Source organism: Zingiber officinale, chromosome 1B, assembly GCF_018446385.1.
Source record: "Zingiber officinale cultivar Zhangliang chromosome 1B, Zo_v1.1, whole genome shotgun sequence".
Taxonomy (NCBI): Eukaryota; Viridiplantae; Streptophyta; class Magnoliopsida; order Zingiberales; family Zingiberaceae; genus Zingiber; species Zingiber officinale.
Genome location: NC_055986.1, coordinates 26,856,470 through 26,928,558, shown reverse-complemented (window position 1 = coordinate 26,928,558; position 72,089 = coordinate 26,856,470). Strand labels below are relative to the sequence as shown.

Sequence of the window (72,089 nt, the reverse complement as noted above, 5' to 3'; positions counted from 1 at the left end):
AGTAATCACTATAGAGAACTTCTCAAACTAAGCACGAGATGCTTGTTTGAGACCATAAAGTGCTTTATGAAGCTTACAAACTTCACCAAGTTTGTGTGAAATACCAGGAGGAGGTGTCATATAAACTTTTTCATGAAGATCACCATTTAGAAATGCATTCTTGACATCCATCTGAGATATTCTCCATCAACAAATAGAAGCAACAATAAACAGAGTACGAACAATTGCCATTTTTGCAACAGGAGCAAATGTTTCTTCATAATCCATGCTATACTCCTGAGAATAACCTTTAGCAATAGGACGAGCTTTGTATCATTCGATAGATCCATCAAATTTAGTTTTGATCTTATATATCCAACGAGAACCAATAATATGTTTTCCTGGTGGCAATGGAACCAAATCTCATGTATGACTCTGATGCAAAGCAATTAGTTCCTCAGCCATAGCACTCTGCTAAAGTGGGTTACAAACAACTTCTCTATAGGATTCAGGCTCAGAAAGACAATGAATAGATGCAACAAATGAAGTAAAAGAATGAGAATAATAAGAGTAAGCAAAATCTAGTAGTTTAGTAGACTTACAAACACGAGTGGATTGACGACGGTGGAGAGAATGATCATCCACAACATCAGGAGATAATTGGGTAGTGGTAAAAGGAGGAACATATGGAGCGGATATCTCGGGAATCAAAGTATCAAATTCAGTTGAACTACCAGTAGGATTTATGGGTGAATCTTCCTCAGTATTGGTATTGAAAGGATCGATGCAAAGCATATCTGACTTTGTCATATTATGAAAACTAGTCGGAATAGAAAAAAAAATGGAATATACTCAAGAAACACAACATGATGAGAGATATACAATTTTTGACTAACGGGATCAAAGCAACGATATCCTTTTTGACTAACATCATAACCCAGAAAGACACAAAGAGCAGATCGAGAGGCTAACTTATTACACTTTGCATGTGGACGAAAGACAAAGCAAGTACAACCAAAAACATGCAAGGAGGAATTGTAACGCCCAAAAATTCTCAAAAGACTTTTATAAATATTCTATTATTTTCTTGAAATTTTAGGATATTTTTATGGAATTTTTAGAGTAGTGGAAGTAGCAAAAACAAATAGAACCGTAAAATGACATACGTGAGTATTGAACCCGAGACCTACTAGACCTTATGCTTTAGTGATGACTCTAGTGACCAAGTGAACCCAGCAGGGTCGTGCTGAAAGAAAAGAGAATCAATTGTATTTATATTTAGGTTGGGTGAATTAACCACTTAGTATAAATAGGAAAATCATTAAGTGGAGAATTATTTTTAACGACAATTCTTTTCCCTAAACCCTAGTCACGCCGCCCCTCTCCTTCTCTTCTTCTCTCGGCGCACCAAAGCCCAAGGGCTAGGGTTCCGTTCCAAAGGCTCCAAGAGCATTTTCCAGTGACAACTCTGGTACGAGGACGCTTTCCTCCGTGAGAAGAACACGTAGACGTAGGAGGATCATCGAGAAGATCGTCTTTTCGGAAAAACCTAGCGATCAGATCGTAAGGAAAACTAACGCAGGATGTAAGAAACCCCTCACCTGCAGTATAAGTAGCTTTTCGCACGTTTTATGCATTAGTTTAGTCATATGCAGAATTTTCAGTATATAGGGTGTGAATTAGCGCACACCAAGTGTTTGCTTTAATGCTTAGTTCAGTAAAATGCCACCATAGGCATTTCAATAGTTTAGATAAATGCAGTAGAAGTATTTTATGGCACATTAGTCTTGCTACAGCTTTTATAGGACTACGGTCCAATGGGTGGGCTCCCACAGTCGCCTCTAGGTTCAGACAACCTAGTTCTAGGTTCAGATAACCTAGTAAGATCAAGGTAAAGTATATCAGCTACAAATCAGTATTTTACTTTTCAGTGGCACTGTACTGGACTTCAGTTGTCCATGGGCTGGGCTCCCATAGTCGTCCTTAGGTTTAGATAACCTAGTAACTCTACTAAATTCGGGACTTGCAACCCCGGGTCTAGTTAGGGATGCACGCATAGCAAGTACAATTGTCGGGCCAATCAGCAGTATGACTAGTATTTTCATCTATTTATGATAAATAGTTTTTCTTTCAAAGCTTCACAATTTAGTATGTGATTACAGATCAGGATTTATATCAGCTTAGCATTTGTTTAGTTAGTTGTTGTATCAGTTTAGTTCTATCTTGTTGATTCCAGAAGATATTGCTATGATTAGCTTTTGCTTTCTATGTTTTGTATGCCAGAATGCCACGTTTTAGCATGTTCAGCACATATTTCAAATAGCATGTTTCCAAAGCATAAATTGCATCGTATGCATGATTTTGTGAGGTAGATGGTTTCTTACTAAGCGTAAGCTTACAAATACTTCTTTCCCTTATACTGCAGATAAAGGTAAAGGAAAGATGGACTAGCGGAGGTTGGAGGTCAATGCAGTGAAGATGTATGTGGATGGGGACATGGAATAAAGATCTTGGAGAAACTAGCGAAATTAGAAACCTTTAGCATTTTCTTATGTTATTACTTTTCCGCACTTCTAATTATTTTAACGTTTTTAATCATGAAAGATCTGCTTAGACTGTTAGTGATCATGTTTAGAATGCTAGTTAATGGTCATTGGTATGTTTTCAGCCACTTAAAAACCTATGTATGTGAATTGGGCACGAAACAGTGCTGAAATCAGATTTCTGATATGAAATCAGAAACCCCGATCGATCAGCCGATCGATTGGGGGTCCTCAATCGATCAGCTGATTGATTGGGGAGCTTGTTTCCGCGAACAGTAAGATTCTGGAAGGTTAAGGGATCGATTAACTGATCGATCGAGGAATTAGTTCTTGCGAACAGAGAGCTTTGGAATCGATCACTGGATCGATTGGCAAGTCTGGATCGATTAGTCGATCGATCCATAATATTACCCCGTGCACTGTATCACGCTGAATCGATCAGTGGATCGATCAAATAACTCCAATCGATCCATCGATCGATTGGAAGGCCTGATGTTCGCTAGGGAGCTCTGTGTACAGTCGCTAGGCCATTCGGAAGATTAGGTTCTATCCCTTAGCATATGTAGTATAACGAAAAGACATTATGAACAGAAGCTACAGCTTGTAACAATCATTAGCATGAAATAAGCTTTAAATTAGTTCGCTTCTTCACAACTCGTAGCTTAGCACAGCATAATGTGACGGTCTGACCTTACAGCTTAGCCAGTAGAAGCCGGGTCGTTACAGGAATAGACAAGAGCATACCCATACAGTTTTTCAAAATGTGACAAACCTGAATTGTGTAAGGTTGGAATTCTATTAATGACATGAGCAACAGTAAAGATTGTTTCACCCTAAAAGGTACTAGGAACACTGGCAGATAATAAAAATGAACGGACTATTTCAACAAGATGTCTATGTTTTTGTTCAGCCACGTCATTTTTTTTCAGGAATATATGTACACGAGATTTGATGAATAGTACCATCAGAAGTAAGTAAATGTGAAAATTGATTCAAAGTGTATTCACCCCCCAAATCACAACAAAAATACTTTATAACACTAGAATGTTAAGTTTTCACAAGAGCTCTAAAGTTAATGAAAATTGTAAGATAATCATACTTGTGTTTCATAAGATAGACCCAAGAGTAACGAGTGCAATCATCAATAAACGAAACATAATATCTTGACCCCCCTTTTGTAGAAATAGGAGAGGGTCCCCACATATCAGAATGGATAAGATCAAATGGAGCAAAAGAAAAAGAAAGACATTTAGAAAATGGTAAGGTAAAAAATTTGGCCAATTTACAACCACTACAATCAGAAATATCAGAACTTTTTAAAGGTCCTAATGCTCCTGTAGAGGCTAAAAATTGCAAACGAGGCACTAAGACATTACCTAAGCGAGAGTGTCATAAATAAAAATCAGAAGATAAACGACTCAGATGAAAAGATGATAAATCCACACTCAAAGTTACAACTTCTGGTAATTTGAGTTGATCTAAAACATAGAGTTCTCCTTACTTATGGCCTACCCCAATCAACCTCTGAGATTACAGGTCCTGAACATAACAATTGGATTAAAAAAAGAGAATATGTATCTAGATTCATATAATTGACTAACAGAAATAAGATTTAAAGTAAGACTCAGAATATAATAAATATTAGTAAAAGATAAAGAAGATATAACAATTGAACCAACACCTACTAATGACATGGAAGTACCATCAGTAGTCACAATAGATATAGATGAACTGGGAGAAAAAGAAACAAAAAATGACAAATTGGATGACATATGATGGGAGGCACTAGAGTCCAAAATCCACAAGGATGAAGATATACTTGAAATATCATACGACGACAAACCTATATGAGAGGAAGCTGACATAGGAGAGGGTTGTGAAGCAAGGAACTGTTGAAACTGCTCAAACATATATGAATTAGATTCTCATAAAGCATCTGCACTATCATGCATGATGACAGAACAAATATTTCTCAGAATAACCAAATTGTAAGGATACACATTTTTATGATCCGCAAAAACTGATTTCATGACGACCCGTAGTCATGCAAATAATCTGAGACAAAACATGATGTCAAATGTAGAAATCAGTAGCACAGGGGCGTCAATGTCAAAATCAGTAGAAAAGGATGTCAGTGCCGAAATCGGCAACATAGGGTTTCAACACCAAAATCAGTAGAAAAGAGCATCGGCGTCGAAATTGACAACACAGGACGTTGATGCCGAAATCGGTAGAAAATAGCATCAACGCCGAAATCAACAGAAAATAATGTCGGCGTTGAAATCGGTAGGACAGGACTTCGGTGCCGAAATCGACAGAAAATAGATATCAATGCAAAAATCAACAGCAGCATGATAGAAAATAGATGTCAGCGCCAAAATCAATAACAGCAGTAGGAGACGACAGCGACAACAGAAAACAAATTAGGTCAAAGAAGGAGAACCGCTCTGATACCATGTAGAAATTAAGAGAAGGAAAAAAACTAACCATATTATTGGATCTTAAAATTGATACAGAGTATAAGGTCTTACATAGTTAAGTTAAGAAACCCTAAACTCTATAAAAAAAGGAAAAAGTCCAAATTGCCCTAAAAGCTATAAACAAATAAATATATAATTTAACAGATACATCTTGAGTATTCCCTATAAATACCCTACATATTTAACAATTCAGATATGAAGAAAAGATAATAAGAAGTAGTTTCCTCCCATCTTGAGTGTTATAGTTTTTATGCTCTCCATCTTCTAACAAAGTGGTATCAGAGCACACCATTTATGTTTGGAGACAAAGCTTGAAGGAAAAATGTTGAATGGAACCCCATTTGTTGTTCCATCTCTCACCAAGGGAAATTATGATAATTGGTGCATAAGAATGAATGCTTTGCTTAGAGCATATGAAACTTGGAATCCTGTGGAGAATGACGTTGATGAAAATGAGGCATCCGCCAAGAAGAAGGACCAAAAGGTGGTCACCCTCATCCATCAAAGTTTGGATGAAAAGATGTTCGAGAAAGTTGCTGCGACAACTACTTCCAAGCAAGCATGGGAAACTCTTCAAGTTTCATATAAAGGTGTTGATAAAGTGAAGAAGGTGCGTCTCCAAACATTGAGAGGAGAGTTTGAATCTCTACGCATGAAACATTCCGAATCTATTTCGGATTATTTCTCAAGAGTATTGGCTATCACAAATCAATTGAAAAGATATGAAGATGATATGAAAGATAATCGAATTGCTGGGAAAATTTGAGATCTTTAGATCCAAGATTTAATTATATCATGGTTGCCATCGAAGAGTCCAAAGATCTAGATACCATGACTGTTGATGAACTTGCTGAATCTTTACAAGTACACGAAGAAAGATTGATAAAACCGGTTCAAGAATAGGTTGAACAAGTTTTGAAAGCAAAACTACCATTGAAGGACACAAACCAAGGCATATCCCAAAGAGGTCACGGACGTGGAGAATCTCGAGGACAGAGCCAAGGTCGAGGCCATGCTCATGGAAAAGGTGGACGAGGTGACAAAAATATCTCATATAATAATGAGATGAGTCAAAGCTCCAATAAAAGAAGAAATCATAGAAGAGGTAGAAGTTATTATTAGAGTGTATACTAAAAGCCTAGCTTTTTGTAAACATTTATTTAGAAATAAAGAATCACAACGGTCAAATACCTACATTTATATGCTAAGTGTAGTTGTTCAATTAATTTATATTGTAGATAATATGGTGTGTGGTGTCACACACAGAAGATCATGTTATCAGTTCTTTATAAATTATAAACAGTTACTCACAACTAAGATGGAAAGGAACAAACCGTTGGAATAGTCGTAGTGTAATTAAGTATTAGTTTATCTTGACTAATAAATTACACTAGTACACTCTAAGTGTATTGAGTAGGACCATTTAAGGTAAGTTCCTTTTGTACTGACTTAATAAAAGAACAAGACCTTAGTTATTATGGAAGTGTGTACTCTTAATCCTAATATAATAACAAGCACATATATTTAGTATTTATTTCTTTAACTTATCAAAGGGTGAGATTTAGCTCGATAAATCAATATGCCCGATAAGTTGGGAAATGATATTACTTATAGTGTGTGTTGTTGATTATAGAAAGAAATTGTGTCCTCGTAATCTAGGTTGAGAATGCCCTCAAGAGGAGCTCATAAGGATTGTCATGTTAAACCCTGCAGGTGGACTTAGTCCAACATGACGATAAGGTTGAGTGGTACTACTCTTGGACAAAAATATTAATTAAGTGAGCTGTCAGTAACTCATTTAATTAGTGGACATTCGACATCTTAAACACAGGGATACTAACACACTCATAATAAGAAGGAGCCCAAAACGTAATTTGGGAATGGTGCGGTAGTTCAATAATAATTGTTTAGTGGTATGAATTATTATTGATGAAATTAAGTTGAGTGTTCGGGGCGAACACGGGAAGCTTAATTTCATCGGGAGACCAAAACCAATTCCTCCTCTCGGTCTCTATCGTAGCCTCTTGTATATAGAGATCTATACCCATCACATACCCACTCTTTACCCAACCCAAGGAGGCCGGCCAAGCTAGCTTGGAACCTAAGCTAGGGTCGACCAAGACCAAGTGGTTGAGCCAAGTAGGTGGCCGGCCAATGCTTGGAGACCAAGCATGATGTGGCCGGCCACATCACATTAAAAGGATTTTTATTTTAAATTTTTTCTTATGTGGATTCCATGGTTTTAAAAGAGAATTTAAAATTTAAATCTTTCCTTTTATAGCTTTCTACAAAAGATTAAGAAAAGATATGATATCTTTCCTTATTTGTAGGTTGAAAGAAAGATTTTAATTTTGATAAAACTTTCCTTTTTTATAACCATGTTCATGATTTAAAAAGAGAGTTTTAAAATTAAATATTTCCTTTTATAAGTTTTTACAAAGTATTAAGAAAAGATTTGATATCTTTCCTTATTTGTAGATTGAAAGGAGATTTTAATTTTAAAGATAACTTTCCTTTTTTGAAATCATCCACATGTTTAAAAGAAAGATTTTAATTTATAAAATTTCCTTTTATAACCCACCACGAAGGGATAAATTGTTAGAGAAATTTTATTTTAAAATTTTCGGAAACAAATAAGGAAGTTTTAATTTGTGTTTAAAACTTTCCTTGCTTGGAGATTTGGTTGTGGCCGACCATGTTGTTTAAGAAAAGGGAAATTGATTCAATTAAATTTTCTTTTTCATGGCAAAGGAATTAAGGAAGTTTTTATTTAAATTTCCTTATTTGCCAAGACCAAGGTGTTAGAGTGTATACTGAAAGCCTAAACTTTTGTAGACATTTATTTTGAATAAAGAATCATATTTGGTCAAATTATCTACATTTATTTGTAGTTGTTCAATTAATATATATTGTAGATAACATAGTATGTGGTGTCACATACAGAAGATAATGTTATCAGTACCTTATAAATTATAAACAGTAGCTCACGACCAAGATGGAAAGGAACAAACCATTGGAAGGTCGTAGTGTAATTAGGTATTAGTTTATCTTAACTATATAATTACACTAGTACACTTAGAGTGTATTGAGTAGGACCATTAGAGGTCATTTCTTTTATACTGACTTTATAAAGGAACAAAGATCTCAGTTATTATGGAAGTGTGTGCTCTTAATCCTAATATAATAACAAGCACATATATTTGATATTTATTTCTTTAATTTATCAATGGGTGAGATTTAGTTTGATAAATCAATAAGCCTGATAAGTTGGGAAATGATATCACTTATAGTGTGTGTTGTTGATTATAAAAGGAAACTGTGTCCTAGAAATCTAGGTTGAGAATGTCCCCAAGAGGAGCTCATAAGAATTGTCATGTTAAACCCTGCAAGTGGACTTAGTCCGACATGATAATAAGGTTGAGTGGTACTACTCTTGGACTAAGATATTAATTAAGTGAGTTGTCAATAATTCATTTAATTAGTGGACATTCATTATCTTAAACACAGGGAGACTAACACACTCATAATAAAAAGGAGCCCAAAGAAATGTAATTTGGGATTAGTGCGGTAGTTCAATAATAGTTCTCTAGTGGAATGAATTATTATTGATAAAATTAAGTTGTGTGTTCGGGGCGAACACGGGATGCTTAATTTTATCGGAGGACCAAAACCAATTCCTCCTCTCGGTCCCTATCATAGCCTCTTAATTATAGAGTACTATACCCACCTATACCCACATTCACACCCATCTAAAGGGGGTCGGCCAAGCCTTGCTTGGAGCCCAATCAAGGGGTCGGCCAAACCATGTTTAGATAGGATTGATTGTGGCCGGCCCAAGCATGGGTTCAACCTATGTGTGGCCGGCCATTAAAAATAGAAAAGGAATTTTAATTTTAAATTTTTTTCTTATGTGGAATACATGATTTAAAAGAGAGTTTAAAAATTAAAATATTTCCTTTTATAAGATTCTACAAAAGATTAAGAGAAGAGATAAATCTCTTTCCTTATTTGTAGATTAAAAGGTTGATTTTAATTTTGGTAAAAACTTTCCTTATAAATCATTCACATGTTGAAAAGATAAATTTTAAAATTATAGAAATTTTCTTTTATAGCATCAACCATGAAGGGATTATTAAAGAAAAATTTTATTTTAAAATTTTTCTGGAAGCAAATTAGGAAGCTTTAATTTTTCTAGCGAAAAATTTCCTTGTTTGCTTATTTTGATGTGGCCGGCCATATGCATTAAGAAAAGGATTTTAATTTTAATTAATTAAAATTTTCCTTTTCAATGGCAAAAGAATTAAGGAAGGTTTTTTTAAATTTTCCTTATTTGCCAAAGCTAAGGATTATAAAAGAGGGGGTTTGGGTGCCTTCATGGATACAACCTCTATTTTATTTTCTCCCTTTTTTCTTCCTTGGTGTGGCCGGCTTCTTCAAATTCTCTCCTCTCCTTGGTGTGGCCGAACCTCTCATCTTTCTTAGAGATCAAGTGGTGGCCGGATCTTAGCTTGGAGAAGAAGGAGAGAAAGCTTGCATCCCTTGGAGCTTGGTTGGTGGAAAAGGTTCTTCATCCTTTGGAAGTTTTGTGCTTGGCCAAAACTTGAAGGAAGGAGAAGAAGGTGCTAGGTGGTTCTCGTCTCGGAAGATCGTTGCCCACACAACGTCCGAGATTAGAAGAGGAATACGGTAGAAGATCAAGAGGTCATTATTCTCAAAGAAAGGTATAACTAATAATTGTTTTCCGCATCATGTTAGTTTTGTTTCTTTGTAAAAATACCAAATATAAGAGGCATGCGATTCTAGTTTTTCGAATTAGTTTTCGAAGTTGTGTTCTTTTGTTTTTTCTTTTCCTTGTGATTTGATTGTTCTTAGCGGTTAACCTAGGGTTACTATGGGAAGGTTAAATATTTAATTTCCTTAAAAGGCTTTGTCTAGTCGGTGGTGGTTGCTCCCATATCCAAGAAGGCCAAGTACCTCGCCATGCAGTACTGGAAGCTGATTTTGGAAATAGATATTTAATTGTCTTCGTGACCTAGGTGATTTGGATCGAACGTGTTAAGTTTCGCAGGAGATCCAAGTCTAAACCTAAAAGAACAAATAAATTAAACTTAGGATCAAACGTGTTAAGTTCCGCAGGTGATCCAAGTTTAATTTAAAAAAACATATGGTAGTTAGGAAAAGGTTCAAACCTTTGTATAAAATTTTTATACAGTGGAACCGTTAGGTTTTCCAAGTAGCAACCAACACAAGGAATATAAAAGAGGGGGTAGAGGTGCCTTTATGGATAACAACTCTATTTTATTTTTCTTCCCTCTCTTCCTTGGTTGTGGCCGACCCTAGAGGTTCTCCTTCTCCTCTTCTCTTCTTCTTTAGTGGTCAGTTTCATCCTTCTCTTGGAGCTTTTGATGGTAGCCGGTTCTAGCTAGGAGAAGAAGGAGAGAAAGGAGGCTTTGTTTCTTGCATCCTTGGAGCTTGGTGGTGGTGGCCGAAATTCTACATCCTTGGAGGATTCTTGGTTTGGCCGAAACTTGCAAGGAGGAAGGAGAAGGGCTTGGGTGGTTCTTATCTCGGTAGATCGTTGCCCACACAACGTCCGGGAAAAGAAGAGGAATACGGTAGAAGATCAAGAGGTCGTTGCATATAAAGGAAGGTATAACTAGTAATTATTTTCCGCATCATACTAGTTTTTCTTTTGTATGAATTCCAAACACAAGAGACATTAGATTCTAGATTTTCGGATTAGATATTCGAAGTTGTGTTTCTTTTCTTTTATTTTTCGAATTTGTGATTCGATTATTCTTTTTGGTTAAACCTAGAGTTATATAAGGAAATTAAATATTAGCTTTCCTTAAAAGGGTTTGTCTAGGCGGTGGTGGATGCTCCCATATCCAAGAAGGTCATGTGCCTCGCCATGCAGTCCTGGAAGCCAATTTTGGAAATTAATATTTAATTGAATTTATAACATAGGTTGATTTGGATCAATAATGTTAAGCTCCGTTTACGATCCAAGTCTAAACCATTAAGAATATATAAGTTAAATTTGGAATCAATAATGTTAAGTTCCATTTACGATTCCTAATTTAACTTCTAAAGAACACAATAGGTTGTTTAGGAAAAGGTTCGACACTTGTACAAAATTTTTGTATAGTGGAACCGGTACGATCCTCCTAGGACCAACCAACAGTTATGGAGGTTATCAAATGAGGTATGATAAATCTGAAGTTGAGTGTTTTACTTGTCATCGTCTTGGCCACTATTCTTGGGAATGTAGAAATAACATGGAGGAGACAAGCAACTTTGCGGAGAACAATGATGCAAAGAAGATTTAGGCCCTACTTTGCTTTTAGCTTGCAAAAATGATCAAGATAAGAATGAGAGTACATGGTATCTTGATTCCAGTGCAAGTAGCCACATTTGTGAAATGAGAAATTTGTTCATGGAACTTAATGAATCAACCGATGGAAATATAACTTTTGGCGACTCTTCAAAAGTTCAAGTGAAAGGAAAAGGTACGATTTTAGTTCGTTCAAAAGATGAGAGTCATCAATTAATTTCTAATGTGTTTTATGTATCAGCCATGAAAAGTAATATTTTGAGTTTGGGTCAATTATTGGAAAAGAATTATGATATTCACTTAAAAGATAAATACTTACATTGAAAGATGAAAGTGGAAGATTGCTTGCTAAGGTGTCCATGACAAAGAACCGAATGTTTTTGCTAAATATTCAAAGTGATGTTCCTATTTGTTTGAAATCTTGTTTCAAAGATTCATCTTGTCTATGACACATGAGATTTGGGCATTTGAACTTCGATGGGCTGAAAATGATGACCAATGGAAGCATGGTGAAAGGATTGCCCTCCATAAACCATCATAATCAACTTTGTAAAGGATGTCTTTTTGGCAAGCAAGCGAGAAAGAGTTTTCCCAAGGAGTCTTTAACGAGGGCTCAACATCCATTAGAGTTGATACACTCAAATGTGTGCGGACCAATCAAGCCATCATCACTTGGTGAGAATAATTACTTTATGCTTTTCATTCATGACTATTCTCGGAAAACTTGAGTGTATTTTTTGAAGACAAAATCGGAGGTGTTTGGAACCTTCAAAAGGTTCAAATTAATGGTGGAGAAATATAGTGGCTATCAAATCAAAACTCTTCTATCCGATAGTGGCGAAGAATTCACATCTAATGAATTCAAGGTTTTCTGTGAGGAAAATGACATTCATCGTTCCATGACGACTCCATACTCACCACAATAAAATGGAGTGGTAGAGAGGAAGAACCAAACTATTCTCAACATGGTAATGAGTATGTTAAAGAGCAAGAACATGCCAAATAAATATTGGACCGAAGCTGTCTCTTGTGTAGTATACTTGATGAATCAGCGTTATACCAAAAGTGTTCACGGTATGATGCCTCAAGTGGATACAAGCCAAATGTTTCACATTTGAGGGTTTTTGGAAGTATTGCCTACATGCATGTTCATGATGAGAAAAGAACAAAGCTTGATGATAAAAGTGCAAAGTATCTCTTCACCGGCTATAATCAAAGCTCTAAAGTTTACAAGTTGTATAATCCAAGTAATGGGAAGATTGTCATAAGCAGAGACGTGGAGTTCAAGGAAGTAGGTGTTTGGGAGTAGAGTACTACAAAGAAAGAGAGGGGATATAATTCTTTCCTTGATGATGAGGAGGAGGAAGAAGGCATGACACCACCTAATACTCCACCACCAACACCACCACCACAAGATTCACAAATAAATGGAACAAGCTCGAGTGAAGGGCCTCGAAGATTCAGAAGTTTGAGTGACATTTATGATGACACTGAAGAGGAATGACTTAATTTTTATAGGGAATAATTCAAAGATATTTGGATATTTCAAGAGAGCTATGACAAAGGAGTTCGATATGATGGATATTGGCATAATGTCCTACTATCTTGGGATTGAAGTAAAGCAACAAGATGATGGCATATTTATTTCTCAAAAAGGATATACTAAAGAAGTTCTCAAGAAGTTTGATATGAAAAATTGTAAGCTGGTTGGGACACCAGTGGAATGCGGAATCAAGCCACACATGAATCAAGATGATGAAAAAGTTGATCCAACTTTATTCAAGAGTCTTGTTGGAAGCTTGAGGTATCTAACCTATACTGGACCGGATATTCTTTTTGGCGTTGGACTTGTGAGTCGTTACATGAAAGCTCATATTACTACACATTTGAGAATTGCCAAAAGAATTCTTCGCTACATTAAAGGTACAATTAATTATGGTATCCCATATGCTTTCTCGGACAACTTTAAACTTATTGGCTATTGTGATAGTGATTGGGCCGGTGATATTGATAGTCGAAAAAGTACTACTGGGGTTGTTTTCTTTATGGGAAATTTGTTGGGACCCTGAGCGGTCGACTAGAGGGGGGTTGAATAGACCCTGCACAAATTAAACAAACGAAAAACCTTTCTTGAACAAATGACTTAATTAAAATAACACTTGCATATAAGAAATACTAACAAGACTAAAAGACAAAGGCAAACAGGTTTACTTGGTTACAACAGGGGAGGTTGTTAATCCAAGGCAAATGAAGTTGCACTATTTTCTCCTTCCAGCGAAGAAGCCTCTTTACAGCAATGAAAGCGCAGAAAGATGAAGCTAAACAGAAAAAGGAAGTGTGTACAAGTATTGCTTGGATATTTCTTGTTGTTGTTAGCTTCTGGGAGCATGACTATTTATATAGCCCTGCTCGGGGTGCTTGGAAGGGTTCCAGGTGCCTGGAATGAGATAATATTTTATCCCCGACGTAACGGTATATGCCACGTCGAATTTGGCTAAAAATTGAGTTCTGGGCACTCGGAATCGTTCTGAGCGCCCTGGACAGGTTCGGGCGCCCCGACCAGGTCCGAGCGCCCTGGACTGGTCTGGGTGCCCTAATCATCAGAATCAGCAAAATGCTTATTTGTGGTGCTGGGCTTCCAGCTTCGGCTCCGCTTGCTTCGGTCTGGGTCTTCCGCTCTGGCTCCGCTCGCTTCGGTGATCTCGGCCATCCGGAATACGGCTCACCCGAACCCAATTTCCGGCCTTCTCGAGCAAGCTTCCACTTTGGCTTCTCGTCCCTCGGAAATGTCGCGGGCCCCCTTCTCGTCAACCCGCATACTCCTTCGCAGCGCCTCGTCCCTCAGACACACCGAGCCCGTCGGTTCTCTCCCGTGTCGTCCTTCTCGCTAGTTACGTCTTTTGCTCGACATCCTATGCTCCTAAGCTCCTGCACACTTAGACACAGGGTTAAACACAATAGGACATAACTTAACTTGTTTGATCACATCAAAACTACCTTGGGGTACCAACAATCTCCCCCTTTTTGATGTAAGCAACCTAAGTTAAGTTAGGGTAAACCAACATAAAGTAAGAGTAATAAATTTGCAATTAAAGTGCAAAAATTTGAAAATGTTTAAACTATAGTGCAAAAAATTTGAAAAAGTTTAAACTACCTCCCCCTAGACTTAATCTTCCCTTCTCCCCCTTTGATCACATAAAAAAATGGGGTACCAAAAAAAATCTAAGGGTAACTTTTCAAAAATAAGAAAGTTTTTTTTAAAAAAACTCTGATTTTTTGACAATTTTGAAAAACTTATCAAGTTTTTGAAAACTTTGAAAAAATTTAAAAATAATTTTGATATCACTTAAAAAATTTACAACGTAAATAATTTTAGAAACTTTAAGTTTTGCAAAGAATTTTCTAAATAAAAAAATATTGAGTAACTATTTAAAGCATTAATTTCAATTAAATGCTTTATCAGTTAGTTAATTAAATATTTTATTTTATTAATTGGCTTCCAGGATATGGTGAGGCACTATGCCTTCTTGGTTATTGGAGCAACAACCACTTTCTAGACAAAACTTCTTAAGGAAATTGAACATTTAATTTACTCTCTGAAAGCCTTAAGTCCAATTAAATTTTAATTTAGACAAGATTTTAGAACCCAATATAAGTTTCAGCCTACTGGATTAATTAAGAATTTTTTTAGGAACATATTTCTTTGATATTTTTCTAATTTGTCCCTTGTGGTAATTTAGGTACCAATTTAGACCATTAAATTTTTTAATACTTTTATTATATGAGCATGTATGATTTTTCAAGTTCTTTATTTCTTTTTACAAATTATCATTTTCCAATTTTATTTTACCAAATTCTTCTAATGGACAAGATTTGGTTAGAAATAATTTTAACTCTTTATTTTCTTTTTCTAGTTTGTAACAATTCTTTGATAAATATTTTATAAATTGGAATGACTTATCAGGAGGAAGAGATCGTAATCTAAATTATCTTGTCGATCCCGTTATCCGTAGCTCCTCCTGAAGTGTTGCTTTCTTCCGATGACGCTCCCCCTTCATCGATGCTCATTTCGGATGAGCTTGCTTTGTTTTCATCGTCTTGATGACTTGCCATTAACGCAAGTATGGAAACAACTTCAATTTCTAATTCAGACGACATTTTGTCCCACGTCACCTTTAACGTCTTGTACTTGTTTGGTTGTACAGGCTTTTTGTTCTTTCCTTTATCCTTGATCTTTAACTTAGGGCACTTATCTTTAACGTGCCCTTCTTCGTTGTAGTGGTAGCATCTAATTGTTCTTTTCTTTCTACCCTACAGATAGTTAGTTTTTCTAGATTTAAATAATTTTTTAAATCACCTTACCATCATTACCGTTTCTTCATCGTTAAGAGAAGATTCTGAATCTTGTTCGTCCATCTTTGCCTTAAAGGCAATGTTGTGCTTCGGCTCCTTCTTCGAATCTGTACATCTCGTTTCATGGACTTCAAATGTTGAAAACATTTCTTCTAAGGTGACAGATTCTAAATCTTTAGATATATAGTAAGCATCTACTAATGATGCCCACTTGGCAGTTCTAGGAAATGCATTAAGCGCGTACTTTAGCTAATCTCGGTTGCTTACCTTTTCTCTGAGATTCATGAGTCCGATGATTAGTTCCTTCATTCTTGAGTGAAGATGTGCAATGGTTTCTTTTGCTTCCAATTTTATATTACTCAGCTGGTTCCTTAGCAAATCCTGTCTTGTGAGCTTGGCTTCGGACGTCCCTTCGTGTAGCTCAAGGAACTTCTTCCAAAGCTCCTTTACTGAGTTGTAGGCACCGATCCGGTTGACTTCTTACAGCAGTAGGATGTTCAGCAGATGAAACTCTGCTTTGCCATTTTCCATGAAGTCGGCCTGCTCCTTCTTCATCCACTAGTATTCTTCCTTACCTTCGGGTGCTACAAAACTGCACTTCATTATTAAAAGCAATTCAAAATTGGTTTTAAAGAATACCTCTATTCTCTTTTTCCAGCTTGCGAACTCTCCCTCGAACTTTGATGGGTAGATGCTCGGTCCGGCCATCATCTCGTGTGTTTCGTTTAGTGGTTAGTCCTCCTAATGCGTCCTAGCTCTGATACCACTTGTTGGGACCTTAGGCCGTCGACTAGAGGGGGTGAATAGCCCCTGCACAAATTAAGCAAACGAAAAACCTTTCTCGAACAAATAACTTAATTAAAATAATACCTGCATATAAGAAATACTAACAAGACTAAAAGACAGAGGCAAACAGGTTTACTTGGTTACAACTGGGGAGGTTGTTAATCCAAGGCAGATGAAGTTGCAATATTTTCTCCTTCAGGTGGAGAAGCCTCTTTACAGCAATGAAAACGCAGAAACACGAAGCTAAATAGAAAAGGAAGTGTGTACAAGTGTTGCTTGGATATTTCTTCTTGTTGTTAGCTTCTGGGAGTAGGGCTGTTTATATAGCCCTGCTCGGGGCGCCTGGAAGGGTTCCATGCGTCTAGAATTAGATAATATTTTATCTCCGATGCAACGGTATGTGACATTCCGAATTTAGCTAAGAATTGAGTTCCGAGCGCCTGAAATCGTTTCGGGCGCCCCGACCAGGTTCAGGGGCCCAGACTGGTCCGGGCGCCCCGATCACCAGAATCAGGAAAATGCTGATTTGTGGTGCTGAGCTTCTAGCTTCGGCTCTACTTGCTTCGATCCGGGTTTTCCGCTCTAGCTCCATTCGCTTGAGTGATCTCGACCATTTGGAATAGAGCTCACTTGAACTCAACTTCCAGCCTTCTCGAGCAAGTTTCTGCTCCAGCTTCTCATCCCTAGAAAATGTCGCGCGCCTCCTTCTCGTCCGCTCTCATACTCTTCCGCAACGTCTCGTCCCTCAGACTCACCAAGCCCGTCGACTCTCTCCCTTACCGTCCTTCTCGCTAGCTGCGTCTCTTGCTCGACATCCTGTGCTTCTAAGTTCCTGCACTCTTAGATACAGGGTTAAACATAATAGAATCTAACTTAACTTATTTGATCACATCAAAACTACCTTGGAGTACCAACAAAATTCAGCTTTTCCTTGGAATTCTAAGAAGTAACCTATTGTGACTCTTTCTACTTGTGAGGCGGAGTATGTAGCTGCTAGTTCTTATGTTTGCCATGTTATTTGTCTAAGGAGTTTGTTGAAGGAATTGAATTTGTCACAAGAAGATCCGATGGAGATTTATGTTGATAATAAATCTGCAATTGCATTGGCCAAGAATCAGGTGTTTCATGGAAGGAGCAAGCATATTGATACAAGGTATCATTTTATTCGAGATTGCATATCAAAGGAAGAAGTGAAGCTTGAATACGTGAAGTCACAAGATCAGGTTGCCAATATCTTCATGAAACCGTTGCAATTTAAGAAGCTGCATTTTTACTTGGAGTAATGAATCTAGTTTAAGAGGGGATGTTGAAAATATAAACCAGAGTCAAAGTAATTTAATATCGTGTGCATGAAAATTGGAGGTCTTTTGGAGTATTCATGAATGACATTTCATATGATACATGTATGTCATTTATTATTGGTTCATGTATTTATGTAGATACGTCTTGGGTATTCCCTATAAATACCCTATGTATTTAACAATTCAAATGTGAAGAAAAGATAATAAGTAGTTTCCTCCCATCTTAAGTGTTATAGTTTTTATGCTCTCCATATTCTAATACCCAATAGGAGACAATCAAATAAGGAGGGACTTGATCAAAGGTGATCTGACCTCCATCTAACTTGTCGCCTACAATGGCCTATGCGGAGTAGAGGAGATCCTCTGGACCGCAAAAAGGACCGCTTTTTGTGGTCCAGAAGATGCTCCCTTTGTATTATTAGTGGAATAAATGACCCCCACTTATAAAATAGATGGAGACCATCTATCTCCATTAATACATACAAAAAGATTATCCTCTATATCACAAAAAATGGTCTAAAAAATCTGACCCTTATGCGGAGTATTTAGGAGTCAGCCCATCACTAAAAGAAATTTAAAGAATACATTTAAGATAAAGCCTCCACAATCACTGTAATATATACAAAGATAATTAATATCACAAAAGAATTCTACGACTACAGATAATTATTTTCAAATAATGAAAAATTGTGATGATGATACAAAATTATATATTATTAATTTCAATCTACATACATGCATTTCTATATAATATTTTCCGACACAGACAGCATTATAAGGAAATATATTGCTAAATACGTAAATGCGCAGCGGAAAAACATATTTCCTCCAAAAGATCCATGCGAAGGGAAAGAGAAATTCCTACATATACTAAGTTTTCTAACATAACATGAGAGATTATACCTTTGGTGCGTGCTCACGGACTCCCGACAGCTCAGATCTGTTAGAGTGTATACTAAAATGCTAGCTTTTGTAAACATTTATTTTTGAAATAAAAGAATCACATTGGTCAAATGTCTACATTTATTTGTTAAGTGTAGTTGTTCAATTAATTTATATTGTAGATAACATGGTGTATGGTGTCACACACAGAAGATCATGTTATCAGTTCTTTATAAATTATAAACAGTTGCTCACGACTAAGATGAAAAGGAACAAATCATTGGAATAATCGTAGTGTAATTAGGTATTAGTTTATCTTGACTAATAAATTACACTAGTACACTCTAAGTGTATTGAGTAGGACCATTTTAGTTAAGTTCTTTTTATACTGACTTAATAAAAGAACTAGACCTTAATTATTATGGAAGTATGTGCTCTTAATCCTAATATAATAACAAGCATATATATTTAGTATTTATTTCTTTAACTTATCAAAGGGTGAGATTTAGCTCGATAAATCAATAGGTCCGATAAGTTGGGAAATGATATTACTTATAGTGTGTGTTGTTGATTATAGAAGGAAACTGTGTCCTAGTAATCTAGGTTGAGAATGTCCCCAAGAGGAGCTCATAAGAATTATCATGTTAAATCCTGTAGGTGGACTTAGTCTGACATGACAATAATGTTGAGTGGTACTACTCTTAGACTAAGACATTAATTAAAGTAAGTTATCAGTAACTCAATTAAATTAATGGACATTTGATATCTTAAACATAGGGAGACTAACACACTCATAGTAAGAAGGAGCCCATAATGTAATTTGAGATTGGTGCGATAGTGTAATAATAATAACTCTCTAGTGGAATGAATTATTATTGATGAACTTGAGTTGTGTGTTCGGGGCAAACACGGGATACTCAAGCTCGTCGGAAGGCCAAAACTAATTTCTCCTCTAGGTCCCTGTCGTAACCTCATTAAAGCCTTAAATCCGCTCATAAAAAGCCCATCTTGGTGTCCAAGAAGGGGTCGACCCATGGCTTGGTGGCCAAGCCAAAGGGGCTGGCCATAAACTCCTTGAGGTGGCCGACCACAAGCAATTGAAGGGTGCCGACCACATATTTCAAATTAGAAGAGGTGTTTTGAATTTTTAAAATATTCTCTTTGTAGATATCTACAAGTTTTAAAAAAAGAGATTTTAAAATATAAAACTTTCCTTATTTGAATTAGGACACATGGTTTAAAAGAAAGTTTAAAAGTTTTAAAACTTTCATTTTTTAACCATCCTCATGGTTTTAGAAAAAAGGAAGAGAAGTTTTAAATTTTAATCTTTTTAATTTTGTAACCATGTTTAAAAAGAGAAATTTTAGAAGAGAAGTTTTAAATTTTAAAACATGGTTTTAATTTTTAAAACTTTTCTTTTTTAACATCCACATTAGGAAAAACAAAAGAGAACTTGTAAAATTTTATAATTAAGAGTTTTTTCTTTGCTTATAAAATTTTTTATAAGGTTATTTCTTTCCTTTTAAGGGGCCAGCCACCCTTGCTTGGTGCCCAAGCAAGGGGACGATCAAATCAAATCATCCAATCAATGATTTGATGATTGATTCAATCAAGAGGAAAGAAAAGGAAAAATAAAAGGGGAAAAGGAAAAACAAGAGAAAGATTTTAATTTTTGTAAAAAGTCTTTCCTTATTTGCCTTGGGCAAGTAATATAAAAGAAGGGGAGAGGAGACCTCAATGATAATCAATTCTTATTCTCTTGGTGGAGTTTCTCATTGTGGTCGGCCCTCTCTCCCTCTCTTTTCCCTTTGCTCTCTTTTGCTCCTTGGTGGTGGTGGTGGCCAAAACTTAGAGAAGGAGGAGAAGCTCTTTGGGTGGTGTTGATCTTAGAGGATCGTCGCCCACACGACGTCCAAGAGGAGGCGAGGAATACGGCAGAAGATCTTGAGGTTATTAGTTTACGAAGAAGAGGTATAACTAGTAATTTTCTTCCGCATCATGCTAGTTATTTTTCTTTGTATGAATTCCAAACACAAGAGACACTAGATTCTAGTTTTTCGGATTTGTTTCGAAGTTGTGTTTTTTTTGTTTTTCGAATTTTTGATTCGATTGTTCCTTTTGGTTAAACCTAGAGTTATATAAGGAAATTAAATATTAGCTTTCCTTAAAAGACTTTGTCTAGGCGGTGGTGGATGCTCCCATACCCAAGAAGGTCATGTGCATCGCCATGCAGTCCTGGAAGCCAATTTTGAAAATTAATATTTAATTGAATTTATAACATAGGTGGATTTGGATTAATAGTGTTAAGTTCAGCTTGCGATCCAAGTCTAAACCATTAAGAACAGATAAGTTAAATTTGGAATCAATAATGTTAAGTTCCATTTGCGATTTCTAATTTAACTTTTAAAGAACACAATAGGTTATTAGGAAAGGTTCGACACTTGTACAAAATTTTTGTACAGTGGAACCGGTACGATCTTCCTAGGACTAACCAACAGGATCACAGCACGATCTCATGTTCACGCCTCTACGGTATCCACACGAACAAGCATTCGTTTGTCTCACAAACTCACAAGATGGAGAAAGGTTGTGCTAACAACCTATGGAGTGGATTTCGGCTAAGAGAGGAGAGGGGCAATGAGAATGAAGATCTACCCAAAAATGAAGAGAAAATTGCTTAAGGATTTTTCATCCAATGAAAACACTTAATTAGCATTAATGTCGTTAATGAGTATTTACACACCATTAAGGATCACACTTGTAACTCCTCATTTCAAATGAGTGTAACTCCTCATTTTAAATTCAATTTCGAAAATTGAATGGAATGAATAATTAAATTTTGAAATTCAATAATTATCTCCATTAATCCTCACTTGAGTCTAACTCAAGTCTCCTCACTTGAGTCTAACTCAAGTCTCCTCACTTGAGTCTAACTCAAGTATGATTCACTTGAGTCTAATTCAAGTTTGATTCAATCGAATCTTACTCAATTAATCCTCATGCAATTTAAATTTATGAATCAATATTTCATTAATTCAAATTGACTTCTTGAGTCTAATTTGATTGGACTTAATCCAACAATTAGATCCAATTGAGTCCAACTCAATAAGTCCAATTCGGATTAGACTTAATCCAATGATTCATCATATGAACTCATCTCCAAATCTACTTGTTCTTTGTGTGTGACCCAATACGTTCTCGTAACATTGGCAATGTACCCAAATCAACATTTAAATACATAAATAATGAGTGGCATCTAGCAAGACATCATTGTTACCCAAGTGACGAGAAGGTCAAGATCCGACCTAACATGTTCGTGGCTATTATCTTGTATGACTTGGTCCCTCTATCCTTGATATCTAGATTGATCAATGAGGTATAGACCGTGTCATCCTCTTATCAACCTTTGTGTTTCTTGATCTCTAAGTAGACACACTCAATCAAATAAGCTCGATATCTCATATTGACTCATTTGAGCATAATCATGCTTTCTTGTGTCCTACTAATCAAGGGGCCCACAGATATCGCTTCCGTCATATGGAAAGGATAGATCTCATCTATATCACTCACATCCCTCTGCATAATTCATTACATACCAAGTAATCGACTTTATTGTCCACCTTGTTACAGGTGACGTTTGCCGATACCAAAGTACACAACTCCTTATGTAGGGAACCGTAGCGACTTTAGGTCTAAGGACTATTCATACCAATAGTCACATGAGAATGTTTATAATACTCATATAACGATCCATGAAACATTCTCATGGCGGATCATTCAGTATATATTCTCTATTATATACCCATGTGTCAACCTGATATCTCATATCCATGACTTGTGAGATCAAATCATCCGTTGACCTACATGCTAGTCTCAACGCATTAATATTGTCCTTGTATATTAATGCTCAACTAGGAATAGTTAAGAGTAGTGTTCTCTACAATATCTCACTATCAATTCAACCAATTGATATACTATAGATAAGAACCTACTACCGAAGGACATTATTATACTTATTCAATTGGCACTGAACTGAAATAAATATAATAACCAACTTTGTCTTTTATTAATAATGATATATGATACAAAATGAGTCATTTACAATCATCTCATAATTGATACTAGGACTAATACTAACAAGCATGCGCCATCGCCTTAAAGAACAAGTTTATATATTGACGACTCACCTTTCCTTAAAGGACATGAACCAACAAATTAAAAATAATAAGAAGAAGAAATTGTAAGATTTGCAATATGCGACCAATGAAACTTTTAGATCCTACTTCAAGATTTTCAAACTTTAAATTGAAATAAAATATAGGACCATCTACGGAGCAAACAAGCTACTAACCTGGGTTTTCAAGCATGTTCCGGTTATGATCACCCTCTATATGCATGAGAGATGTATAGAAGCTGCTGCTACCTGCCACAACTTTGGTTGACAGAGGATGAAGCCGTTATTTTTTGCTAGTAATTAAGATTAATTAGTAAAAGCATCCATACATTGCAATTGTTCCTTTATGGAAGAGTATATAACAAGGATTATAATAATTCATAATCACTGGCTTATAGACATTGCAGTTTTCTTGTCTAGTAGCTAGCAACAGACAAGATATTAGACAATGAGAAACCATAGCAATTCATAGTTGAAGCCATTGATAAAGCACAGCACACTAATTTAGACATAGGAACGCTACGTGGATTTAGCCAGTTGGATTACGCAATCCAGCCTGACATGTAGTTGCTAACACTTGGCCCTGGTGTTGTTGCAGCAATTGCCATTTGATCAGGATGATACCTAGAAATAAAAAGGAAGAATGAATCAGGCATGTACACTACTAAATGTTGAATTGTTGATAATAATTCAGTCGTGTATACGGTATCTTAATATATTATGAAATAGAAAAGCAAAAGGAGCTTAATATATAGCAATAGGAGTTACCCAATTTGAAGTGTAGGTTCACATTCTATGGGCTGAAAGAATCCATCACCCTGTGGTTGAGGCTGCTGACGGCCATAAGCTACAGCATGAGCACTTGGATCCCAAAGTTGTTGATTGGCTTGAGAGCTTTCATCCAACTGCATCTCACAAGTCATAATACAAAAGAAAACATGCGAGCTCCTCCTTATTAACATCTATTTTATATGAGAAATTACGTAGTAGGAGGATTTGAAGATTATTATTATTATTTTTAGTAATTTTTTTTTTTAGTATTTTAGTTATTTTTTGATTTTTTGATTTTGAGTTTATATAGGAATTTTGGTAATTGTGAATTTGTTAATATATGTTTTTATTTCTTTTAGAATTTCTTGCTTTCCTTTCTTTATGAGATAAGAGTTAAAGTAAAGAATTAAAGTAAATATGTTAAGATTTCTTTCTTTTGGGGGTCTTAAGATCTAGAATCTCTATAAATATTTATATATCTGTTTGAGAAATTATCCCCGATTATTAAATAATATTTTATTTTTTCAAGAAAATATGGAGAATGACGGTTTTCTCTTATTGTCTTATCCTCAAACCCCCTTTCTCGTTAGCCCGTAAGATAATCATTATTCTGTCTGACATCAGTTGGTATCAGAGCCGGCGGTGTTCTATTGAGGAAGCCGAGAAGGTCGTCATGGTCGTGTCAGGTAGGTTCCTGCTAAGGAAGCCTCACACCGTGTAATTGTAGCCCTACATATTTAACCAGTGTCTGATGACACAAGATCTTGAAAATCATGAGATACGTGATCGAGAGGATTTCAAGTTGATTTACTCGAATTTTTAGGTACGTCATAGATAGTGAATTTTGTTGATTGGATTAACAAAGTGGATCATATCTTCAACTATAAGCAAGTTCTAGATCGGATGAAAGTGAAACTGGTTGTCTTTAAACTCATAGGTCTAGTATTAGCATAGTGAGAGCACTTATAACTCTCATGAGACAGACAAGGCAAGACCAAGATAAAAAAGAAGATAAAGAGACACTTTCTTCCTTTCAATTAGGGATGATAATTTCCTCTGAACCCGTTGGAGGATCTGATATCCGACCCAAATGGAGGAGGATATGGACTACTGATATTCGATATCTGACCCGAATAGTCGATTAAATAATATATATATATATATATATATATATATATATATATATATATATATATATTTAAAAAAAAATTCTCAAAATTCACTAATTATTTTTATTCTATTTTTATTGATGTTAGGAGTAGACTATGTAGATATTTTATTTATTTTTTAATTATATATATTTTTAATATGATATTAATTCTAATATGTTTTTTTGAATGATGATAAGTTGAATGGAAAGAAAAAAATTATTAGTATAGATGCTATCCAATCTTTAATGGGTATGAATATATGGATGGATATCTAATACCCATGGGTATGGGGATGAATGATATGGAATCTGACCTGAAGTCGATCTATTTGTTGGTGCAGTAAGCACTAATGGTCAAACTTAGATTTTTGATGAATGACAAATAGATTAAAAGTTAGATGTTGTGTTATCTAACCTTGTTACCAAGTGTGTAGGACTTGATGTGTCTAGAGGTTCTGGTACCAAGTTAAAATCTAGCTAGGTCTGTTGGACCTGATAGCTGGTGAGAAGTCCAAATAGGTCAAGAAGTAACCCAATATCTGGTGGAAAGTCCGGCTGGATCCGCGAGATTTGACAACTGGTCGAAGTCTAGTTGGGTTTGCGGACCTGACAACTGGCAAGAAAACTTGGTTGGTCAAAGGAGAGTCAAACAATTCTGCATGGTAAGTGAGGTAAGTCACTCGAGGAGAGTGATCTAGTGAGGACGAGTCTCAATTAGGCACTTTAGGTGTTGGTCCAATTTAAGTTCATTTGGGAAGCCTAAACTGAGACTATGACTAGATCGCGATCTTGAAAAGATAAGATCGAATTAATACTCCCTTATAAATAATTGTGTTAACTCTATTTTATAAAATATAGTCTGTTATTTAGACTAAGACTTTTTGTAGGGGTGAAAATGTAAAAGTAACCATAGGTGAACAGTATCTGAGGCACCTTGGAGCTGCGGGGAAACTCCTCGGAGCTACATAGTGGCATCCTAGATCTAGAGGAGGCGCCCTCGCAAGGATGAACTTTGAGGATAAAGTTCTCGTGCTGAGGAGGCATCCTGGAGAGCGCTAGAGGCGCCTCGGAGTTGTGTGGAGATGCCTCGAAGCGCATGCAAGGTGCCCTCGAGTGGATAGAAGCCATCGTCCGTGTGACTTATCGTGACTGAAGCTTAAGGGATTAGATTTACATCTGGAGGCACTTCGAATACAGTTGGAGGCACCCTCAACACTTCTAAAAGCATTGTTCGACCATAATTCAAGACACAACTTCCATACGAGCTACTACACCATTCTGTTACTATGTCTTCGCATTATTGTCGTTCTACTACATCTGACCGTTGTCGACAGATCAACACCAACACACGGGCTCTCAACTTCGATTATCACGTGTTGGTAAATTTAAATTACAATAATTTACTTTATTGTTAAGGCAGTGTAGTCGGTTACACTGTCCTTCGTTATTAGTATACTCAATTCTTTCTTCTAGCGGGTTTGAAAGAGGTTTATAGTGAATTGACCATCGATACAGTCTGAGGGATTGTAGGTCTTAGAGTAGGAGTTACCAAAAACTTCAAACCAAGTAATGTCTCGTGTTCAGGTTTACTTCTTTCTATTTATCTTTTCTGATGCACACTTTGTTTTCAAAATCGTAAAAATTAAGTTTTTAAAATAACGTGATCCCCCCCCCCCCTCCCCCTCACGTGCATCGATTCTACACCATTGCTATCCTTACTTTCAATTCCTATACAGAGTGATGGTGATTGCCAAGATACATATGGTTTTAGTGATGGAAGTTTATTGAAGGCTGACAAGATAGATAACTGGACATCTATGAAAAAACCTCTCCCTTCCAAATCTTCAAGGTTATATGGCCATCCTTGTGTCAGATATCCTCAAGATAAGTTAGATTTGGATGTTAGTGTATCTATCGACTCAGAGGATGCCTCCAAGTCAACAATTGTATGGAAAGCAAAACTTGACAGTGGCATCTCATGTCCTCCACAATCTATGGGAGGTTGTGGATGCGACATTCTAAAATTAAGGAGTGCTTTTTCTGATGATCGAATTTCAGATATGGTAAAAAGAACTAAGGAGCGTATTCCTATATTTTCTGAGAAGGATTGCTCTTGTACTGCATCGGAAGGCATGCTTAACCATAACATAGTAAAGAAATTTGCATCTCGGATCTTATGATAATTATTTATTCTGTCCAAATGCACTCAATGTTCACGATGATCAAATGAAGATCGTGAAGCCATTGAAGAGATGATTAAAAGACCGACATATTTGATGATCCAATTTATAACGATAATCCATGGTCAACACCGCCAAATTCCTAAGAGAAGTCTTCTCCCTGTAAAGGGACTCCACTTCAAACATTGAAGACCTCACTGGAAGAAACCTAGAATTCTCATCATTGTCAAGGATTATGCTGCAGCTATGAGAGAATACTAGAAGTGTTTGAAGGATGCAAAGATGGATAAGAACATCGTCCACAATGTCTTGCTCAATAGCATATTAACGAGGATTTTCAAAGTCTAACAGTTGTTAATAGATTTTATGGATTTAGTGTTAGATGATCTTCCTCCTAAATTACCATCTAAAATTATTCTAAACTCAAGGACGAATTTTTTTCAACCTAGGATGACTGATTCAAAAGGATCCGAAGATTATTAGTAGTAGTAATTTTTATTTTTTTTTAATACTTATAGTATTTTTGGTCATTTATATCTTTTATTTTTATTTTTGGATTTTGAGTTCATTTAGGAATTTTATGAGTCTGTTAATTATTTTTTTATTCCAATTAAAATTTTTTTCCTTTCTTTACAAGATAAATGTGGAACCGCCACATCAGCGGCCCCCCTAGAGCCGGTCCCACGGATATGGAGGGAGGTAAAATTCTTTCCTTTCTTTACAAGATAAGAATTGAAGTCTATTTGTTAAAATTTCTTCCTTTTTTGTGATCTTAGGATCTAAAGTTTATATAAACTTTGAGAAATTATCCTCAATTATTAAATAATATTTCTTTTTTTTTCTGAGAAAATCTACAAATTATGATTTTCTTTTATTGTCTTCTCCTCAAACTCCTTCTTGTCAGTCTATACGATAATTGCTACTCGGGTCAAAAATAAACTATTGCATTTTAAGAAGATATAGTTTGTATATATTATTTAGAACATGGTCGTTAGAGAGAAAAACAAATTTTCATGAAAAATAAACAAATTTGATAGGGTCACACAATTTCACAAAAGCTTAACACTATATTTTGGGTCCAATGTTTTGATAATTAACTATTGATCCAATAATGTCAATAATTATTAAGTTTTAATCATAAATCGATAAACTTTAATTTACTTTTTTATCCTTAATGTCAACGAAGGATAATGCAGTTTGTAACTTTTAACAAAAAAAAATTTGTTTATTTTTTCTTCTTAATGTGAACAAGCTACAAGTACCCATGATGATTTTAATACGATCAATCAAGTCAAATTATATCTTATGCATTTGATCAATATGTCTAAGTGTGCAGGAGCTCAAGAATATAAGAAGTCAAGCGAAAGATATAGCTAGTGAGAAAGATGACACAGGAAGCGACTCAACAGGCACAGTGCGTCCAAGGGACGAGGTGTTAGTACAAGGAGCACTAGACAATCAAACCTGTGTTTTGATAATGACAAAAGGTTCAAAGTTAAGATTACTTGTTGTCTAATAAGTGTGATTGGACTTGCAGGAAAGTCTTAAGTGCTCTTAGGTAAAAAGTCCTAGTGGATTCTAGGCAGGTGGAAACCCTAGGGGGAGGAATCCTAAGTTATAGAAAGTTCTAACTATGGTTAGGCAACAAAGTCCTGGTCTGGGAGACTGGACGAAGTCTTAGCGGATCAAAGACTTTGGGTGAAATCCTAGAGTTGAGAACTCTAGGTGAAAATCCTAATGGTAGCGGATTAGGTGGAAGTCTAAATGGGTCGTGGAGTAAACGTTCAGCATGAAGTCCTGGAGTCTCGAACACTAAGCAAAAGTCCAGATAGTCTGAAGGGCCAATCTAGCAAAAAGTAATTTCTCCTGAGAGGAGTAGGTGAGGATGTGTTCCTCGAAGAGGGAATAGTAGGAATCGGTCCAACCTAGAGTTTCAACGAAACTCAAAGTCAAGATCAGACAATTCGAAGGTTGTCAAATCTTATCATTCGTTGCATATTATTTGCTTAAACTAACCTTATTTTGTAGGAAAAGAAGGTAGCAAAATAAGGTGGTCCGGGCGCTCGGAGGGAGCCCGAGCGTCCGGAAGGAGTCCGAGCACCCCGAATGCCGAATTTTATCCCATTGCCAGGCTGGAGCACGCTGATTGGACGGGCCTACGTCATGGTCTAGGTGCCCGGAAGGGATCCAGGCACTCGGAACAACCTATAAAAGCATTATTCGACCAACACCTCAAAAACATCATTCTAATCAACTTTCGCTTCTTCGTGCTGTTGTGAAAATGTTTCCTCAACGCTCAAAAGCTGCCCCAACGATGATCGCGCTAAAGACTTAAATCTCTGAGTCGTTGGTATTCTTTACTTTTCTAAATTACTTGTAACCATTTAAAATTGTACTTGTACTCTTTACGATTGATTAGTGATTGTCCATCGAAAGCACTCTCACGTGCAAGCCTTGGAGTAGGAGTCGCCATAGGCTCCGAACCAAGTAACTCTTGGCATATTAGCATTGTTCTTGCTTTCTTTATTCCGCTGCTTTCTCTCGATTGTTCTTCGATTGTTTTAAAATGAACGTGAAAGCCACGAGCGATATTCACTCCCCCTTCTAACGCAACGATCATATACGAGGTGTTACGGAAGAGTACGCTAACAGCCGAGAAGGAAGCGGACGATATTTCTGAGGGACGAGAAGCTGGAGTGAACTACTCAAGGAGAGAAGCTCGGAGTTGGTTCAGGTGAGCTCAATTCTAGAAGATCGGATGATCACCCAAGTGATCGGAGAAAGCGTTAGACGATCAGCCATGGTACATGGCTGATCGGTTTGGGTGTTCGGACAAGATGGTCTAGGCACTCGGACCAATTTGGTATCGAAAGGGCACCTCGACACAATGGATTAGCTTTGGGCCTACATTAGCAATGGCCCGGGCGCCCAGGAATGGATAAAAACTTATCTTCACACCATTGTGAAGGTTGTTATATGGAGATAAAGTTTGCTACGCTAGGGGCGCTTGGATAGGGTCTGAGCACCCGGACCGAGACACATCAGTAAATGGTTAGATTCGACCAACAGACTATAAATAGAGCTCTGGTCTCAGTAGTTTGAGATAACACTTGTAAACAAGTTATGTACTTCAATTTCTAGTTCTATTCTTTACTTTTCTGAACTTTCAACATTATAAGAGGTCACTCCGCGTTTGTAAGGAGATTTTAGTAGTTATATTTGCCTTGGATTAACAATCTTCTGATTGTAAACCAAATAAATATTCTTGCCTCTTTCTTTATTTTTATACATTTAACTTTCTGTTTCTTAACAAGTGTTTGCCTAACTTAGTCCAAAGATCGAGAAAGGGTATTCTTGTAATTTCAAGCAATTCACCCCCTCTTACCGACTGCTCGAAGATCTACAATTGGTATCAGAATGAGGACGCTTCAGAAGGACTAACTGACAACCGAGGCAAAAAAATTGATAGTCTAACCAAGCCTCAACCCCCTGAAGTTCGAGAGGGAGTTCACACACTAGAAATGTCGAATGGAGGTATTTCTATGAACATATTTCAAAATTATTTTAATAATAAAGTACAATTGTGTAGTTCCTAAGGATCAACAAGGAGAAGAGAAAGAAGAAAATCAATGAACGAAGAAGGAATAAAGTGATTTCGTAGCCAATAGCAGAGCGAAATATCACTTGCTAAGTGTATTACCGCCTCAAAAAGTCAACCGCATTTGAAGCTACTCCTCAGCCAAAGAACTTTGGAAAAAAATCTTGGAGCTCCATAAAGGCATATCTGATGTGAAGCTCGCACGATGAGACATTCTTCAAAATTAACTAACAAACATCCGTCTAGAAAAATGTCAGATGATAGCTCAACTACATGCGAAAATCAAGGAGGTGATCGTCAAACCAATCAATCTCAGTGAAATGGTAACGCCTTCTCTAAAACTCCAGAGTAGACCTCAATCATAGACACCTACTGCATATCAAAAGATCTAGAGGAAAGTACACTGGAAAGTCTATTTTCGACATTAGAATTACATGAATCCAGATATGCACCACAAGAAAAGATTCAAGCTAGAATTTGGTACTAAGAGCCACCAAGAAGGATGAACCTGAGTCAGACTCAGATATTGATGCAAACCAAGAAGCTTATATAGTAAAGCTTATATAGTAAGGAAATTTTTTTAAAAAATAAACCTAATAAATTTAAAGAAATGCAAACCAGAAAAAATCCAAGAAACAAAAGAAAAGTTCGATGCTATCGTTGCCAAAAAGAAGGACACATATAGGAGGAATGCCCAGAGCTCAAGAAGGAGAAAGACAAAAGGGCCAAGGCGAACCAAGCATAAGAATCTCAAGGCCACTTAGGATGAAAGTTCATTATCCGAGTTCGAAATAGAAGCATTTGCTGGACTATCACTGATGGCTAGTGATCCTGTTCGAGAATCGAGTTGACGGACGCTGGGGAGAGGGCGCTCACGTTGACGGGATGTAGACTGAAGATGACATGGACCTCCGACGAGCTAAGCTTGCAACCATAAGTCGTTAGTGCCGAGCCAGGGAAGGGTTCTCCGGCGATGGCCCTCTGACGCTTAAGTCAGTCACTGACGGCAAGCGAATGAAGTGGAGAAGAGAAAAGAGCAGCAGCGTAACTATAGCTACAGTAGGAGTGAACATACCTTCGTCGAAGTCTAGGGATCCTTATATAGGGCTCTCGAGAGGCGCGTGCACACTTCCCAAGGCATGCACCCTTCTTAAAGCATACCTGGAAGGGACGTGTCAGAAAAACGTGTCTAACGTCATACCTTAACAGCTCGAGCGTATCTCTGCCGTGACAGTGGAAGCTTCCACCGTACAATTTTCTATCTGACCATGCCGCCAACCATGCCGTCTGTCGGTGACACTGGTCCCTAGGAAGATATTCCCAACTGCTCCTTTTGTCCGTTATTGGGCTGAGCAGGAGAGTCGCTCGGCCAGTCCATTGTCCGGGTGATATCGTGGTCGGGCTGAGCGCCCTCTCAACCAATAGTCTGTTGTCCGACTCCGTCCTGTTAAGCGAGGGAGCCCTGCCTGCTTGGTCGGGGCTGCGTCCACCGTTTAACCGAGCGAGACGGTCGCTCGGCCTTCGTCCTTCCATGCTTAAGCTTTTTGAGCGTCGGAAGCTCGGTATTTGGCCGAGCTATCGAAGTGTCGGATCGGCTACTCTTCATGTCGACCGGGAAGGTGGTTCACCCAATCAGACGAGTGCTCAGGACGTTGACCACTTTGACTATGACGCTCCACGTGGCGATGACCTTCTACAAGGCGGGCTCCACCCTTACCACTGGATCACATGCCTCTCTCTCAAGTCTAGTCGAAGGAGGTTGTAAGTCCGACTGAATGGACAAGTAGTCTGGTGACCGACTGGCCGATCGACCAAGGGCTAGTTGCGTCCCGATCGGCCCAAGTAGGGCTGATCTCCTAGGCCGTTCGGCACCATGAGGATTTACAATTGGGAAATTTCTCCTTCGGCGTCTTCGGATGGGCGCGACCGGCGCGATCAATGCTGATGTCGCCCAAATCTTCTCGTAATTCATGCAAATCATCCCCATTAAGACCTTCCTATAAGCGAACACCACGTGGCACTGACGCTGTCACCGCACGATCGAAGCGACAGAGGTGATGTGATGTTCGACGATTTAAATTCAATGACTGGATCTATGCTTTGGATTTTGTGCCCTAGATCGAACGGCTCCGGTCGGTCGAACATCCACTTTATAAAGCCACAATGCCGACTTCTGCTCGATCGCTGTTGTCTTCTCCATGTGCTCCGGCGATACTGCTCGTGTCCAGTGCTCCGGCGAACCTCGGCTTCTCCCCCCGGTGATACCCTTCTGTAAGCTCTTCAACCTTGCTCCTGCTTGGTTCTTTTTCTTCCGTTGCTTTCCTGCTTCTGCTTTGGTGTTTTCCCGGCCCCTTTTCCGACCATCTTCCTATTCTTTTGTTTTCCGGCAATGGCTAGTTCTTCCATGCCGTCCGACTCCGCTCCCGATCTCTGGTACAACACCATGGAGACCCGGTTCGATGCGGGCGACACTGCGAGCCTCATCAACTCCTTTGACATTCCTTCTGACCACGAAATAGTCTTAGCTTCCCCGTTCGATTGGCCCATTAACCCGCGGATCGGCACTATCTATTTTTTCTACAACCAATTTGTGGTCGGTCTGCGCTTCCCAATCCATCCTTTCATAACCGAAGTCTGTAATTATTTTCGTGTCCCTTTGGCGTAGCTCGTCCCTAATTCTTTTAGCCCCTTGTGCGGTGTGGTTGTACCGTTCAAGGTGCATGGTATTCCCCTCACACCCCAGGTATTCCATTACTTCTATTACCCAAAGCAGTCCGAGTTGGGCACCTATCTCTTCCAGTCTCGGGTCGGCTTGGTCTTCTTCGACAAAATGTCATCTTCCAGTAAACATTAGAAAGATTACTTTTTCTATATGTGTTTCCCCGAGCGGCCGAGCTTCTGTACCAAGTGACAGGTTGGGCTCCCGCCTCAACCGAAGCTACAGAAGTATAGGAGCCGACCGGACTATCTCCATGCGGCCAACCTGCTGGCCGGCCAGAAATTCAACATCCATAAGCTGCTGCCGGAGGGGGTGATGTATACGTTTGGGCTGAGTCCGATCCGGACGAAGCTCCCAAGCAGCCTAGGTATGAAATTTTCTCTTCTTTCTTCTTTTGAATCTAACAGATTCTTTTTTTTCTTTTGCAGCCGACATCATGATGCACTCCTTAGTCGTCGGAATTATGAAGGTCAAGCAGGCTGAGATCGAGGCAGCAGCGGCAAAAGAGATGGCGAGCCTCGGTCTGACTCCGGTCGGCTCTCACGAGTGTGAGAGTGAGGCAGCGCAAACTGAAGGAGAGGGTGCCGCCGGTCAAACACCCCACACAGAACCAGCCGGGGATCTGCTTCCTTCTAAGTCCCAGCCTGCCACCCAAGTTGAGGGCTCGGGGTCTTCTGGTGAGGTTCCTTTACTTCAACGCAAGAGATGCCGCACGACCACCCCATCCCGTTCGGCTACTTCGGTGGTGCGCTCTCCCAAGCATGGTGGCACCTCCTCTCCGATCGTTCCTGAGACAGTCGAGGTCATTTCCTCCGATCGGATCCTCTCGTTTGCCGATCTACCGCCTGAACCGATCGCGGTCCAACCACTTTCCTCTCTTCCTCCGGCTCGGCGGAGGGTCTTACGATCCAGCATCCTTCCGGCCTCAGCCTCCCAAGCTTCTGGCCCTGCAACTTCTTCTCAGTCAGCTCCGAGTGGCCGCCGATCCGTGACTGCCATTCTCCAAGTCCCAACGAAGGAGTTCCTGGCGGCTGGCGATCAATCGCAGACTACCAAACATCAGATACACATCCGCGGGCCGCTCGTTAAGGTCTGGGAGGAAGCCAGAGGGTGTGCTGCAATGATGCCTCCCGGGCTGCTTGGTAACAACCATATGCAAATGGCCACCGACATAAGTTCTTTATCTATTCATGATTTACCTTCGTTCGACACTAACATTCTTCCATTCGGATGCAGTACTAGGTGGAAAGTGTGGCGGTGTGCAACCGTCTGGCGCTAGTGGTGGAGGAGCTTAAGAAGCTCAAGATTTCTGGTGAAGCTTCTTCCTCCCAAAGGCCTTCGATTGCCAAGCTGCAGGCCGATCTGGCCAAGACCAAGAAGCTTCTGGAGGCCGGCCAGAAGACCTCCTCTAACCGGGCGATCATGATGGGTCGACTCGAGACCCAGGTGAAATACTATGACCAAAAGATCGATCTGGCCACCACCAGAAAAAATCGAGCTATAGCTGACCTAGATCTGAAGAACCAGGAAGCTCGGAACTTAGCCAAGAAGCTCAAGAAGGTGGAGAATCTTTTGGCTCCCGAGTGAGAGAGCCACTCGGCTCTGGAGACCGTTCTTCAAGGGCAAGTGAAGGCCCTTGAGGATTCTCTGGGGACCTCCCGTGCGGCCCTGAAGACTTACCAGGACGCCAAGCCGAGTCGCTTCGCGGCCATGAAGCAGGGATACCTCCGCTCGGACCAGTTCCTCGTGAAGGCATCCACACGGATCGTCCGATCGTTTGAACTGGCCATCGACGCAACGATCACCTAGCTGGAGGCGAACAACCATCTCCCTGAAGCCTTGCCTGCTGACGCTGTCGACTGCGTCCAACTCCTCAACTCTATTCCTGACGAAGCTTTTGATAACATCGAGTGAGGAGGGCTTCTGTAACTCGAGTGAGGAGGGATTCTGTAACAAAGTGTTGCATGTTTGACTGCCATTCAATAGCTTTTTGTTCATTATCAATGAAGTTGTTTGACAATTCTTCACATATTTGCTTGCCTTATTAAGCTTTTGGCCTTTCAATCCAGGATGGGCGATACATATCCATTATTGAACTCATTAGGGCTATACCTCTGGGTTTAACGTCGTTGCTCGACTCTGGGGTTTAATGTCGTCACTCGACGGTCTTCTAGGGCAGGAGTTTAAGGTCATCGCTCGACCGTCGGTGGAGTCCTGGGTTTAACGTTGCCGCTCGACAATCTTCTAGGACAGGAGTTTAAGGTCGCCGCTCGACCCTCGGTGGAGACCTGGGTTTAATGTCGCCGCTCGACGGTCTTCTAAGGCAGGAGTTTAAGGTCTCCGTTCGACCGTCGGTGGAGACCTGGGTTTAACGTCGCCGCTCGACGGTCTTCTAAGGCAGGAATTTAAGGTCGCCGCTCGACCATCGGTGGAGACCTGGATTTAACGTCGTCATTCGACAGTCTTCTAAGGTAGGAATTTAAGGTCGCCGCTCGACCGTCGGTACAGACTTGGGTTTAACGTCGCCGCTCGACGGTCTTCTAAGGCAGGAGTTTAAGGTCGCCGCTCGACCATCGGTGGAGACCTGGGTTTAACGTCACCGCTCGACTTTCTTCTAAGGCAGGAGTTTAAGGTCGCAGCTCGACCATCGGTGGAGACCTGAATTTAACGTCGCCGCTCGACGGTCTTCTAAGGCAGGAGTTTAAGGTCGCCGCTCGACCGTCGGTGAAGACCTGGGTTCCCACAAACGATGCCAAATTTGATCCTGCCCGAGAGTCGAGTCGACGGACGCTGGGGAGAGGGCGCTCACGTTGACGGGATGTAGACTGAAGATGACGTGGACCTCCGACAAGCTAAGCCTGCAACCACAAGTCGTTAGTGCCGAGCCAGGGATGAGTTCTCTAGTGATGACCCTCCGACGCTCAAGTCAATCACCGGCGGCAAGCGAATGAAGTGGAGAAGAGAAAAGAGCAACAGCGTAACTGTAGCTAAAGTAGGAGTGAGCATACCTCCGTCGAAGTCTGAGGGTCCTTATATAGGGCTCCCGAGAGGCACGTACACGCTTCCCAAGGCATGCATACTTCTCAAAGCATACCTGGAAAGGACGTGTTAGAAAAGCATATCTGACGTCATACCTTAACATCTCGAGCATATCTCTGTCGTGACAGTGGAAGCTTCCATCGTACCATTCTCTGTCTGACCATGCCGCATGTCGGCGACACTGGTCCATAGGAAGATATTCCCAACTGCTCCTTTTGTCCGTTATTGGGCCGAGCATGAGAGTCGCTCGGCCAGCCTGTTGTCCGGGCGATATGGTGGTCGGGCCGAGCGTCCGCTCGACCAATGGTCTGTTGTCCGACTCCGTCCTGTCGAACGAGAGAGCCCTGCCTGCTTGGTCGAGGTTGCGTCCACCATTTAACAGAGTGAGACTAGGGGTGAGCAGTCAACCCGCCAAACCGACCAACCCGCTTATACCAACCCGAACCGAACCGAAAAAAAATCCGTCGGATATAGGGGCTGGATGTAGGGTCATGATATTGCATTATCTGATCTAGTAGGGTCGGATAGTTTTTTATCCCAATAACCGAACCAACCCGATCCGCAATCACCCCTACTTGTAGCAATTGCTGTCAATAAATTGCTACACGTTATAGTAGTTACTGCCGATAAGCTGTTACACGTTGTAGCAGCTAAGCAGCTACTGACGATTAGCTGCTACAACGTGTAATGAATAATGCCTATTATCATTTTAAAATATTTTATTTTTTTGTTGTTTTATATTTATATTTTATATTTCATTAGATATAGGATCGGATATCCAAATAACTGACAACCCGTCGAATATCTGATACATAATAACCGCCGGATATAGGACCGGATGTAGGTCCTGATATTATATTATCTGATCTAGTAGGGCCGGAAAATTTTTTACCCTAATAACCGAACCAACCCGATCCGCGATCACCCCTAAGCGAGACGGCCGCTCGGCCTTCGTCCTTCCATGCTTGAGCTTTTTGAGCGTCAGAAGCTCGGTATTTGGCAGAGTTGTCGAAGTGTCGGATCAACTACTCTTCATACCGCTCGGGAAGGTGGTTCACCCGATCGGACGAGTGCCCAGGATGTTGACCACTTTGACTATGACCCTCCACGTGGTGATGACCTTCTACAAGGTGGGCCCCACCCTTACCACCGGATCAGCTAGTTACGAAGAACCAAGCAACTCGGAAGCTAACATCTATGAAGGAGCCACATCAGATGAATGCAGCGATGCCAGGGGAGAATCGAGTTTCAGATTAGACATGGTAAGTGAGGTATATCTCTTACCTCCTGATCAATTATATTTTGGAATAAAATTTATATCTAAATAAATGTGTAAATTGAAAACCAAAAATGAAAAATTGAAAAAGAAGAATTTAGAAATAAAAATAATCTTAACAAAATCATGTTTAATAGAAGATTTTGATTAATTGAAAATGTCAAGTTAAAAGAAAAATTAGATCAATTGGAAAAGGAGAATGCAGGTTCACACAAACTTAGAAATTTTCAAGGGCTAAATTGGTATTATAGATTCTATAAGGGTCAAATTAGAAAAGTAACAAGAAAATATATATTAAAAAAATTTCTGATTAATCCAATAGGTAGGAATCTATTGGATTCCAAAATTATGTTTAGATTAAATTTTCATGCATGTTCTAATTTGTATTTGCTTTAATATTTTTGTTACATGCTTAAAATTATCTAAATTTTATTTTCAAATCTTTTCTATTGGAAATTAATTAGATTTTAATTTTTTTTACTAAAAATCGATTTTATGACTTATTTGTAGGAAAAAATTTAAATTTTTTTTTACTTTTATATCATTTTTTATGAATTTTTCAACAAAAATATATTTTTGGAATTAAAATTATTTTTCAGAGTTATTTTTAAAAAAAAATTTTTTTTTTGTGATACACATTATGTTCTCTATCGAAAAAAGAGTTTTCGAAATTTTTTTGACGGTTATATAATTTTCTACGAATTTTTTTTATCAAAATACTAATTTTTAATATTAAAAATTCTCAAACATTTAATTTTTACAAATTTATTTTTTCTGCAGATATACTTTCTATTTTACATACTCAGAAAATTTTACAAGATTTTTTTTGAGTTTAAAATCTATTTTTAAATATTTTTTTAAAATATATTTCTCTATATAGAATAATTAATTACTACTTTAATTAATATTATTTTTTCATACAAATTTTATCACTATTTTGGATAAATATGTTTAACTGTTACAAAATTTTTTACATTTTTTCAAAAATTAAAAATAATTTAAAAATTATTTTTTTTTCAAAAATTAAAAATAATTTAAAAATTATTCCTTTAAAAAGCTGACTTTTAAATCATAAAAAATCAGTTTTCAAATAATAAATTCTAGAATTTTTCTAAGTATTAGTTATGATTGTTTAACCCTTATTATTTATTACCCTTATTTTTAGGGAAAAAATTATAGATTAAGTTTAGGGGAATGTATATCTTAATTTACATATTTAATATTTTAATTTGCATATTCATTTACTTTAATATTTTGTTTTACTATAACTTAACTTGGGTTGATTCACATCAAAAATGGAGAAATTGTAAGTACCTCGTGGTGATTTTGATGTGATCAACTAAGTCAAGTTCGATCTTGTGTATTTGATTCTTGTGTTTAAGTGTGCAGGAGCTTACGAATACAAGAAGTCGAGCGAAAGATACAGCTAACGAGAAGGATGACACGAAAAACGAGTCAATGAGCTCTATGCCTCTGAGGGACGAGGTGCTAAGGAAGAGTACGCTGGTGGATGAGAAGAAAGCACGCGACATTTCCGAGGGACGAGAAACCGGAGCGGAAGACTACTCGAGGAGAGAAGGCCGGAGTTGAATTCGGGTGAACTCAATTCTAGAAGGCTGGAGGATCACCCAAGCGACCGAATAAGGAGGCAACGATTGGAGAAGGCATCGAATGACCAGCACATGGCTGACCGGTCCAGGCATCCAGACCAATTTGCTATCAAAAGGACACCTCAATGTAGTGGATCAACTTTGGGTCCACGTCAGCAGTGGTTCAAGCGCTCGGAGCGGGTCCGGGCACCCAGGAATAGATAAAAACTTATCTTCGCACCGTTGCGAAGGTCGTTGCGTGGAAATAGAGTTTGTCACGCTAGGGGCGTCCGGACCGGGACACGTCAACAAACGGTCACATTCGACCAGCAGGTTATAAATAGAGCTCTGGTCTTAGTAGTTTGAGACAACACTTGTAAACAAGTTCTGTACTTCAATTTCTAATTCTGTTTTTAACTTTTTTTGAGCTTTCAATGTTAAAGAGGCTACTCCGCATTTGAAAGAAGGAGATTTTAGCGAGTTACATTTATCTTGGATTAACAATCTTCTGATTGTAAACTAAGTAAATATTCTTACGTCTTTCTTTATTTTATGCATTTAACTCTCTGTTTCTTAACAAATGTTTGTCTAACTTAGTTCAAAGATCGAGAAAGGATATTCTTGTAATTGTAGGTAATTCACCTCTTTCTTGTTGACTGTCCGGAGACCTACACATGCTAAGTAGATTATGAGAGTGTGTTGATGTATTAACCATGTGAGCATTAATTTACATGGTAAGGAGTTATTGAGATAAAATTAATTTTATTTACACCAACAACATCATACTTATGATTTGAAATTCTAGATATATAGGCAATGCTATTTTAGTTAAATTACATGGCTACTTACTCTTCTCTTCAAAGCTTTATTAGCTTCACAAAGCATTTGTTCCTGTAGATGAGCAATGATTTTATTACTGAATACAATACAATGAGATAACTACGTAATATACTAATTAATACCCGTCTTTGAAGATCAGTAAGTTGATCAAGCATGTATTGTGTCTGTGAAAAAAAGTCAAGTGTTAAAACACATGTTTTCAACATTTAACCATTAATATTTGATAGTAACAATTGACCATAAGTTGATACATACAAATATGATTATACCCAAGAAAAAAATTCAATTAAAATAAAAAATAGAAGGTCATAGCATAAATCTGTATTTCTATGAGAACGAGAAACTAACCCTTGTTGATCTTATTTGTCTTAATGAGACATCAAGTTGTCGCTCAAGTTGTTCTAGTTCTTTGATGGAAAGCTGACCCAAATCCTCACCCAATAGATTTCTAACATTTGCAAAGATCTTTTAGAGTCTTGCTACTAGAATGCTTCAGGTAAATTTCTCATGGACTATAAGAAACATTAAGGGTTGGAGTAGTTCACCTCTGTGATCGTTGCAAGGCTTCAACACGTGCCTTAAGTTTCAAGTACTCGTGTTGACTGGTCTATTTTACCAATACAATATAAAAGAAAGTTTAGATTTACAAGATGCTGAAATTAATCAATTACTATAGGAATGGTGGGACAAATTATAAAGTCTTAAATCAAATCATATGAGAATATGCAATTCTTCCATCTATACCATCCTCATCTCTAATGAAGAAGCAAGTACAACAAGTCTGTGGCACCACAGGCTTGTTGTACTTGCTTCTTCATTAGAGGTGAGGATGGTGTTGAGCAACTAGAAGAAAGGAAAATAGATATTGATCCATTGGAAGATGCGATTCAAGCAACTTCAACTTAATGGAATTGGATAAGTGTTTTCATGAATGAATCCGCGCGCAGAAGAAAGAAGAGTTAATTCCATGCAATATAACACATGCTGAATAAGTTCTAGAATTTGTTTACCAATTCATTTTTGCTCGTGGGAAGTGTAGATATGTGTTTACCTTTTTTACAATATGATAAAATTAGGAATACGACTAATGAACTTGAAGATCTAGATGAAGATTCTAAACTGCATCAACATAAAGAGCTCTACAAAAGATACTTGGTTGCCAAGAGTACTGATGAACCTCTCAACATTTGCTTAATGATTACCAAAGTTTCGAGATACATCTAAACCCCCTTTTTAGACTTTTTTGTTGGCTATTGACACAAAAACTTGATGAGTATCATTCTATTCATATCAAGAGTTTATAGCTACTAAATTTTTACAAAGATTAACTAAGCAAATTGTTATTGCAAATAGCATGGTGTATATAAAATGGAGGAACAGGTTTACGAGAAGATGTTGGAAAAGTAAACTTGATCAATACATGATATGTTTAATCCTTTATTTTTCGCTTATTATGATTCATGCATTTTGAAGACAAATCTTAGTTGAATATTAAACTGTTTAATGCTGAAAAAATTGCAATCTTGTGGAATCTACTTCATGCATCTAGGTTATGCTTCGAGACTATATATACACTTACAATAATATAATTCACAATGTAATAAAGAAAAGTATGAGTAATTCTAGGAGATGAATCTTAGAATCATGCGAGAGATTATGATCGTTGATTTGCATTAAATATTCCAGTTAGTTATTAGTGTAATTGATATATACTACATGTCCTACATTAAATTGATAAATTGACTATATGTCCTACATTTTTATTCAAAGATTGGACATGCAATTTTATATAAGTTTAAAATCAATTTAGACAATATATTTATTGTCGATCAATGCACCACGTGGATAATCAAGTTAATTTAAAAAAATCTTCAAAACATAAACCATGAGAACAATTGTAATATGCAAAATCTATTATTATTACATCAATTGATGATTTATCACGGATTAAATAACTACTTTTTTTTACCTGTTTATACTATTATATCATTTCATTATAATCTTAATAATTATTGATATATCTAGATAGCAATCACTGCAACGGGGTAAAAGAAGTAGAGAAATGAAAATCGTACTCGTGTTTATTTAATACTAATATATCTTTGTTCAGTTGTGAACTTTAACAAGTCAACTCCACATGAGATATCATATAAATTTATAATTACCATATAGTTTAATGTTGTTGGTTAATAGAATTATTAGTGTCGAAATATCTCATAATTATAACTATTATTATGTCATAATCTCATGCACATGGTCGATCTAAATTAACCTCGATAGATATCTTCAAATCCTTAAAAGATTTTGAAAATTTATAATACATAACTCAACAATATTTATCAAATATCCACTCTCCATGAATATTAAGGGACCCAACATATTCTCAGAGGCTATGGTACCATAATAAGATATTCAGATTATCACCAGACACCTACGATTTGATACTCAGCTATGATATATTTACAAAAAAATTTCCTCCAAATGAGACATGCAACCAAAGGATATTAGGTTTCTAGGTTGCCTACAGTACATGCTTTCCGATTTATCCTGGTAGACGGTAGAAAAATTTTGTGGGGCTCGACCAATCATCCCAGAGCTAGTCAATTAGGCTAATTGAATTTATTAATTTTTTAAAAAACTCAACATGTAGCTTTCATAGCTCAGTTGGTTAGAGCACCCGTTTAGTAAGCGGGAGGTCTTGAGTTCAACTCTCAATGAAAGCACAATTTATTTTATTAAGTTTTGCCCTCATACTATGGTGGGGTTCTATCTTCACATCCTTAAAACATTTTGAAAATTTATAATAAATAAATCAACAATATTTATCAAATATTCACTCTCCATATATGAATATTAAGGGACCCAACATGTTCCCGGGGCCATGGTGTTATGGTAAGACATTCATATTGTCTCCCAAGTACCTGCGGTTCGAACCTCAATTATGATGTATTGGGGGTCATAATCAAAGGATATATGTTGGATTTTTTGGCTGTGGGGTACGCCGCACGCTTTCCGATTTCACCTGATAGTTGATAAAAAAATTTTATGGGGCTAGACCAATTATCCCAAAGCCAGTTAATTAAGCTAACTGAATTTATTATCTTTTTTAAAAACATCACATGTAGCTTTCATAGCTCAGTTGGTTAGAGCACCCGTTTAGTAAGCGGGAGGTCTTGAGTTCAACTCTCAATGAAAGCATAATATATTTTATCAAGTTTTGCCCTCACTATGGTGGGGTTTTTTTTTAGGGACCCAACACTTTTTTTTCTCTTGGTTTTTAGGGACCCAACACATATTTATGGTGATGTTAAGATGGTTGCGTTGGAATTATTAGTTTATGCCACTAAATAAGCAAAAATTAACTATACATAGAAACATAAAAGTAAGCATAACTAAAGTGAAAAAAATCATGAAACTACTGAGACTCGTGTTACATAGATTAGTTGATAATTTAACAAAGATAAAAATATAAATACATGTTAGTGTTATCCATGGTCTATACTGTTATTTCATATTGGAATTTCAATCACTAAGATATGGTACTAGGATTGAGCATGGTTTGAGATAAATCAAGAAGGTTCAAAATGAATTTAGAGAAGGGGTACTCCCTACAATTCTCTTCTAACTTTTATAAAAAAAAATATGATAATTAAAGAAAATTAAATTTTATCATGTCGGTTTTCAGACATATATTGACAAGGTAGTCTTTAACATATACTTAGAATTTTTTATTATTGTAAATACTAATTAGATAGCTAAAATACAAATGAGTGAAATATAATTTTACTTTAAAGCACGTCTACATGATTTTAGATTTTTTTAAAACTCCTTCCACTATTTACTTTTAAAAGTTATAAATAATAAATTAAAACCCAATTGTACACATTCTAATTAAAATCAAATTACCAAATTAAAATTCATATAATTATGATATGATTAGTCAAATTTATATTAACACGGGTAAGCACCAAAATGTGCTACAGCATGTTAATAACATAGTACAGTATACAAATAATATAAGCATATGAGAGCGAGTACCCTTGCTAACTAATATGAGTTCATGCAAACTCCAAAAGTTCATTAAAATGGAAAATTTTGGTGATACTAAATGACATAATATAAGATTTTAAACCATGACATAATCTATATTAGTAATTCATGGAACGCCATCTTCTGAAAGATCATGCCAACTCTCTTCACATAAGTTTCCATATTAGAAACTAAGTTGAGAATAAAAAGAAAATTTAAAAGAACCAACTCAGTACTATCAATTCTTCTTCATATACAATTAAATGTGCATAATCAGTGAGACTTGAAAGTTTACATATTTATTAGTTATCCAATTATAGTTTCTTATGTTCATTATATTCGTTGATGGTTTAAATCCATAGTAGATATTTAATTAAGATATTTTTATAATGTAAATACAAAGAAGAGAACTTTTCAATGTCTCTATTTACCTGAGTCTCCCTTGATATTGTATTTGTTTCAGGTGCTCCATAACTACACTTTTGATACCTTTCCAGCGTCTTCAGCATACTACAAAATTAATTAAAAACATCACCAGAATTCGACTGGAAAACTTGCTTTGTTAAGAAAAGAGAGAGAAATAGAGAATGAACATATCACATATGAGCTATTGAAGAAAGTACTATTATAATAAAATCAAAAATGTTTTTTTTCTTCTACAGTCACACAAAAAATAATCGAAATCAAAACCAATGATCGTATGCTTTCCACTATTATCCATATTTCATTCTCTTATATAAAGGTCGTTTATCAAGTTCATCGAGCAAATTTAATTTATGAGATATGTATACCAGCAATATGCAGTACCCACTACCCAGTCACACAATAATGCACAGATTTAAATAAGAATACAGAGTTTATCTTCTTGAGAAATTAGACCTTCAACTTCAAAATATTGATGATAGTTAAAGCATGCCCAATAGAGCATATCAAGTGGAAATATGGAAAATAAATTGATCAAGGTTGGGTCTGTGTTTAAATCGTTGATTGATGTTTACTACCGAGAAAAAGCTTTTATTAAACCGAGTGATTTCAACTTAAGAAAATTAATTGCGAAAAGTAATCTGTAGGATAACATGATTCTTGCTCAAAGGCTACGTGTGCACAAAGGACGCATCAGCAACAAAGCATCAAGATAACCTGTTAGTAAATGCCGAGAAACTCGTCAAATCAGAGAAAAAGTAGCCTATGAGAGAGCAAACATGGATAGAATTCGAAGCAACAGGCATCTATCATATTGTTCCAAACACTGAAAAGTCTAGAGATGAACAGATAAAGGACCAGATGTGCAGAAGTCTAGAAGGTATTAAGATGACAACCTGAGTGTCAGCAAAAAAAACAACAAATTAAACAGATTGAAGGACAGGAAACAAGGTTGCATCACAGGAAGAATCAAAAACTTGAATTTCGAACTATGGAAATCAATAAAATGGAAATAGCTATAGGGATAGCAAGAAAGGATTTATCTGAGAACCAGAAGAGAATGGAAAAATTAGTTTGCTGGAAAAAAAAAGTTAATTTTACTCGACATGATAGATGAGACGTTTTCTTAAAGCACCTCATAACCTAGGTTTCTTCACCATTGTGATGTGATGTTACCTTTGCATTCTCACAATGAAAGATCTAATCGTGCAAAAAAATCTAAACAATATGATATCTATGAAGTGATTCGTTGTCAGATAATCGAAAAAAAAAATTAAATTAAAACTACACAGGAAACCCTAAAACTTTGAAGCGGCACATAAAAACTCGAAGTTCCAAATTTTGTTTCTTTGATACTTCCCCTTTGACTGCCAGAGGCGAAGCAACGAAAAGCTAAATATCTATCGATCTTAAGACATAGCCACTAGAATAGCTGAGTAATATATATTTATATATACATCTTGATTTACTTTGATCCTCCCAGCTACAAAGTTCCATCGTGAAAAGGAGGCGCGCATCCTTACTGATAAACCAAGAAGGCTTGAAACCAGGAAAAACAAGGTTTAATTGGACAAACAAATACTTAATAGGCAAGCACAAACAGAAATCCCTTTACGGATAAACGAAGTTCAAGTTAGTAAAAATTCTTCCAAATTTTGTTAAATTTCTACTCTAGTCCGAGCAGAAATTTCATCTTTTAGATATCAGATTCTTTACATCGTAACGATCCAGATCTGAACAGCCATACAAGTCTTTTAAAAAAAGGTGAACTCAAGCGGAAAAAGAAAACCTTTCTTTGCACCATCTCATGCTATTTCATCGTCAGATCTGTTCTTTTTACGAAATCGGTAAACAAGCGGAAAATCCAAGCTAGGGAACAGATCAAAGCGGAAATCCACCACGTAACCAAAAAGAGAGCAGCTATCTATATATCCTAGATCAACTCCGTGTTTGCGCACGCAGGCTGCCGCTTACCTGGAGCTGCTGGAGAACTCATAGAGCTTCCCGCGGTTGGAGAAGACGATGAGGGCCACTTCAGCGTCACACAGCACGGATAGCTCGTAGGCTTTTTTGAGCAGCCCGTTCCTCCGCTTGGCGAAGGTGACCTGCCGGTTGATCTTGTTCTCAATCCGCTTCAGCTCGACTCTGCCTCTCCCCATGATCTCCTTCCTCTCTCACCGGATCAACAACAACAGGAGGCGAGTATAAGAAGAAAAGAGGAAGCTTTCGCACAAGGGAAGGCAAGAGAAAGCCAAACCCCACTTACTATATATAGAAAGAGGAAGTTCAACTGCTGAAGGCGACCTGAAACAGCGCAACACTGCTTTAACCCTTGGAAACCCCTTATCCTCATACTCCCGCATGCAAATGTCTATGCGGTTGAGTTACGCAACGTCAAGATGCTTTCCGCAGAGCTCGCTGACGTCCGATGGGGCAGTCGTTTGGGCACACTCATGCGGTGAGGCGCAGATTAGACCCTCACAACGAGCGGGCGCCATGAGCTAGCAAGCTGCACCTGCACGGTGTCAGTGAAATCGCAGGGATCGGTCCGTAGGCGGCCTCTGACGTGTCGGGCAAAGACACGCGAGTCGGACGAAATTGATGTACGACACGATGGAGGGGATCAAATCACTTTATGGCATAACCTTGTACGCACGGCTACATTTCTTTACTCTTCAAAAATTAAATCAAACAATTATATTTTACAAATAACAAATATTACATTTATATTACTAAAATAAATAAATAAATAAATTATAAAAGAAAAAATCCCTTATGGAAAATATTTTTACTGTTAATTGTTTGTTGGTCGAGTTGACCACGCTAGTGGTAGAATTTTGCTTGAGTTTGCATGTTGCATGTTTTCATGTTTTCATGTCTTTTTATCAAATTGCACATTGCATACAAATTCATAAAAGCAATGCATTAAATGATTAAACTACTGGACTTATTACTAATCTAGTGAACCTATATCAATTAACGATAATTTTTGTTGGCCAAAATTTGGTCAGAATTTTTTATCTTCCAATTAGAATGTATGTATGTACATACATATAATTAATGTACACATATGATATTACTAAAATATCCATGTATAACACTTGCATGTATTGATTCTAGCTGACCAGATTCTGACCATTTAGTATTATCCATCAATTAAACCTATAGACTATTTATGAGGAGTTGATAAAAATAACATACTTATAATTAAGATTGGATTAGCTTTGTTTTATGTTTCCATCTCGTCTAGGGACAAGTTAATTCCTACATAACTTCCTCTATTGACTCTAGTCACGTCAGCTACTAATGGGTCCGTTTCCGAGCACCTTACTTCACAGTCAAACACCCTGCTTTTTTAATAAAATAGACTAATCGAAGGTTAGAAGGAGCTAAGGCGCACCTTGACATGACCTCTCCGATACTAAATCTGATTCTAAGAAAAGAACATAAGACAATAGTCACAAATGGAGATGATATAATGAATTGTATTCCGCTAGAATGATTATCTTATTTATAAGGAAGGAGAGTCGTTTCTCATGTAAAATTATCAATTAAGTTATCCATTAGTAACACTTTTACTAAGAAATATTATGACTTGAAATATTACGTATCGAATTTTAAAAATAAAATATTTAATAATAAACAGATGAATTAAATCATAGAATATAAAGTGAAAACACTAAATTAAAATTAGATCAGGTTCTAACAAAATCCAATTGATAGGTGTAGACATAAGGATTATATTGGTTCAAACTGGGTTTCATTTGAAATTGATTTAATCAAATTATAGCTAAATTAATTTAAAATTTAAATAGATTTCTTGAGTATAAAACGAATTAGGGTATTATTAAAAAATCTTCTCTTCTCTTTTCTTTTTCTCCCTTTACATGTTACACCCCCGCCATGCCTTTGTCCATCTTTCTCTTTTATTTTTTGCTTTCCCCTTATTCATTTATTTCTTCTCCTTCTTTTTTCTCTAATGATAATAAACCTGCAGTTTTTTCCTCTACTCTTCTTAAGCACAAGAACTTTTCCTTCTTCTTTTTTCTCTCCAACAAACAAGAAATGCAGCATTAGCTACTACCCTCTTCCAGCAACAAGAGAGGATCTCGCATCTTCTTTCTCTTCTTTTACTTTCTAGGGTTTTGTTGACACCACAAGAATAGCCTTGTTTTGTCTTATCTTGCTCTCTTTGTGTAGTTGTCGAACTCACTAAAGCTAATCGAGGTTGCTAACGAAAAAGGTAAAGTTCTCCTCTTTTGTTTCTTCCTCCCTATCTTCTCTTCTTTATATTTCTCAAAAGCAGCAATCTGTCGGTGTTGAAAGCACTAGCCAATCAAACTTGTGTTTTGATATTTGGTAAAAATTCAAAGTTAAGTTGTGTTGTGATCTAACAAACCTAACTAAATATGCAGGAAAGTCCTAAGTGATCAGGCAAAGAAGTCTTAGTGGACATTAGACATGTGGGAAGTCCTAGTTGCAACTATACAACGAAGTATTAGGATGTATACTAAAAGCCTAGCTTTTGGTATAAACATTTATCTAGAAATAAGAATCACATTGGTCAAATGTCTACATTTATGATAAATGTAGTTGCTCAATTAATTTATATTGAAAATAACATGGTGTGTGGTGTCACACACAGAAGATCATGTTATCGGTTCCTTATAAATTATAAACAGTAGCTCACGACCAAGATGGAAAGGAACAAACCATTGGAAGGTCGTAGTGTAATTAGGTATTAGTTTATCTTAACTATATAATTACACTAGTACACTTAGAGTGTATTGAGTAAGACCATTTGAGTTCATTCCTTTTATACTGACTTTATAAAAGAACAAAGACCTCAGTTATTATGGAAGTGTGTGCTCTTAATCCTAATATAATAACAAGCACATATATTTGATATTTATTTCTTTAATTTATCAATGGGTGAGATTTAGTTCGATGAATCAATAAGCCCGATAAGTTGGGAAATGATATCACTTATAGTGTGTGTTGTTGATTATAGAAGAAACTGTGTCCTAAAGATACTAGGTTGAGAATGTCCCCAAAAGGAGCTCAAAAGGATTGTCATGTTAAACCCTGCAGGTGGACTTAGTCCGACATGACGATGAAGTTGAGTGGTACTACTCTTGGAGCTAGATATTAATTAAGTGAGTTGTCAGCAACTTACTTAATTAGTGGACATTTGTTATCTTAAACACAGGGAGACTAACACACTCATAATAAGAAGGAGCCCAAAAATGTAATTTGGGATTGGTGCGGTAGTTCAATAATAATTCTCTAGTGGAATGAATTATTATTGATAAAATTAAGTTGTGTTCGGGGCGAACACGGGATGCTTAATTTTATCGGGAGACCAAAATCAATTCCTCCTCTCGGTCCCTATCGTAGCCTCTTGATTATAGAGTACTATACCCACCTATACCCACCTTCTTACCCATCCTATAGGGGGCCGGCCAAGCTAGCTTGGAGACCAAGTTAGGGCCAGCCATGTTTTGGTTCATGGGTGAATTCATGTGGCCGGCCCTAGCTTGAACTCAAGCTTAGGTGGCCGGCCCTATTAAAATAAAAAGGAATTTTATTTTTAAAATTTTTCTTATGTGGATAACATGATTTAAAAGAGAGTTTAAAAATTTAAATCTTACCTTTTATAAGATTCTACAAAAGATTAAGAGAAGAGTTAAATCTCTTTCCTTATTTGTAGATTAAAAGGTTGATTTTAATTTTGGTAAAAACTTTCCTTTTAATCATGTTCATAATTTAAAAGAGAGTTTAAAAATTAAATATCTCTTTTATAAAGCTTCTACAAAGATTAAGAAAAGATTAGATATCTTTCCTTATTTGTAGATTGGAAGAGATTTTAATTTTTTAAAGATAACTTTCTTTTTATCCACATGTTTAAAAGAAATATTTTAATTTATAAAATTTCCTTTTTATTAACCATCATGAAGGGAAAAATTATTAGAGAAATTTTTTATAAAATTTCCGGAAACAAATTAGGAAAGTTTTAATTCTTGATTGAATTAAATTTCCTTTGCTTGGTTTAAAGTGGCCGGCCACATTGTTGATGAGAAAAAAAATTGTTTTTAATTAAATAAATTTTCCTTATCAATGGAAAAAGAATTAAGGAAATTTTTATTTAAATTTCCTTATTTGCCAAGGCCAAGGATTATAAAAGAGAGGGTAGAGGTGCCTTCATGGTTAACAACTCTATTATTTTTCCTCTCTCTTTTTCTTCCTTGGTGTGGCCGGCCATCCTCTCCTCCTTTCTTCTTTTTGATGGCCGAACCTCATCCTTCTTGTGGAGACTCATATGGTGGCCGGATCAAGTTTAGAGAAGAAGAAGAAGAAGGAGAGAAAGAAAGCTTTGTTTCTAGCACCCCTTGGAGCATGGTGGTGGTGGCCGAACCTCTTCATCCTAGAAGATGTTTTGATGGCCGAAACTTGCAAGGAAGAAGAAGGTGCTTGGTGGTTCTCATCTCGGAAGATCGTTGCTCACACAACGTCCAAGGTTAGAAGAGGAATACGATAGAAGATCAAGAGGTCTTTCTAAAAGGTATAACTAGTATTTTTCCTTTCCGCATCATACTAGTTATTTTTGGAAATAATACCAAATACAAGAGGCATACGATTTTAGTGTTTCAAATTTGTTTTCGATATAGTGTTCTTTTGTTTTTTTTCCTTGTGATTTGATTGTTCTTTTCAGTTGACCTAAATTTATTTTAGGAAATTAAATATTAGCTTTCTATAAAAGGTTTTGTCTAGTCGGTGGTGGTTGCTCCCATATCCAAGAAGTCCATGTGCCTCGCCACGTCAGTACTGGGAACCAATTATGGAAATTAATATTTAATGGAATTAATAACTTAAGGTGATTTGGATCGAACGTGTTAAGTTCCGCAGGAGATCCAAGTCTAAACCTAAAAGAACAAATAGATTAAGTTTTGGATCAAACGTGTTAAGTTCCGCAGGCGATCCAAAATTTAATTTAAAAGAACACATGGTAGCTAGGAAAAGGTTCAGACCTTTGTACATAATTTTTGTACAGTGGATCCTCTAGGTTTTCTGAGTAGCAACCAACAATTGGTATCAGAGCTAGGGTTTTGCCTCTGTGTATTTGGTATTAGTTTAATTATGCACATGTCATACATAATTTAGGCAGGTTAATAGTAGGATGTGCTAACTTTGTGGATGCAGGATCCAACTATTATGGCTTATAGTTATTATGTGTGTGATTGGAACCTTGGACATGTCAAGGGCATTTTATTGTGTGTGCATGATTGTATTATAAAATACAGCAGGAGCTGTATTTAGTTTTATTAGGATTTTATTTTTTGATCTAGTTACATGTACATTCCTTTTATGGAATATAGGATCGATGGATGTAAATTTTATTTTATGTTCGATCTAGTTTACATGTACATTCCTTCGAGGAATATAGGATCAAAATGTAAAATTCTATTTATGTCGCAGATCGAATCTTGCAAAGCGTGGAACCTTCTAAGGACCAGAGGCGCAGCGGAACTAGGAGCAAGATGGATGCGACAGCTAGACCCGGTGGCAGTGGCCAAATATGGCAGCAGCTTGGGATGACAACACACGGAGGACAACTAGAGATAAAAGCCATAATAGTTGAAAATTAGATTTTCTATTTATTGCTTTTATATTGTGTTGTGTGTGCATGTTAGTTTACATATTTAGTAGGCTAGCATAGTTAAAATTCCTCATTTATAAATAACTAAGTGGGAGAGGGATTTTTAAGTAAATCTCATGGTCTCCATTACTGGTTTGTAAGTGATGCAAACAAGCTTGCGCGTTGGCTCTGAGTGCCTTCCTCCATAACGGATGAGCTTGTTTGTGGATCACTAGAACAGACTTCCATTTTTGGATGACTATAGGAAGTTAATTAAGAGCGTGTGATCTTCCCCAACGGAAGGGGCATAATCTTATTAATGGACTTAGTGTCAAGTAATGGTATACACTTAGACACATCTAATAGTATCCTCCCCATCGGAGTCACTGCTATTATTTGTGTGACCAAATGATATCAACTATTAATTTGTCAAATAACTAGGTTGACAAGATAATAAAATTAATGGGTTAAAACCTCTTTTACAAATGATTGATTTTGTATACGTCCACACTAACGTGGCATACAAAATTAACGGTGTTTGAGATAATTTTATTTGTCATAAAGTTAGGTTGACAAGATAATTAATGGGTAAAACCCTCCTCTTACAAATGTTGATTTTGTATACGTCCACACTAACGTGACATGCAAAATTCATGGTGTTTTGAGGTGTTGGTAAATTTAAATAGTATTGTTAGAGGAATCAATATTATTTTAAATTTAGAGTCTTGACCAAATATTTGATCAAAGACAGACCAACTATTAATTTTATTTGTCATAGGTTGACAAGATAATAAAATTAATGGATAAAATCTCCTTTTAGAATTTATATACGTCCACACTATCGTGGCATACAAAATTCATGGGGATTTTGAGATGTTGGCCTTGACCAAATATTTTTGTGATTCTTAGGTTTTCAAATGATTAGTCAATTCCCTAGTTGTTATACTATAGAATAGACTTAATTGTCCCAATTTGTAATGATTGGAAATAGGACTTGGACATTAAGGTAGACTGTCTTCTTAGAACTAAGAACAATATAGGTGTATTTAATTCATTAGTTGAAACATGTTTAGTGGTGTTATCTACCAAAAGCTGGAGTGTAGATACAGATGCCATTAATCATGTCAGCAATTCATTGCAGGGTTCCAGGAAACCCGACAACTAAATGAAAATTAAAACACCGTCCACATGGGCACTACTGTAAAAATGGTAGCTGTTATCTTTTGATAAGAATAAAACATGGATTTTTGAGTAATTGTCTTTATATACCAAGTTTAGAAAGAACTAGTTTTCAGTTTCTAAACTATTCAAAGAACTTGATATTCTGCCTCTTTTACTAACAAAGTTGTTATTAAGAAAAAGAGGGAAGTTATCTGTTCTGGTATGTTGGTTGGCAATTTAAAAATCCAATAACTCCCACGATGCAACAAATGGAAATTAGTAACACTTCTTCTAACTTTAAGAGAAAGCAACCTTCAGAAATGAACCAATTATATCTTTGGCATCTAGGGCTAGGTTATATTATCTTGAGTAGGATTCATTGGTAGCTGATGAACTATTGGGTTCATTAGTATTGGAAATCTTTCCAACCTATGAGTCTTACTTGGAAGGAAAAATAACCAAGAAGCTTTTAAGTCTAAGGGGTATGGAGCCAAAGATATGTTGGAATTGGTTTATTCTGATTTGTGTGATCCTATGACTATCCAGGCAAGAGGTTGTTTCAAATATTTCATCTATTTTATAGACAACTATTTGAGATATAAATACATTTACTTTATGTGCCGCAAGACTAAGTGCTTTGATTAGTTCAAAGAGTACAAGGCTGATGCGGAGAAATGTTAAAGTAAAAGCCACTATGGTAAGATAGTAGTGGCAAGTACCTCTTGGAAGAATTTAGGAGTTACTTATCAAAAGTAGGGATTCAATCCCGACTAACTGCACCTGGTACACCCCAACAGAATGGTGTAGAAAAAGGAAGGTATAGGACTCTTATAGAAATAAGTAGATTGATGAGTTATTTAGAATATTACCAAAATCATTTTAAGGATATACTCTAGAAACGGAAGTGAATATAGTACCTTCCAAAGTTAGAACTCTCTACTCATATAGAATTGCTGAATAGGCGTAAGCCTATTTCGATGCATATTCGGATTCAGGTAATCCAGCACATATGCCGAAGAGAGACAATTCACTTGTTTGTGGGTTATCCTAGAGAAATGAAAGTAGGTTTATAGTCTTAAAAATCAGAAGGTCATTGTTAGCATCAATGACTGATTTTTAGAAAAGGACTATGTAATAAATCACGTGCCCATAAGAAAATTTGTTCTTAAGGAAATAATAAAAGACATGTCTAATCTAGTATCAACTATACAAGATGAGATACCACAAGGAAACTGCAACACGTATCACAAATGATACACAATTGCAGAAAGTGCCTCGTCGTAGTGGGAGGGTTGTTAGGCAACCTAAAAAGATTCATGTTTTGGGAGAGGTTTTGGACTCGATCCCTGGAGGACGTGAACCTGATCTCCGGTCATATGACGAAGCACTCCAAGATAAAAATACAGCATCTTGGCAAAGAGTAAATGAATAAAAGAATTAGAATACATGTATTCTAATAAAATCTGGAAGCTTGTAGAACCACCAAATGGTGTAAAAGCCTTTAGGTGTAAAAAGTTCTATAATAGGAAAAGAGGGATAGACAGGAAGGTAAAAACTTTCAAAGCAAGGCTTGATGAAGAGGAAACTTTTTCACTGGTAGCCATGCATAAGTATATTCAGATTCTTTTATCTATTTAGCAAGTGGATGTCAAGACAGCATTCCTTAATGGAAGTCTTGAAGAAAGCATACATATAAAGCAACCAGAAGGGTTCATTGCAAAGGGCTAAGAGCATCTTGTGTGTAAGCTTAATCAGTCTATGGACTGAGGCAAAGCTTCAAGATCTTGGAACATCCGGTTTATCAAAGTAATCCAGACCTATGGATTTATTTAGTAACCGGATAAGTCTTGTGTATACAAAAGGTGTGATGGAAGCGTGGTGGTATTTCTTGTACTATACGTAGAAAACATTTTTGGTAGTTGGAAACAATATCAAAATGTTGTCAGAAGTAAGGGTATGGTTGTCCAAACAATTCGATATAAAGGACTTGGGAGAATGTATATATTCTTGAGATCGAAGTAATAAGGGATCGCAAGAAAAGAATATTTTACTTATCCCAAGCTTCATACATCGGAAAAATCCTTGCTTGTTTTAAGCATGCAAAACTTCAAGAAAGGTTTCTTACCTTTACAGGATGGATAACTTTATCTAAAGATATGTCTCTGTAGACATCAAAGGAGATAAAGGAAATAAAGGCAGTTCTTTATGCTTCGGCTATCGAAAGCCTAAAGTATGCTATGCACAAGATCAGAAATCTGTTTTGCCAAGGGCATAGTTAGCAGATATCAAAGTAACCCTGGACAAGGACAGTAGAATGCAGTAAAGCATATATTGAAGTACCTTAGAGGCACTAGAGATTATATGCTAGCTTACAAGGTAGTTAATTTGGTCCATGTGGGTTGCATGGATTTTGACTTCCAATCGGATAGGGACAATAATAAGTCAACCTCGGGGTTTTGTGTTTACTTTAGGAGGTAAAGTCATAACTATGGAAGAGTGATAAGCATAGGTGTTTTTCTAGATTCCACCATAGAAGCTTAGTATATGGCAAGCCTCTAAGGTAGCCATAAAAGCTGAATGACTCAATAACCTCAAGATAGACTTAGATATGATTTTTGGTTTGTCCAAGAATTATTACAATTTATTGTAATAATATTGGTGCAGTAACAAACTCGAAGAAACCATAAGTCTATAAGGCAAGTAAACACAATAGAGCGCAAGTACCACCCAATACGAGAAATCGTATAAACGAGAAGAAGTTGTTGCCGCCTAGATTGCATCAGGTGATGACCTATAGATCCTTTCACTAAGGTCCTTAAGGCAAGAGCTTTTGATGAGCATGTTGAAGGATTGGGAATCAGATGTATGACAGTAGATATAGCAGCTTAGTCTTTTAGTATAAGTGGGAGATTGTTAGGATGTATACTAAAAGCCTATCTTTTGGTATAAACATTTATCTAGAAATAAGAATCACATTGGTCAAATGTCTACATTTATGATAAATGTAGTTGCTCAATTAATTTATATTGAAGATAACATGGTGTGTGGTGTCACACACAGAAGATCATGTTATCGGTTCCTTATAAATTATAAACAGTAGCTCACGACCAAGATGGAAAGGAACAAACCATTGGAAGGTCGTAGTGTAATTAGGTATTAGTTTATCTTAACTATATAATTACACTAGTACACTTAGAGTGTATTGAGTAAGACCATTTGAGTTCATTCCTTTTATACTGACTTTATAAAAGAACAAAAACCTCAGTTATTATGGAAGTGTGTGCTCTTAATCCTAATATAATAACAAGCACATATATTTGATATTTATTTCTTTAATTTATCAATGGGTGAGATTTAGTTCGATGAATCAATAAGCCCGATAAGTTGGGAAATGATATCACTTATAGTGTGTGTTGTTAATTATAGAAGGAAACTGTGTCCTAGAGATACTAGGTTGAGAATGTCCCCAAGAGGAGCTCAAAAGGATTGTCATGTTAAACCCTGCAGGTGGACTTAGTCCGACATGACGATGAAGTTGAGTGGTACTACTCTTGGAGCTAGATATTAATTAAGTGAGTTGTCAGCAACTTACTTAATTAGTGGACATTTGTTATCTTAAACACAGGGAGACTAACACACTCATAATAAGAAGGAGCCCAAAAATGTAATTTGGGATTGGTGCGGTAGTTCAATAATAATTCTCTAGTGGAATGAATTATTATTGATAAAATTAAGTTGTGTGTTCGGGGCGAACACGGGATGCTTAATTTTATCGGGAGACCAAAACCAATTCCTCCTCTCGGTCCCTATCGTAGCCTCTTGATTATAGAGTACTATACCCACCTATACCCACCTTCTTACCCATCCTATAGGGGGCCGGCCAAGCTAGCTTGGAGACCAAGTTAGGGCCGGCCATGTTTTGGTTCATGGGTGAATTCATGTGGCCGGCCCTAGCTTGAACTCAAGCTTAGGTGGCCGGCCCTATTAAAATAAAAAGGAATTTTATTTTTAAAATTTTTCTTATGTGGATAACATGATTTAAAAGAGAGTTTAAAAATTTAAATCTTTCCTTTTATAAGATTCTACAAAAGATTAAGAGAAGAGTTAAATCTCTTTCCTTATTTGTAGATTAAAAGGTTGATTTTAATTTTGGTAAAAACTTTCCTTTTAATCATGTTCATAATTTAAAAGAGAGTTTAAAAATTAAATATCTCTTTTATAAAGCTTCTACAAAGATTAAGAAAAGATTATATATCTTTCCTTATTTGTAGATTGGAAGAGATTTTAATTTTTTAAAGATAACTTTCTTTTTATCCACATGTTTAAAAGAAATATTTTAATTTATAAAATTTCCTTTTTATTAACCATCATGAAGGGAAAAATTATTAGAGAAATTTTTATAAAATTTCCGGAAACAAATTAGGAAAGTTTTAATTCTTGATTGAATTAAATTTCCTTTGCTTGGTTTAAAGTGGCCGGCCACATTGTCGATGAGAAAAAAATTGTTTTTAATTAAATAAATTTTCCTTATCAATGGCAAAAGAATTAAGGAAATTTTTATTTAAATTTCCTTATTTGCCAAGGCCAAGGATTATAAAAGAGAGGGTAGAGGTGCCTTCATGGTTAACAACTCTATTATTTTTCCTCTATCTTTTTCTTCCTTAGTGTGGCCGGCCATCCTCTCCTCCTTTCTTCTCTTTGATGGCCGAACCTCATCCTTCTTGTGGAGACTCATATGGTGGCCGGATCAAGTTTAGAGAAGAAGAAGAAGAAGGAGAGAAAGAAAGCTTTGTTTCTAGCACCCCTTGGAGCATGGTGGTGGTGGCCGAACCTCTTCATCCTAGAAGATGTTTTGATGGCCGAAACTTGCAAGGAAGAAGAAGGTGCTTGGTGGTTCTCATCTCGGAAGATCGTTGCTCACACAACGTCCAAGGTTAGAAGAGGAATACGATAGAAGATCAAGAGGTCTTTCTAAAAGGTATAACTAGTATTTTTCCTTTCCGCATCATACTAGTTATTTTTGGAAATAATACCAAATACAAGAGGCATACGATTTTAGTGTTTCAAATTTGTTTTCGATATAGTGTTCTTTTGTTTTTTTTCCTTGTGATTTGATTGTTCTTTTCAGTTGACCTAAATTTATTTTAGGAAATTAAATATTAGCTTTCTATAAAAGGTTTTGTTTAGTCGGTGGTGGTTGCTCCCATATCCAAGAAGTCCATGTGCCTCGCCACGTCAGTACTGGGAACCAATTATGGAAATTAATATTTAATGGAATTAATAACTTAAGGTGATTTGGATCGAACGTGTTAAGTTCCGCAGGAGATCCAAGTCTAAACCTAAAAGAACAAATAGATTAAGTTTTGGATCAAACGTGTTAAGTTCCGCAGGCGATCCAAAATTTAATTTAAAAGAACACATGGTAGCTAGGAAAAGGTTCATACCTTTGTACAAAATTTTTGTACAGTGGAACTTCTAGGTTTTCCGAGTAGCAACCAACACGAAGTCCTAGTCCATGGGGCTGGGCAAAGTTTTGGCAGATCAAGAACGTCAAGTAAAATCCTAGGGTCGAAGACACCAGGTGAAAGTCCTGGGGGTCGCGGACACCAGGTGAGAAATCCTAGGGTCGAGGATACTAGGTGAAATTCTTGAAGTCTCAGATGCTGAATAAAAGTTCAAACGGTTTAGAGGACTGGCTTGACAAAAGGTAATCTCTCCTGAGAAAAGTAGGTGAGGACGCGTTCCCCGTAGAGGGAACCGTAAACGTTGATCCGACCTAGAATTTCAACACACTTAAAGTTAAGATCAGACAATTCGGAGGCTGTCAAATATTATTTTGCTTTATATATTATCTGTTGGACTAACTTTATTTTGCAGAAAGACAAAGGCTGAAAAAGGCAGTCCAAGTGATCAGACGGCCGAACACCCGTAGGTGGTCTGGATACCCGGGATGGAACCGAGTGAGCTACCTCAGGAGCTGAGGTGGTGCAAGCTGATTTGCCAGCCTACATCATAGTCCAGGCACCCGGAGATGGATAAAATTTGTTGGATAATGTTTCGATGAGAACACACCACGTCAGCCCAGTGGGGGCGCTCGGGGAGGAGTCCAGGTGCCCGGATGGGGCTATAAAAGGAGAGTTTGACCAACACCTTCAGTACATCAACTCCAAGAAGTTTCTCTCTTGTGCGCTACTCGATAGATGACACTACGACGCTCGAACACTGCTTCGACGATGGCTACACTCAAGATCTTTTTATTCTAAGTTGTCGGTATCGTTTATTTTTCAGTTACATGTACTTAAATTCGAATTACTTTTATAACGACTCAATTCATTAGTGATTGCCCAATGAAAACACTCTCAAGTGTGGGTCTTGGAATAGGAGTTGTTACATGCTCCGAACCAAGTAAAACCAACACATGTTAGCTTGGATTCTCTTTCCCTTCTTTACTTATTTATTTCCGCTGTGTTTTCTCTCTTGATAGTTTTACACAAAAAAAGTGAAAAAGTCACGAGCATTATTCACCCCTCCTCCTTCTAGCGCTTCTTCCTTTTATTTTTTTCCCACGAGCAATCCTTTATTAGAAACTATTTTTCCCATTTATCCAACCACAACAACAAGAAGAGAAGTAAATTGTTCTTTTCTTCTTTCATGTGTCATAAATTGTATGAGAGTTGTAAAGTATAATTTCATTTTATTAGGTTGCTAGTTAGGATAGTTATTTAGATTAGAATGAAGATCTCATATATAAGAATGTTAAATATTATAAAAAAGTGATATCACAAACGATTCTTCAACTTTGAGTCATAAATAAGCTTTGGAGATCGACGAATCATTATTTATATTAGAATCAAGGGCTAAATATTTTTTGTGTTGTATTTTTTTGTTAATTTATTGAATTCACCCCCTCTGCTTGAAAATTATGGCTACGTCATTATGTATAACTCCAACCTTCCATAACTATTGTAACTAACATCTCCTTGCTTTACCTTTATTTATCACCGACGCCTCTTTTCCTACACATATAATTGTCACTTGTTTATCGAACTAGACCTTAATACATATTCTATAACTGACGCACCTCTCTTTGTTGAACTCAATCATCCCACATTTATTAGCTATCCAATGGGTGTAGATACTTGACTGAAAAGTCTTGACTGACAGTTAGACAATGCAAAATCCTAACTCGAGGGTTAGGCAAGGGCAAAGTCCTAACTAGGGTTAGGTAAAGGAAAGTTTAAGTGAGCTAGAGAGGACCGCACATTGATAAAGGTAAAATTCTAAATGTTGTTAGGTAAAAGAAAGTCCAAGTGGATCAAGGAGAACCGCATATTAGCAAAAGAAAGTCCTAATTGAGGTTAGGCAAGAGAAAAATCTAAGTGGGTCAAGGAGGACCGCACTTGGTGATTGGAAGTCTAATGGAAAGTTGGCAAAGAGAAAGTCCAAGTGGGGTCAAAGGTTGACTAGACACTTGGCGATCGTAAGTCTAATAAGGAGTTGGCATAAAACGAGGAAATTTCAACATAGCAAACTTCTGAAGGTCATAACTTTTGACTCGGATATCGGAATTAGATGATCTTTGATGTGAAATGAAGCTTGTTTAGAGCTCCACATATTTTATTACTTACCAATTGATTAGGTAATCGAGGGGGAGGGTCAATCGATCAAGTAATTGATTAGTTTATGAAGCATAATACAGAAAATGTTCTGATTGATTGGGTAATATATAAAGATCTTCCCTAATCGATTGGGAGAGTTCATGAGCGAATAGTAAGGTTCTGAATCTATTAAGTGATCAATTGAAGTTGCGTAGTCGATTGAGTAATCGATTGAGAGAGTTCGTGAGTGAACAATGTGCTTCTAAATTGATCAAGTGATCAATTGAAGTTGCATAATTGATTAGGTAATCTATTGGGAGAAGCAGAAAAAACCATTGTGAGGTTTAAACTGACGAATCCGACTTGGCAATCGTTTGGGAATAAGATCAATCGATTGAAAACCTTAGATCACGGATAAAAGGTGTTTTCGTAAGGATTCGAATCATTTCTTCTTCTCCTCTCTTCACTGCCAGTTCTTGGAAGATTCCTAGAGAAGTGTTGCTATATTTTCAAGTCTACAAGAGGCATTTCAAGTAACAATAGATCAAGAAAGCAAGGTTTCCATTTGTATTGTGTATTTACATCTTGTTTTCATTATATTCTTTTATGTGAGCTTGTAGAAGATTTCTCCACCTCCAGATTGTTTCTGAGGAGTGTTCTTCATAGTGGAGTGTGAGCACTGTGTGGATCCTTGAATTAGTTACTTCAAAGATATGGATACCAAGTAAATCCTAGTATTAGCGATTGCTTCGAATTTTCTGCTATAATAACTCATCAACAAATCGATTGAAGCTAACCACCCCCTCTAGCTCCTAGAATGTTGTCACAGGGTTTTCAGCCTTCAAAATTTCTCTGTGCGACAATCAAGTCCCGCACTTGACTCAACCATCCAACGAATGCACCACTGAGGTACGAAGAATGCCCAATGCAAAGGCACAACGAAAGCCTCAAGCAAGCAAGCAACACCAACAAGTACAGGAAAACTCCTAACTTTTATTATATTAATAACAAAGGAATATAAGTGGAACAATACATGATTACTTACAAATCTCTCATGATCCGTCCATACAGATCCCTCATGATTTTCTCACAATTCCTTCACGATTTGCCTAGACAAATCTCCCTTAGACTTTTTCTAGAATCTTTTCACCTATAAAATTTCTCTCTCATTGCCAATGACTCACTTGCTTATTTATCATGCATAGGTAAGCAGGTACAAAGGAAGTTACATGATAGCCACAAATAAACAAGCAATACCAACAAGTACAGGAAATCATAGGCAAGATTCTAGGCAAAGTCCAAGAGGGATTTGTCTAGGCAAATCGTGAGGAATTGTGAGCAAAATCATAAAGGATTTATGAGTTGATCATGAGCGATTTGTAAACAATTTTATATTATTCTACTTATATATCTTTATTATTGGGATAATAATAATTGGGAGTTTTCTTGTACGGGTTGTTGTTACTTACTCATAGCTTTTGTTATACCTTTGTATTAGGTATTTTTATATTTTTATGGAGCATTCGTTGGAAGACTAGTCAAGTGCGGAATTTAATTACAGCGTATAAAATTTTTAAAGATTGAAGAGTACCCCTGTGACAACCTAACAAAAGAGTCCAAAATACAGGCAAGCTCACAACTTTGGCATTCTAACTAATTCAACTCTCCATTTGACCGAGTCAAATTACAGGTGTATGTGGACCCTTGTTGACCGAGTCAAGAAGGCATTAAGTGGACCAAGCTGGCGACCTCTACTCATCTCCCTATCATTTTATATTTATAGAATTAAATTATAATGGGGTTTTTTTATAGTAGGTAGCTTGAAAAAAGCTGCTAATTTGGAGAGAAAAAAATTCATTATGAGAAAATAGCTATAAGAAAAGATGGGAGAAAAGGTTCTTGTGTATAATTGACAACCAGGAGAGAAAAAAGTTAATTTTTTAGTATTAATTTTACACTATAAAATTATTTTTATAGATTTAAGATGATATAAATTAATTTCAAGTGAAGAATAGAATAAGATGGTTTAGAGTTTACAGTGTTAACTCATGTCATTACTATCTAATGAAGGGTCACTTAATTATAAGAAATTAAGTCAAAATTAGGGCATTCGCCTTTACCTTCATATACAAGAAATATATCATGAGCGATGCCTTAGTGAGTGTGACCCCGTGGTAAAGTACTCATAGGAATAATAAAATCAATAATAAAACATTATTTTCATGATTAGTTTGTCATGTAAAATATCTAGACTCAACTCTTATCTACAACACATAGAATGTCAGTATCGAGTTAGGAAAGAAGTTGTTAGTTAGAGCCCTAGAATCAATCATATGATAATTATTATATGTACTCGATGTATCATATTCCTATATATTTATAAAGACATTTCTTTATGGTTATTATACTTACTTGTATTGGTGTCAAATAACTAAGTATAATAGCGTCCTTGAGTAGAATGTTCTTATCTATATCAATCGATTAGTTGAATTGATAGTGAGATGATATAGAAAACACTACTCTTAATCATTCCTAGTCAAGTATTAACATTCAGGGATAATGTTAATGCGATGTGACTCGCATGTAGGTCAACTCGATGACTTGATCTCACAAGTCATGGATATAGAGATATCAAGTTGATACATGGGTATGCATTGGAGAATGTATACTGAATGACCCGCCATGAGAAAGTATCATGGATCGTTATATGAGTGTCATATACTTTTTCATGTGACTATTAGTATGACTATGAGTCATTGGACCTGAAGTCACCATGGTTCCCTACATAAGGAGTTGCATACTTTGGCTTCGTCAAACGTCATCCGTAATTGGGTGGACTACAAAGGCGATTACTAGGTATGTAACAAATTATGCGGAGGGATGTGAGTGATGCAGATGAGATCTATCCCTCCTATATGACGGGAGTGACATCATGATTCTTGATAGAGTGAGACCATTAAGTGCATGACCATTCCCAAATGAGTCAATATGAGATATTGAGCTCATTTGTTTAGAGTGAGTCTACTTGAAGTTCAAGATATAGATTGATTAGAGGATGACACGGTCTATGCCTCAATTGATCAATCTAGATGTCAAGGATAGAAGGACATTGTCACATATTGTGAGAGTCACAATTAGTAGTCACAAAGGTGATGTTGGATCTCAACATTCTTGTAACTTGGGTAGTAATGATGTGTTGCTAGATACCGCTCATTACTTATGTTTCTAAATGGGTTTAGGAGCATTGTCAACGTTACAAGAACCTATAGGGTTACATACAGAGGGCAATTAGATGGAGAATAGGTTCATATGATGGACCAAGAGGATTAGGTTCATATGATGAATCAAATTGGATTAAGAGTAATCTAAATTAGACTAATTGAGTTGGACTCAATTTGATTCATGTGTCTAATGAGTCTAATTTATATTATGATTCATTGAGTCAATTTAAATCAATAAATAGAGATTCATTGAATTAAGTTAACTTGAATTAAAGGTTGGATTTGATCAAACATGGGAGATAAGAGGTCAAGTTTGACTTGACTTGAGAGGGAAGATGAAAGGTTAAGTTTGACTTGACCAATTGCCACCTCATTGTGACTTGGCATAGGGCCGCCCAATGATGATGATCCACATCATCAAGGCTACATCAAGTGTGTGCCACCTCATGAGGGAGACCAAGAGTCATGACTCTGATGGATCGAAAGCGCTAGAGGGGGGGGGGGGTGAATAGCGCTCGTGGCTATTTCTTTTTTTGAAATATCGGAATCGTAAGATTAAGTAACGCAGCGGAAAAAGTAAAGCAAGCACAGAACGACTTCGTTCGGAGCCTGGGACGACTCCTACTCGAAGGCCCGCGATCCTTGATCGCTTTCCGTGGGCAACAACTATAAGCTCGTAAAATATTACAACTGGAATACAGTAGAGATTGCAATTATGTAAAGCTAAAACTAATACCAACAACGAAAGATCGAAGAGTCTGAGCTTCGGGTCGTCGGCGTCGAGTCGTAGCACTTCAAGGTCGTCTAGATGGCAGCACTTCACAGAAGAAAGCTTAGAATGTCTTGTTCCCTTTGGCTGCACCCCGATCCTCTTTTTATATGACATTCCGGGTGCCTGGATCCCTTCCGGGCGCCTGGAGTGTGGCGTGGCCAACCAACCAGGATGCTCCACGTGGCGAAGTCGTGCAGGGGATAAAACTTGGTCCCGGGCGCCCGGACCTGTTCCGAGCGCCCGGACCACCTTTTTCCAGCAGGTTCCTCACCTGTAAACAAAGGTTAGTCCGAGCAAAATACCCTGCAAGACAGCGTTAGAATCTGATAAAACATAGTAAAGAATAAACGACAGTCTTCGGACTGTCCGAGTCTGACTTCGGATTTCCTACCGGAAACCCTAGGTCGACCTGACGCCTACTGTTCCCTCTACGGGGAACGCGTCCTCACCTACTCCCCTCAGGAGAGATTACCTGATGCCAGTCTGGTCTTCCAGACCGACTGGACTTTTCGCCTAGGGTTACCACCCCCTAGGAGCTAGGGTTACCGCCCCCTAGGATTTTTCTCCACCTAGGGTTACCGCCCCCTAGGACCTAAGGTTACCGCTCCTTAGGGTTTTCCTCCACCTAGGGTTACCGCCCCCTAGGACCTAAGGTTACCACCCCTTAGGATTTTTCATCTGCCTAACTGCAGCTAGGACTTTCCTGAAACACTCATTCAAACATGTTAGATCACACACTAACTTAACTTTGAATCATTTGCCATTATCAAAACTAAGGTTCGATCATCGGATGCTTCCTGCACCAACAGACTCTTGGTATTACATGGAGGTTTAAAACCTCTCAAGAGTGGCCGACCACATATTGATTGGAATTCAAGTTGGAATTCAAGTCTTCTTCTTCCTCCTCTCTTCTTCCCTCTCTCTCGTCCTCCATTGCCGAAACCCCTTGAGAGTGCTAGCACACTCTAAGTGATTTTTCTCCACCTTTTGTCCGTGTGGATACTTTTAGAGGAGTGTTCACTTGACACTCTATGAGATCCGACAACTTTTGGACGAGCGGGATAAGCGAAGGGCTTCGTGACAAAGGTATAACCTCTACCATGTAGATCTAGTGTAGATCTAGGAGAAAACTATGTATATGTAAATTTTTATCTTCGCACGGATCCGTTGCAAGAACTTCGAGGTTTTCCGCAACGCAAAAAGCGGTTTTTGTGGCTCGAAAGTTCCAATAGTGGTATCATAGCTGTAGGACCGTTAGATTCGATAGAGGGGGGGGTGAATATCGATTCGAAAAACAAGAGTATAAATACGCAGCGTAAAAGTAAATAAACACAGTTGTTTTTTACTTCGTTCGGAGCCTGTGACGACTCCTACTCGAAGGCCCGTGGTCCTTGACCACTTTCGTTGGGCAATCACTATCAATTCGAATATTACAGAGTTAAGTACAAGAATTGACAGATAAAGAAAATACCGACAATAGAATTAAAACAAAACCAGCACTGAGTCGGAGAGCTTTTCGTAGCGTCGCAAGAGCACAGAGCAGCAGATCTTGGATTCTTAGTTGATCTTAAGCTCCACCCTTGCCCCTTCTTTTATATGAAGCTCAGGGCGCCTCGGATCCCTTCCAGGCGCCCTGGTGAGACGTGACAGGTCCAACCAGTGAGCTCCACGTGGCGACGTGCAATCAGGATAAAGTTTGCCTCCCGGGCGCCCGGATCTCTTCCGGGCGCCCGGACCCTGTTTTCCCGCAGAATCCGTCCTGCAAGACAAACGTTAGTCCGGAGGCAAATATATATCCTGTAAAACAGATTGTTAGCACAATTAAAGTTCAACAAATTAATAGCAAAGAGTATGACTTAGATTCCGTCTTTCCGAGACCGGAATCTAGTCACGATCTCGACTTAGATATCCGAAATGGATCTAAGCCGGATCGACGCCTAATGTTCCCTTCCTGGGAACACGTCCTCGCAGTCACTCCCCTCCAGTGACTTACCTTACTTACCTGCCAGACGTTCGGTCAGCCCGTCGACCCATCTGGACTTCGTGCCAGCTATCCGGTCAGCCCGTCGACCTAGCTGGACTTCGTGCCTAAGCGTCCGGTCAGCCCGTCGACCCGCTTGGACTTCATGCCAGCTATCCGGCCCGTCGACCTAGTGGACTTCTCGCCAAGCGTCCGGTCGTCGACCCGCTTGGACTTCTTACCAGCTACTCGTCGACCTAGCCGGACTTCGTGCCGGACATCCGGTCAGCCGACCTGTCTGGACTTTTCCTGCACACTTGATCAAAGTGTCAGACAACAACACAACTAACTTAACCTATTTGTCATTCATCAAAACCTGGGTTAGACCGTTAGTGCTACCCGCACCAACAATCTCCCCTTTTTTGATATAATGACAACCTGGTTAAGTTAGTGAAAACATATGCAAGAAACAACATGCATTTATGTGGTTTTAAAGTTTGTTAGTTTGTATTTTCAAATTGGTTTAGCTAACTTAACCACCTAACCCTCCTCCCCCTTTGGCATTCATCAAAAAATGAACAAAGGTAAATAATCATAGTGAAGACTTACTGTAACAGGTAATCAAATTTTGAAAGATAACTAAGTTTGGTTCAAAATTTGAAAGATAAAAGTGTAATTTTTAACACCAAGTTAAAAAATAGTCAAGTTGACTTGGGGTAGACAAGTTGAGTTTTGAAAAGTTAAAGTTAAAATTAAACTTTTCAAGAAATAAATTTTTTGCCAAAATTAATTTTTAAGGCTAATTTTGGAAATAGTTAATTTTTCAAATCAGGTTTGAAAATTAGGTGGGATTAAACTTAGTTAAATTTAACTTTTTGAAAACTGGTGTTTTAAAAATAAGTTAGTTTTAAAATAGATGTAAAAAAACATTTTTCAAACACACAAAATTTTAATTAATTTCTCCCCCTGAACTTATACTTAAAAGTTTGAAAATATTTGCTAAAAATATTCAAAGTAATTTTATTTTTTTAAATGAGGTAGAATTTTCTAGAGAGATTTTAAAGAGAAGATTAAAAAAATAACGCTTAAGGAGATAATTAAAAAATAAACCTCCCCCTGAATTTGATATTCCTTTAATTTAATATTCCTTTAATTTATTAATCCTCCTTATTGATTAATTTTTCTAAGGGATTTAAAAGAAATTGAACCTCCCCCTGAATTGGTTACTCCCCTTAATTTAATATCTCCCCTTTAATACTAAGGTTTGGTTGTGTTAAATTTCAAAGCCCTAACACATTTGTCTAATTTAGTAATACATATATTATTATCTCTGTATCCTTGGTATAACTGTTTATTTGAATTTGATTAATCAATTATTAATTAATTTTATATTCAGGTGCTTAACTTTAGTTTAAGGTTAAATAAGATAAGATTTTATTAATTCAATAACAGTTAAGTATTATCAATAATTTATTGATTAGTTTTTACTTGATTTAATAATTTAATACTTAGTAAATAATTTAAATTTCATATTACTTGATTGAGCTGGTCAATGAAAGTGTTAGTTATAATTATTATTATTAAAATAAATTTAAAGGGATTTCTAAAACAGCATTTAAAAGGAATTTAAAATGATTTTTATAATATGTTTTATGTCAATTAACATATGTTTGATTCAGTTTTGATTTTAGATTTAAATTAATATTAGTGGTTAATTTAAGTTTAAGTTTAATTTCAAGTTTAAGTTAAAAATTTTAATTTTAATTGTAATTTCAATATTAAGTTTTAATTTAAGATTTAATTTTTAGTTAAGTCAAATTAAAAATTAATTTTAAGGTTAAAATGATGTTTAAGATTAAAAATGAGTTTAAAGTCAAAATAATAATTTTTAAAGTGAAAATAATCTATAGAAATAATTTATTATTACTATTTTTAAGTTAACAAAATTTCATTCAAAATGATACAAAATTTTTAGATAGTTTTAAAATGATTTTTAATATTTTTTAAATGATTTTTAAAAGTTTTTTTTTTTAAATAATTTTTGAAATAATTTTTAAGTTAAAATAATTTTTAAAATAACAATAATTTTTAAAAGGTTTTAAAAGAATTTTTAAAGTTTTTTTTTTTTTAAATGATTTTTAAAAGAGTTTTTAAAATAATTTTTAAAAATGTTTTAAAATAATTTTAAAAAAAATTTAAATGATTTTTTAAAAGAGTTTTTAAAATAATTTTTAAAATGTTTTAAAATAATTTTTTAAAAGAAATTTTTTAAAGTTTAAAATGATTTTTAAAATAGTTTTTAAAATAATTTTTAAAATAATTTTTTAAAGTTTAAAATGATTTTTGAAAGAGTTTTTAAAATGTTTTAAAATAATTTTTAAAAGAATTTTTCAAAGTTTTTTTTTTTTTTTAAAACGATTTTTAAAAGAGTTTTTAAAAGAATTTTTTAAAGTTTTTTTTTTTTAAAACGATTTTTAAAAGAGTTTTTAAAATAATTTTTAAAAGAATTTTTTAAAGAGTTTTTAAAGAATTTTTAAAAAGTTTTTTAAAGAATTTTAAAAAATAGTTTTTAAAGAATTTTAAAAATAGTTTTTAAAGAAATTTAAAAATAGTTTTTAAAGAAATTTAAAAATAGTTTTTAAAGAAATTTAAAAATAGTTTTTAAAGAAATTTAAAAATAGTTTTTAAAGAATTTTAAAAATAGTTTTTAAAGAATTTTTAAAATAGTTTTTAAAGAATTTTTTAAATAGTTTTAAAAGAATTTTTCAAATAATTTTTAAAGAATTTTAAAAATAGTTTAAAGAATTTTTAAAATAGTTTTTAAAGAATTTTAAAAATAGTTTTTTTTTTAAAGAATTTTTAAAATAGTTTTTAAAGAATTTTAAAATAGTTTTTAAAAAATTTTAAAAATAGTTTTTAAAGAATTTTTTAAAATAGTTTTAAAGGATTTTAAAAATCGTTTTTAAAGAATTTTAAAAATAGTTTTTAAAGAATTTTTAAAATAGATTTTAAAGAATTTTTAAAATAGTTTTTAAAGAATTTTTAAAATAGTTTTTAAAGAATTTTTAAAATAGTTTTTAAAGAATTTTTAAATATAGTTTTTAAAGAATTTTTAAAATAGTTTTTAAAGAATTTTTTAAAATAATTTTTAAATATAGTTTTTAAAGAATTTTTAAAATAGTTTTTAAAGAATTTTTAAAATAGTTTTTTAAAGAATTTTTAAAAATAGTTTTTAAAGAATTTTTAAAAATAGTTTTTAAAGAATTTTTAAAATAATTTTTAAAGAATTTAAAATAGTTTTTTAAAGAATTTTTAAAATAGTTTTTAAAGAATTTTAAAAAAATAGTTTTTAAAGAATTTTTAAAATAGTTTTTAAAGAATTTTTAAAATAGTTTTTTTAAAGAATTTTTAAAAATAGTTTTTAAAGAATTTTTAAAATAGTTTTTTTAAAGAATTTTTAAAAATAGTTTTTAAAGAATTTTTAAAATAATTTTTAAATATAGTTTTTAAATAATTTTTAAAATAGTTTTTAAAGAATTTTTAAAATAATTTTTAAATATAGTTTTTAAAGAATTTTTAAAAATAGTTTTTAAAGAATTTTTAAAATAGTTTTTAAAGTTATTATAATTTGAATTTGAAATTCAAAATTTAATTTTAATTAATTTTAATTTAATTTGAAATTTGAAAATTAATTTTAATTTAATTTGAAATTCGAAATTTAATTTTAATGAATTTTAATTTAATTTGAAATTTGAAAATTAATTTTAATTTGAAAATTATTTAATTTAATCCTTATTCATCTCACCCGATCTAGATTATCAATCAGGGAATCCTATAATTTTGTGAGATGAATTAGATTTAATTACAGAGTTTGGTTTAACTTTGTTAGATTCAGGTTTGGCTTTGGTCTCAACAAATAGGCATTCTTCGGATAAACTTCTAAGCTTGGTGAGTCACCTGGACATCATTAGAAGTAACCAACCCTTCGAGGTTTTCCGAATAGTCCTATCCACGGAGCTTAGTACCAAACCTTGGTCTACCTAGTTAGGATCCGTAAGGGGTAGCTTCGGTCAGTTCCACTTGGCCAAATGCACCAGATCGAAGCCATATCTTTCTAGACATGCGATGCCCAAGCTTCCCCAACGTACTATCATCCAAAACTTCACCAGTACTACTTGTCAAGTTAAACTTTTTGTCCCTGTTTATTCTATTCCTAACTACCCTGCCAGGTAGGTTGGTTTCGGTTACCCTGTCGGGTAAATTATTTTTGGAGGTGCCAGCTATTCTGGAGCCTCCCCCTAAATTGTTGATTTTTATTTTTAAGATTTCTTGTATAATTAGAGTTAGTTTTAGTTAAGTTTTAATGTTTAATTTGTAATTTAAATTTAAGTTTTTAATTTTGAATTAATTAAATTGGTCAAATTATCTTTCTTTAAAAGAGTATATTTAATATTTAAATTTTCTTTCAATTTTAATTTTATTGGGTTAATTGACTTATCTTTCTTTAGTAGCTTATTTTTAAAGTTTAGGTTTTTATTTAATTTTGAGTTAATTAAATTGTTTGAATTATATTTCTTTAAGGGTTTATCTTTTAACTTTTTATTAATTGTTAATTTTGAATTTTCTAGATTATTTTTGTTTAATATGTTATCTTTAACATTTAATTTTAAGTTTGTTAACTTCCGTTTTGATTTTATCAAAGTGTTTGATTTTATCCTTATATTTTCTTTACCTTTTAAGTTGATATAATTAGTGGAATTTATTAAATAAGTCTTATCATTAAAATTTAATTTTTTGTTAATTAAATTATCTTGGGTTTGGATAGAATTTTCTAGATTCATATTGTCTAGATTATTAAACAATTTATTAATTGTGTCTAGATTGATATTGACCTTGTCATCCTTTTTGTTTGAATTTTCAAATTTGTTTAGGTTTAAATTCGAATTTTTAGATTTATTAATTATTTTCAGATTTTCTGTATTTTCTAAATTAATTATTTTTGTTTTATCAGAAAATATCCTAGGGGTATTTTCTATATTTTCTGAATTAATTATATTTGTTTTATCAGAAAATGTCCTAGGGGTATTTTCGCAAGTATTGTCATGTACACTATTTTCACATATACTTTCAGATATATCCAAATTAACATGCACATATTTTAAACTACTACTAGCAAGGGTGTTTTGGTAAATATTACTAACCTTGAGCGCAACCCCTAATTCAGCAGGCTTCTCCGTTGGATCTGACTCGAGTCCGGATTCGACTTTAACTTGATCTTCTAGCTCCATTGGCGTC

General features: G+C 36.1%; 2 protein-coding genes and 2 non-coding genes across 4 annotated transcripts; 3 read left to right on the top strand and 1 right to left on the bottom strand.

Annotated features, from left to right (window-relative positions):
* The first annotated feature begins 12,892 nt into the window (after window positions 1-12,892).
* Window positions 12,893-13,405, top strand: LOC122034855 (uncharacterized mitochondrial protein AtMg00810-like). The gene has a single exon (XM_042594248.1). It carries the CDS (start codon window positions 12,893-12,895, stop codon window positions 13,403-13,405), a length of 513 nt encoding a protein of 170 aa, XP_042450182.1.
* Window positions 13,406-23,374: 9,969 nt separating this feature from the next.
* On the bottom strand, window positions 23,375-46,605 carry LOC122048918 (agamous-like MADS-box protein MADS4). Its single transcript, XM_042610458.1, has 8 exons — window positions 46,421-46,605; window positions 44,455-44,533; window positions 40,540-40,601; window positions 40,343-40,442; window positions 40,117-40,158; window positions 40,004-40,045; window positions 23,601-23,737; window positions 23,375-23,456 (listed from the first exon to the last, which is right to left on the bottom strand). The coding sequence occupies exons 1-8, from the start codon at window positions 46,603-46,605 to the stop codon at window positions 23,375-23,377; spliced, it is 729 nt and encodes a 242-aa protein (XP_042466392.1).
* TRNAT-AGU lies at window positions 42,644-42,717 on the top strand. Its single transcript has one exon. It is a non-coding gene; the product is annotated as a tRNA-Thr (tRNA).
* Window positions 43,119-43,192, top strand: TRNAT-AGU. Its single transcript has one exon. It is a non-coding gene; the product is annotated as a tRNA-Thr (tRNA).
* Window positions 46,606-72,089: the final 25,484 nt, after the last annotated feature.

What these genes read in the sequence shown, in the direction of transcription:
- LOC122034855 (XM_042594248.1), top strand. Translation starts at nt 12,893, where the DNA reads ATGACAAAGGAGTTCGATATGATGGATATTGGCATAATGTCCTACTAT.
- LOC122048918 (XM_042610458.1), bottom strand. Translation starts at nt 46,605, where the DNA reads ATGGGGAGAGGCAGAGTCGAGCTGAAGCGGATTGAGAACAAGATCAAC. An exon ending in GCCTTGCAACGATCACAGAG is followed by an intron (nt 40,443 to 40,539) that starts GTGAACTACTCC and finishes TGCAAATGTTAG; the next exon opens with AAATCTATTGGGTGAGGATT. An exon ending in ATAAAGCTTTGAAGAGAAGA is followed by an intron (nt 23,738 to 40,003) that starts GTAAGTAGCCAT and finishes TGTGAGATGCAG; the next exon opens with TTGGATGAAAGCTCTCAAGC.